This window comes from Ipomoea nil, unplaced genomic scaffold (assembly GCF_001879475.1).
Source record: "Ipomoea nil cultivar Tokyo-kokei standard unplaced genomic scaffold, Asagao_1.1 scaffold1834, whole genome shotgun sequence".
Taxonomy (NCBI): domain Eukaryota; kingdom Viridiplantae; phylum Streptophyta; class Magnoliopsida; order Solanales; family Convolvulaceae; genus Ipomoea; species Ipomoea nil.
In genome coordinates, this window is record NW_017618262.1 from 2,212,587 (window position 1) to 2,284,675 (window position 72,089).

The 72,089-nt window shown below is 35.6% G+C and overlaps 2 protein-coding genes and 2 pseudogenes across 2 annotated transcripts; all 4 read left to right on the plus strand.

The window, feature by feature from the left end:
- Positions 1–4,971: 4,971 nt before the first annotated feature.
- LOC109192752 (alcohol-forming fatty acyl-CoA reductase-like) lies at positions 4,972–34,582 on the plus strand. Its single transcript, XM_019343454.1, has 11 exons — positions 4,972–5,100; positions 5,203–5,306; positions 6,636–6,838; positions 6,937–7,037; positions 7,489–7,681; positions 8,911–9,072; positions 9,161–9,242; positions 9,705–9,974; positions 10,393–10,520; positions 10,607–10,843; positions 34,551–34,582. Exons 1-10 carry the CDS (start codon positions 5,022–5,024, stop codon positions 10,755–10,757), a joined length of 1,473 nt encoding a protein of 490 aa, XP_019198999.1. The 5' UTR covers positions 4,972–5,021; the 3' UTR covers positions 10,758–10,843; positions 34,551–34,582.
- On the plus strand, positions 25,977–34,546 carry LOC109192750 (fatty acyl-CoA reductase 3-like). The gene is made up of 10 exons (XM_019343453.1): positions 25,977–26,126; positions 26,229–26,332; positions 28,823–29,025; positions 29,336–29,436; positions 31,791–31,983; positions 32,956–33,117; positions 33,227–33,308; positions 33,728–33,997; positions 34,104–34,231; positions 34,318–34,546. Exons 1-10 carry the CDS (start codon positions 26,048–26,050, stop codon positions 34,466–34,468), a joined length of 1,473 nt encoding a protein of 490 aa, XP_019198998.1. The 5' UTR covers positions 25,977–26,047; the 3' UTR covers positions 34,469–34,546.
- Positions 34,583–37,650: 3,068 nt separating the features above from the next.
- LOC109192753 lies at positions 37,651–57,777 on the plus strand (annotated as a pseudogene).
- Positions 57,778–62,901: 5,124 nt separating this feature from the next.
- On the plus strand, positions 62,902–67,833 carry LOC109192749 (annotated as a pseudogene).
- Positions 67,834–72,089: the final 4,256 nt, after the last annotated feature.

Here is a 72,089-nt window from a genome sequence, read left to right on the forward strand (position 1 = left end):
ATAGAAAAGGTCATACGGAAGGTCAGCTGCTCCGGGACAGGTACGTCAACAACGGTCCCGCTCGGGGAGGTTACTCGAGCAGTCCCCGGAGGAGGGGAAGGTCGAGAAGTCGGAGCGACTTCACGACGAGCAGGAGTCGGCGGATGAAGAGCCATGGAGGCAGTGCCCACAGGTGATCTCTGTGGAGTCGGACGGAGAGTCTTTCTTTTTGGCTCCCACTCAGGCCGAGTCCGTTTCGAAGGCAGGGGGCGCCGGGGCGACCCAAAGTCAATCCGCTTCCCTTTCAATGGAGAGCGACCCATGAGGAATTAGTAGGTTGAGAGAAGTACGACCAAGGTCATTTATAGGTGCCAGGCCAGGCCAGGGAAATCAGAACGGTCCCGCGAGATCCGGGAGATAGCGAATAATCTGGGCCGATCCTGAATCATTCAAGGCACGGATTCGGTGAGCAGGTGGTGGTTACTACTTTTCCAAACCCAGGTTGGTGGACCGGGTATGGAAAAGTGAGGGACTAGTTGATGGGGTGAGAACCCCGGCCCAAGAGAAGAGGCCCAGAAAGGGATGCGTGGGCCGAGTCCAGGACTCGGCCCAGGATCGAAGAAGGGGGCCCAGACCGGGGCCCGGAAGGACGGCCCAATGACAAATGAGAACGAGGAGTCGGCCCAGGCCCGGCCCAGAAGAGGGCTCGATCCCAGGAGCCTTCAAAGCTTACAAAGACAAAGAGCCGTTGAGGCAGTAAAGGCCGGACTCGGTCCGCCAGTTACCAGTCAGAAAGAGCCGTTGGCAGGGTCCGTAACGTCGCCCAACGGCTCGGCACATTGAATGTACCCTTTAAGTCGGCCATCATGAGCCTTTAAGTCGGTAGAGGAGGAGCCACTATAAAAAAGGCTCCTCCACCATTGTATGAGGCAGATTTTAAGAACCCGGAGAGGGAATAGACAAGTACTATTAAGCATCCTATTTTGCTGAGACTCAAACCCTTTTGTGAAAGGTGTATCCACCAGCTTAAGGTTGTGTTGGACCTCCTTGGGCCCGAAAACCCAAAAACCATCAATTATTTAAAAAATTTACTTATTTAAGATTGGAATAAGGTTTAAATTAGCCATTGAACGTAACCTGAAAATGCAATTAGACCACTGAATAAAAAAAGTGCAATTAGGCCACTGAACACTCCAAAAATGTGCAATAATTAGGTCACTGAACACCCCAAATGTATGTAATTTCACCGGATAGCATGTTACCATCAATTTTAGCAGGTTACCTGCTTACGTGGCAGCTGAGTTGTCATTTTTTTAAATAATTTTTAAATAATTTTTAATAACTTTTAATAATAAATTTTTTAATTTTTTTTTAAAAAATAGAATAAATAAATAAAACGACAGGGTGGAATAGCGAAATCAAGTGCGGTGTACCGGCTCACGGGGAACGGAACCGTAAGATGCATCTCAACATATAAGGAGGATGCATTGCTAAAGACACTATAAAATGATTGTCAATATATGAAGGGGGAGAGGGGAATCGGTCTAAGTCAAGGGACTCGTCATCACTTGACGGGAGGTCCGAATAATCAATAGAGTTCAATATCACATGATAGTCAAAGGACTTGGCCAAAGCTAATGCTCGCTCATTGCAAATAAAGGATGCCAAATGCATAACCAAGCTCGGAAAATACGCAAACAAGCTCGGGAACAAACGCAATTCGTAAGAAACTATAAAAAGAGGGGTGGAGACTACTCACCAAACTCTACGAAGGGAGAGGAGTTAGCGAGATTGGGGAGTTGACTTGGCGAGTGGTGGCTCAGCTCACCGGAGGTCGAAGAGGGGGACGACGGTAGTTGGGCTCGGCGGTAGCTGTCGACGGTGGTGGCAGTCGCGCGGAGACGTCGGCAGTTGGGCAGAGGGGTCGTAGGGAATGACGACGTCCGTCGGCTGCTCAGCGACTCAGCGACAGGCAGCTACTTTCGTGGTCGGCCGGAAGTTCTCTACCGGGAGGTGGGAGTGATTTTTCAGATTTGGGGAGTTTGTGTTTGTGGAGAATGAGGGGGAGAAGCTACCTTATATAGAAGAGGGGTTGAAGCGAAAATGGGGGAAAGGGGAAAGGCATTTTGAAATTCAAAATTTGGTGTTGGGAAGAGGTGGAATTTTGGAGAAGAGGGGTGATGTGACCTTTGAGTGTGGGAATGTGTTTGAAGAATATTTATAGGGAAGGAGGAAGAGTTGTAGTGGGAGAGGAATCCTAAAAGGATATGGATGGACTGATCTTGAATTCTATACAACATTGGACTCCTATCGCGATAGCAATTCTACCCGGGCATGAATTATAGATTTTGTACGCGATTTTTCGGTCCGTAATTATTAATTGGTTGTAGTACTCTCTTGTGCTGACGACTTCTCGCAGCATCGAGAGTGGGAGACTGATGATGGAATAATCACGGATGGATTCAGAGCGAACTAGACCAGAGACACCAGATCCGATCTAAACCCGGCCAAGCAAACCACGAGGGGTTTGCCCCTCGGGGTCGGCCACCCGAGCTCGGCCACCACGGGGTCGGCCTCCGTGGGATCGGTCACACCAGGGTCGCCCTCCTTGGGGTCGGTTACCCCTCGACTGGCTACTTGGCCGAGGCCTGTGCTCGGCCAAGAGACGGGGTCCTCGTGTGGAGCGAGTCTTGCGGCGGTTGCGGTCCAGGCTACTCCCACCGAGTTCTCCGGGGTTGTTGCGACGATATATCCTATAAAAACACTCCTTTGTGTCCTAAAGAGACATCTTCTACTTTCTATCTAAACTTTTCTTGTTATTACATAAGTCCTACCTCTGTAATAGCATTCTACATACAATTAATACAATACTAGTCTCCATGACTATATTCGTATCATTATTTCTACCCCTATTATCGTTTAATCATTTTCTTGTCACATTCATTTATATATTCGGACCCTTGGGTGAATATAATCCATCAGTATCTTATGTCAATGATCTACCTTATAAGGTGGCCACATATGGTGGATTGGTGGATCATATGGTCATACATTTAGAGGATCATCATTGTCTACCAAGATATCAACAACTGGTCTTTTGTCTACTTCAACATTTCTGCCTACTCTCTAATGACTTCCGTCATTAGTTTCATGACTTATGATTCTGATCCAAATATAAAAAACCTTAGTATACTCAAACTCAACACGAAAAGGAAGTCAATATGGATCTAGTTCAAGAATTTAAACATGAAATACATACAAGAACAAAATGCGCAACAATAGAGGAGAAGTTTTCTGAGCGGTACATATGTTCTTAATGTTTGCTACACAAGATGTACATGACATTACTCTGTTATGTTTTTTTTGTTGTTGTTGTACACGAAAAGGAAGAGGATGAAAGAATTGTGTTTTTTGATGATCGGATTCAGGTTGGGATCGGAGTTGTTGGGCTGGTCATGATCGAACTTATCAGAAAATGCTACGTACGTTAAAATTTTTAAAGCTAAAAGAATATGGGAAATAGAGAAGGAAGTAGAGGAAGGTGAATCCATGAATACCATCTCGATTAATGAGAGTAGAATGCATCATGCAATTACCATAAGAACTTTTTTAGTACTAGAGAATCCAGCTTTCTAGTACTATAATATTTTCATTTGATATTATATTGTTGTTTAGCGGAAATACTTACATCATATTTCATATTCAATTTCGTACTTATCTGTGTGTTTTGGGGGAAGCAAATGAATTTTCGGAGTTTCCCTCATATCAACATTATATTTTAAAATATACTTGAGGTGAGTGACTAAAATCGCCAGGTAAACAATTTAGGGACTAAATAGAGTTTTCATTATAATTAAAGGACTGAGTTTACCATTATGGCATAATTGAAGGACTAAAAAAGTCATTTTCCCTAATATAAATGTCAGTTATTGTAGACCCTTTGACAAAAACTCATATTCCCCTGTTGTATTTCGCCTTGTGACTTTAGTCGGCAAAAAATTACGAGGTAAACTAGTTTATATTGTCTATAACTAACCGACTCATAACAAGAAGCCTAATATATAACTAATCGACTCATACCAAGAATGTTAATATATACGGAGTAATTAGCTATCATAAAAAGTCAAACTACTTTCTCAAACATTTTCAGCCCAAAGAATCTAAGCCCCCACCACCGAGGTTCAAACTTTCGACCATCCACTTGGATGAATAACCGAGATGCCATCACACTACATGGTAATTCGCTTATTTGGTGCTTAGTATTACAATATTTTGATTCATAATATGTTTGAATTGATATTTAAAATGGAGTAAATACTCAAAATGGTCCCTCGACTATAGCTAAATTCACAAATTGGTCCTCAACTTTCAATTTCACCCAATTAAGTCCTTAATTTTGTAGTTTTAACACAATTTGGTCATCTGTCTATTTGACCGTTTGTTGACTGTGATTTTTGAGGATATATATGTAATTTCATGGTTCATCATCGGTTTTTTAAGGTTCCAGTTATATTTCCAGACCGCACTGTTACATTTGAATCCACTGTCGAAAGCAATCTACCAAACCCGGTCACCTTCTTCATCCTCCCTTTGGATTCAATGTAGTTGAATTCGTACCAGAGCGAAAAAGACGACGTGTTTCCGAACCGGTGCAACGTCATCCTGAAGGCCTCCACGTGCTCCGACGAGAGCTGAAGGTTCTTCTGGAGATCGTCGATCACGGTCAACAAACGGTCAATTAGATGGAGGACCAAATCGTGTCAAAATTGCAAAGTTAAGGACTTAATTGGGTGAAATTGAAAGTTGAGGATCAATTTGTGAATTTAGTTATAGTCGAGGGACCATTTTGGGTATTTACTCTTTAAAATGTTGTATTCCAATTATTTTAATTATAAGAATGTTCTTTATTTTAGACCAACTGTACTTTGATCAGCTATTTATTATCCTCACTTTCTCATCACCACGTACTTATTCATTCCGAATCACGTCCTCATCATTCATCATCATATCATATATCGTCATCACCATATCCTCTCTTTGGAATGGAGTTGGGCAGTGCTGTGGAGTTTTTGGAGAACAGAGCCATTCTTGTCACTGGTGCCACTGGCTTTCTCGCTAAAAGTAGTATTCAAAACTATATATCCATCACTTTTCAGGCTTATTTAATTTGTACAAAACATCTCATATTTTTTATATTTTAATAATTATAAATTATGGATGCAGTTTTTGTGGAGAAAATACTGAGAGTTCAGCCAAATGTGAAGAAGCTGTATCTTCTCCTGAGAGCTGCAGATACAATGGCCGCCGTGCAGCGTTTTAACTCCGAGGTATGTACACTTTTCTTACGTTCACACATCTTCACATTTTTAATAAAATTTTGAATATTATTTAAAGCTATATGTGTTAATGCATTGTATATTGTTGTTGAAAAAATTACACACACTACAACACAAGTATAAAGAAATAAATTTACGTCTTTGTTACTAAACATAACTTTTAGTATAGTGATAAATGCTTGATCTTGACAATATAGATATCTTGTTCCTATTCATATTTAAAAGGAAAAAAGGTTTTCCCTTTGGTTTGACTAGCAATATGGTGCTCTAGGCTCTGTTTGACAAACCTAGCTGAAAAGCTATAAGCTAGGAGCTGAAAGCTGAAAAGCTATAAGCTCGGAGTTGAAAACTGAATTGTTGTTAAGCTAGCTGTTATGATTGAAAGTGGTTGGTAAAATTAGTTTTTTGATAAGCTGATAAATGTAAAGAGACTAAAACGGACATCTTCATCAAATTTAAATTAGTTTGTTTACATATTAAAATTTAACATTTTGAAATAAAACTATTAGAATAATCATGATCTAGCATCTCATAATGAAGTAGCAATATTGTTGCAAATCTAATAATAATAATAATAATAATAATAATAATAATAATAATAATAATAATAATCTCTTCAAAAATAATAATAATAATAATAATAATAATAATAATAATAATAATAATATTTGCAGCGAAAGTTGCGGATAAAGGAGAAGAGAAAAGAGTTTTAATTGGCAAAGGTAAATTATGTTATTTCTTTAAAATAATAAGGATAAAGATGGAAAAAAAGTTAGGAAGCTAGGAGCTTATTTTGTAACACTACCTAAGATAGCGTTCCAAAATAAGCTCTTATTTTAAGTTAGGAGCTTATTTAGAGAACATTATCAAACAGAGCTTATAGCTTATTAGTAGCTTAAAATAAGCAATAAGCTCCTAAATAAGCTCTGCCAAACAAAGCCCTAGTAGATCATTTAATTTGTTGGTCTTGAGCTAGTGAAAGTCTAAATAGGGGGTGTAAGTAATTTATGATTGAGCTGAACTTTGGTGCCATTATAATTTTAAATTAATTAGTTTTTTAAGAAATTATTATATTAATTATTTAGTTATTTAATTTAGGATTTAAACGGATTCTTTGATGTTTATTGTTAGTTACTATTAAATTAGATTTAAGATAACTCCTAAATCTAATTTAATACTAATTAACAATAAACATCAAAGAATCAGTTTAACAACATATATTCTTTAATTTAGTGTAATCGAAATTTACTTTGACCTGATTGAAACAGTTAAATTATTAAATTTGGACCAGATTCAAATAACTAAATTGTTGTGGATCAGGTTATGGAGAAAGACTTGTTCAGAGCTGTGAAAGAGAAGTATGGGAAAAAGTTGAATAATATAATATCGGAAAAGGTGAGTATTGTAGCCGGTGATGTTACTTTTGAGAAGATGGGCGTAAAGGACTCTCATCTGCTGGACCAAATGCAGAAGGAAGTAGACGTTGTGGTTAACCTAGCTGCAATTACTGATTTTTATGAAAGGTGCATGTGCTTTGGATGCTAAACTTCATTTATTAATGTATAATAATGACTATTAGATCTATGTGTCACTCTCTAATATATCAATGTGTGTTTTACAGATATGATGTGGCCATTGGGATTAATACAATGGGACCAACACACTTACTACACTTCGCCAAAAAATGCAAGAAATTAAAGGTTTTTCTTCACGTATCCACTGGTTAGTGGTATTTACAAATTAATGTTTCCTGGACCCTTTACAATCCTTTCTGGCATATTAATTATATTGGTTAACATGCCTTTGTAAATTTAAAATATGGACCACATTGTATATCGAACATCAATAACAGGGTCTTTGGTTGAAATGAGGGAATTAGGAGGAAAAATAATTATAATTACATGAAAAAAATAAAATGAGAATTTAAATTATTTGGTAGACAGGAATATAATGATTAGGAATTGAAAAAGCAAAGTGAATAAAGACTAAAATTAATATTCTTGTATAATAATACTATAATAAGAAGAAAAATGATAAAATAGTAATTCACCATAAAATTACAATTTTATGAATGTCTTTCTATTAAGTGTGAATGATAATATACCGTGTGTCTCTTCGACAGACCGAAATTTATTGGCTAACATAATAATATATTTTATTTTATAATATTCAGCTTACGTGTTTGGTGAAAGGGATGGGCTGTTACAAGAGAGTACATTACAAATGGGTGAAACACTGAATGGAAGATGTGGGCTGGACATTGATAGGGAGAATGAGATAATAGAAGAGACTTTGAAAAACCTCATAGTTGAGAATGCTTCTGATGAATCCATAACCTTAGCCATGAAAGAACTGGGAATCCAAAGGTAGTTTACTATGGGACATTTGGTTTATGGATTTTGATTTTTGAACGTAATTAATTAACCAACTATTGGATTAAAGTTAAATTACTGTTTTACTATTGGATTTATGACCTTATACTTGCATAGTAACTAGTCAGCGTCATGTTAGACCTGATCCTCCAAGTCTCCACCCGACATTATTTATTATGGAAAAATGTTTAAATTAACTAGCCATTGAACTATGGCAAATTATTGTGTAGACCATGGTCCACACAGTGTTATGTGGACCATAACAAAAAGTATATTTTTAATATACTAAATGTACATTATTTTTGTACTGTATGTACACTCAATACAAAAATAATGTACATCCCTTGAATACAATGTATATTATTTTTGTACTGAACGTACACTATTTTAAAATATACAAAATATGGTCCACACAATAATGATTGTTGAACTATACATAAAAGTGTAATTGAACCATGCATCCAACTCAAAAAGTGTAATTAAGTTCTTGAACTGTCCAAAATTATGCAATTCGACCAAAGTTGACATGTTCTTCAGGTCATGATTGATGTGGCGGTCATCCTATAAAAAATTATTATTTTTTAAAATTTATTTTAAATAAAATAATATTTTTTATATAAAAAAAAAGAAAAAAGAGAAAAACCCCACCCCCACCGTCTTCGTCTTCGAAGAAAATTATTCGTCTCTAGCCTGGAGACAAAGAAAACGTTTCATCTCCCGCTTGGAGATGATGAAAGTCTTCGTCTCTGGCATGGAGATAAAGAATATTTTTCATCTCCAATTGGAGATCGACAAAGGCAGGGAGGAAAGTGTGTTATTTATTTATTTATTTATTAAAATGAACTAAACAAATATAATTTTAATAGGATAACCGTCATGTCAACGATGACATGAGAAACAAGTCAAACTTGGTCGAATTATATAACTTTGGACAGTTCATAGACTTAATTATACTTTTTTTTTTTTTTTTTGAGTTAGATGTTCCAATTGCACTTTTACATGTGTTTGGTGACTTATTTGAATTTTTTTTCCTTTATTTATATATTTTAATTTTAATTTCAATTTCAATCCACTACCAAACAAAATGTCTTTTCATGAATATTATTATGATTTTTTAAAATTTTTTATTTTCAAATAGATCAGATATATAGTTTTGTATGTACTATACTGGTTTTAATAACAATAATTATTTCACTAACTATATTTCTCTAATGAATACAAAGAGCAAGGACATATGGGTGGCCAAACACTTATGTATTCACAAAGGCAATGGGAGAGATGCTTTTGGGTAAGTTGCGAGATGACATACCTCTTCTTATTCTGCGTCCTACCATCATAACTAGCACTTACAAAGAACCTTTCCTTGGTTGGGTCGAAGGTGTCAGGTATAGTACTCAATCATCCACTCCATTATATTCAAATATTTCTAATTAATTTCTTCTGTTGTTGAATAATATAACATATCCTATGCAGAACCATTGATAGCTTAGTACTTGGTTATGCTAAAGGAAGACTATCATGCTTCTTAGGTGATCCAAAGACCATTATAGATGTGGTGAGTGATCTAGTAACTTATTCATTATTAGGAAAAAATGTTATATATATGTATTACATTTTTTTATGGCAAAAAAAATCAACAGGCAATCACTATTCGAGAGTGTGCACTTGATAAATCTGTCACTATTGAAAATTATGAAATTTCCGACTACCTAAAAGTGATCTTAAATCAAGTCGAAAGCAAAAAGTGGTCGAAAATAGCAACAAAGGTTTTTTCAGATACCAAAAGTGGTCAGAACAAAACTTTCGACTTGATTTAAGATCACTTTCAGATGGTCGGAAATTCCATAATTTCCAGCAGTGCGTTCTTCTTTAATTGTTTGAATGCATCGCTATTAACTAACAATTTGTCAAAAATGATCAATAACACCAAACACTAATCAAACATATATCAAACACTAACACCATTAAGTTATCATAATTTACATCATCCCAAATACTTTGTCGGATAAAATTACAGATCCCAGCTGATATGGTGGTGAATGCCATGATAGTAGCCATGGTGGGGCATGCAGATGAACGAGGCAGTGAGAGCATATACCACATAGGATCATCGGTATCCAACCCATTGGAGTACGGTTTGATACGAGATTATGGGCACCATTACTTCACCAAGCATCCATGGATAGGCAAGGATGGAAAACCTATTCTCGTTGGGAAGATGACTGTGTTAAGCACCATGGCTAGCTTCCAAACATATATGACCATTCGTTATCTGCTCCCTTTGAAGGTTTTGGTTGTTTTTATTTTTTAAACCAAAATTAAACCTATTGTTTAAAAACGGAAAGTAATAAACAAAGAATGTCGGTCGAGAACGAAGTTCCTCTGCTTATCGTCATCTGTTATAAGTTTTGTTGCTTATTAAAAAACTCTATTGTTAGATCCCTGAAAAGTATTGTTGATTGAACTTATGATGCTTATACTTTTACTGCATGCATAAACCCTGGTTGTTCTCAAGCCTTGTTGCATGTTGAGAACCTTTGTTCCTACAAAGGTCTTAAGTTTTTGGAGTCTTATATCTATATCCCTAAAATACAATTTACCACATCAAAATCTAATTACGTACATTTTCTTAAAAGAGGTTAAAACTTGAAATTTTACTTAAAAAAATAAGGAATTTGATTTGCATGCATGGATGTACTGTGCAGGGGTTGGAGATATTGAACACTATATGTTGTAAGTATTTCCAGAGAAAGTGTGATGAGAAGAATAGAAAATTCAAATTTGTGATGAAGCTGGTGGACTTATATCGACCTTACTTATTCTTCAAAGGAATGTGAGTAATTAAGTATTTAATTAATCATATTTTTAATTAATTTGCACATGCAAGAAAATCAAAAGTGGTGTGAATTTTGTGGACAGATATGATGATATGAATACAGAAAAATTGAGGAGAGCTGCAAAAGAAGGAGGCATTGAAACTGAATTATTCTATTTTGATCCTAAAGCAATTAGCTGGGAAGATTATTTCATGAAAGCTCACTTTCCTGGATTAGTGAAACACGTCTTCTAGTGATTATCAAAATTAATATCACTTTTGTTCTGTCGACAATAGTGGCATTTTTATTTTGAATAATGTTATTTTTCTCAATCATTTTTATTATCAAATGGAACTGTAATTGAATTGAAATGATACTTTAATTGTGTTGAAATAAAACTGGAGTATATATAAAATGAAACTGAATAACGTGTCTCACATATTGAGCGTATATTGTCAAATAGAAGTGTAGTTAATTTGAAATGATACTTTATTTTGCTGAAATAAAACTACAGTATATATAAAAAGAAATTGAATAACATGTCTCACATATTGAATGTATATTGTCAAATGAAACCGGACTACATCAAAATGATATTTTAGTTGTGTTGTAAAAAAACTACAGTGTATATAAAATGAAACTGCATAACAGTTTCACATATTTGAGTGTATATTATCCAATGAAACTGTAATTGAATTAGAATTATAATTTAGTGGTGTTGTAATAAGACTCCAGTGTGTATAAAACAAAATTCAATAACATATCTCATTATAATAAGATTATTGTATGTATAATGTCAAATGAAACTGTAGTTGAAATAAGGGTAGACCCATAGCGTAGGTAACCTTCCTCAAGATAGTAGAGATCGTTTCAAGCCTCTAAACCATTCTCAAAACAATCGGATGGGTTCGAGCAGTTGCATTCCCAAGCTCCTCGCATGGCCCTTGGTTAACAATCCTTGCATCTCACTACTAGCGTTTGAATTGGTTAACAATCCTTGCATTCCCAAGCTCCTCACATGGCTAATAGCATCTCACTTTTAATGTTAAGAAATGATGGATGTTGCGCATTATGCTTCTCCAATTGTACTATTTGTTACTAATTTAATCTTAATATTTAATTTAATTACAAAATTGACTTTTTGATTTCCTTACAAAACAACCATCTTTTCTATAAAATATGTTTTTTTTTTTAAATTTATTTTTAAAAATACTAAATTATCAAAATATTTCAGTTCAAGTAGGGTTGTACAGCGGACGGGTTCGGACAGATCGAATGATCGGAGGTCACAATCGAGCGGATTTCGGATTTGATTTTGTAACCCCAATCCATTTGAAATTAAGGGTGCGTTTGAAAAATCAGAAAATGATTTCTGAAAAATGTTTTTATGGACTAGGGTTCATGCAACCATAGCCCGCACCAGGCATGGGCAAATTATTGCATGGACCATGAATATCAGGTACACTTTTAATATATTAAAAGTACGTTATTTTTGTACTGAAGGTACATTAATTTTGTGTTGAAGATGCATTATATAAAATAATGTACCCTTAGTATATTAAAAATGTATTTTTTAAAAATGTACCTTAAGTATATAAATAATATACCCTTAGTATATTCAAAATATACGGAGTATCTTTTATTTATGATCCACACAATTTGTATGGACCATGGTCCATGCAATAATGATTGCCATGCAGGTTGGCAGGCCCCGTGACTCGGTCCGCGAACTTTTTTTTTTTTTTTTTTTTTAATTCAATTGTGTGGATAGATGTATTTATACATATTTTTTTGAAGTTATTATATGTATTTATATTTTATAAATTATATTTTATTATTATAGCTCTATCTCTATCTCTCTCTCTCTCTCTCTCTCTCTCTCTCTCTCTATATATATATATATATATATATATATATATATATATATATATATATATATATATATATATATATATTAAAGCATAATGAAGTATGGAAAAAAATTTATTGTGTTCAAATTTATTGGTAAAGTTTTATATTTAATATAATTTGTGTATATATTCATTTAAACCTCAATTATAATTAATTTGACTCCACATATATAAAGAGGAGGAATTAGATATAAAATAAATATAGTTCTTACATAAATAATTTTTTTCAAATAAATAATTTTTTGGTGGAGATTTTCGACAAATATCGTCTGTTATTTTATTTACAAGTTTTATTTAAATACGTTAGTTATATAATTAATGTAGTTATTTTCAAATTCAGATTCCTTTCAAAAAAAAATTCAAATTCAAATAATAATATAAGTAACAATAAACTTTAAAATCAACATAATAATATCATAATTAAACTTTTAAACATATTAAATATTACATTGTATAGTTATACTTACATTTTTAATCAAACTAATTCTGAGCTCGAGAACTCAAGTACGTTTTTATGTTTCCACAGTCATTACTTTCTTTGCTAATTCAGAGGATGTTAAAAATTTAATTGATAAATTTGTTCGTGCAGCACGGGACAATTACTAGTATACTATACAGACTATATATATACTACACAGTAAAATATATACATATATATACTACACAGGGAAGGGATACAGTGCAGGGAGGGGTTCTCGTGCGGTTGTGCAAAGGAATGCACTTTAAGCATTAAATTGGTGCACTTTAAGTACACAACCCACGCACATTAAGTTTCACACAATTGACGCACATTAAGCATACAAATCACGCACCTTAAGGAGGAAAACAACGCACATTAAGAAGGAAACTCACGCACATTAATTTTCAACAACTACTCACATTAAGCACAAACTCACACACCTTAAGCACAAAACTCACGCATCTTAAGTAAAAAACTCACGCACATTAACCACAAAACTCACGCACCTTAAGCACAAAACTCACGTACATTAAGTTTCAATAACTACTCACATTAAATACACAACCCACGCACCTTAAGAACAAAAGTCATGCACCATAAACACAAGGCTCACGCACCTTAAGTACAAAACTCACGCACATTAATCATCACACAACCACACGTGAGACAATTAATATATTACGTACATGTAGTTAGTAAATTATGTATCTATTATAATTAACGTATTATGTACCTTTAGTTAATAAATTATATACCTATTATAATTAACATATTATATACCGACTTTCAATTTATTTATTGGTTGAAATCAACATAATTTGTTAATCGAAAGTACATAATATATTAATTATAATTATATAATCTAAATGTCGTTTTGGACCATAGATTATGATGCAAGGTGAACCTTAGTGAATTGTATGATTTGTCACAAAATACTTTTTCGTGAGTTTTAAGATCTTTAATAAAGTTGGAAGAAACACGTGCGTGTTATTGTATAAATCAAGGTACTGATTTAATAATCACAATATTATAAGTTTGACTCCTATCGAGAGCGGTCTATTAGTCTTCTTGATCCACATTCAGATAATGATCGAGGGTTTCAAAAAATTATAAGATTTTGAGATGTAGCTTAATTGGACCATCATTATCTTGGTGTGATGGAAACCCAATAATGCCGGCTAATTATGGCAGCTGCCAACTACTAAACAGTGACGTTTGCCGCTCAAATAACGCCATTGGGACTGGGTTAGGCAAATATTATATTTTAACTAAAAGATATTATACGTCTTAAGAAAATAATTTTACACAAGACTTGTTCTCTTTCAAAAATGTTTAAACAATTTGTTAATTTTCAAGTTTGAAAAAACATGTCTTAGAAACCACATTTAGGAATGACTACATCTATCACCTAACACACTCTTATACTTTTTCTGCCCACCCTGACCTCGACTCGTAGCGTGTAGACTTTTTAAAAATCCATCTCACCCATTGAATGTGGGTACTCAATACAAGTAGCCGCCATTTATTATATTATTAAAAATAATTTTAAATCTAATAAAAACTAATAAGCGTGAATGAAAGTTATATCTTTCATTTATGTCTGTTTTACTGTGACTTGCTATAAGAGTTGTACTATACACTATTTTGTTCAAAAATATCTTACTGTTATAACTCTCGTTACTTTATTCAACTATTGTTGTCATGCACATATATCCAACATATATTTTCTTATCTTCTCAAATGGTAATAATATATAGACATTATATATCGGAGTACTATATAAGTTATTTCCTAAAATATAAATATCAAATTTATAAAAAATGGTTTACATTATTATTAGAGAAAATTACACTCTTCGTTCCTTAGTTATATGATAATTATAGAATTTGTCCCTAATTGTTGGTCATGCTTATTTTTCGTCCCTAAGTTATCATTGGCGATGCACTTTGCATCCATTTACTAACAAAACTTTAGGGACGAAATTTACAACTTTAGTATAGCTTATGGACGAAAAGTTAGCACAAAAAGTTAATAAAAAGAAGAAAAGTGCAACGTTAATGATAGCTTAGGGCTAAAATGTGAACATGACTAACACTTAGGACGAATTCTACAATTACCCTATAACTTAGGGATGAAAAGTGCAATTTTCCCTTCTTATTATTATTATTATGGGAAAATGGCACTTCTTCCCCCTAAGTTATATACTTATAGCACTTTTTTCCCCTGAATTATTCAAGTGGCTGTTTTTCCCCCTGAAACGTTAAATAGACATATTTACCCTTAAAATAAATATTTCATTTATTTTCCTTCTCCAACAAATTATGACCATAATTTGGTTCAAACCAAACAAACACTATAGCAACCAAACTGAAATATTCCAATTACAATTTAGAATCGAAACTCGATATTTAGAGTTTATTAAAATCGCGAACCGGAATGGACGGTTCATGTTCCGAACTGAAAAATAAAATTCATTTATTTTTGAATTTAGAATATTTAAAATAAAAAATAAAATTTTAAAATAAAGACGGTTCAAAATCGCGAACCGGATCCAGAACCGCCGATTCACGGTTCAAGATCCAATTTTTTTGATTCATAATTTTAATAAATTGAAATCCAAATATTAGGTTCTAGATCTGAATCATAACCGGAAACATTTAATTCAATTGCTATAGTGTTCGGTTCAGTTTGATCCGAACCGTGGTCATCCCTACGTATATGCGATAATTTGTTGGAGAAGTAAAATAAATAAAATGTTTACTTTAAGGGTAGAAATGTCAATTTAATACATCAGGGGAAAAAACCACCACTTTTAGAATAATTGAGGGGGCTAATGTGCTTACCTAAATAATTGAGGGGGAAAAAGGGCTATAAGTATATAACTCAGGGGGAAAAAGTGTCATTTTCCCTATTATTATTATTATTATTATTATTATTATTATTATTATTATTATTATTATTATTATTATTATTATAAAATAATATAAATATATAAAATCTAAATAAATCTAAGATTTTAATATAGAGTACTAATATTGAGAATCGATTTTTGTGCATGACGCATAAAAATACTAGTAATAATAATAATACTTAAATTATTTACACATAATAAAATAATAAAATTCACTTGTTTTATGAAAACATAAAATAATAAAAATATTTAAATATAATAACTTACTTGTTATTTTCTTTTCAAATAAACTTATTAATTTAGATAAAATAGTAAAAACATTAACAAGAATTATAAAAACTTTTAGAATTACCTACATACTATTACTTATTTTAATAATAATAATAATAATAATAATAATAATAATAATATGGTGGGTAGGGTTGGATTTTATACAAGTTAGTGTGTGTGTGTGCTCGACCCATTGCAAGTTTAATTTTTTATGATACAATATCTGTTATCACAAAAAAAAATTCTGATCTAGAATAAATTTATGGGCAAATTATTATGTAGACCATAACGAAAAATATATTTTTAATATGCTAAAAGTACATTATTTGTATACTGAATGTACATTATATAAAATAATATATTTTCAGTACTTAAATACTGTATTTTTTCTGAATACAATGTACATTTTTAATATATTAAAAGTTCATTATTTGTATACTGAATATACATTATATGATAGTGTGATTCACATAATCCACACGATTTACACAATAATGATTGCAATTTAGGTGGATATCCACGGGGACCGGGGCAAATCGAAATTGTCCCCGCTATTACACAAAAAGTATTCACAACATGAATATATTTTTAATATGCTAAAAGTACATTATTTGTGTACTGAATGTACATTATATAAATTAATATATTTTCAGTACTCAAACACTGTATTTTTTCTGAATACAATGTACATTTTCAATATATTAAAAGTACATTATTTGTATACTGAATATACATTATATGATAGTGTGAGTCACATAATCCACACGATCTACACAATAATGATTGGAATTTAGGTGGATATCCAGGGGGACCGGGGCAAATCGAAATTGTCCCCGCTATTACACAAAAAGTATTCACAACATGAATATATTTTTAATATGCTAAAAGTACATTATTTGTGTACTGAATGTACATTATATAAATTAATATATTTTCAGTACTCAAACACTGTATTTTTTCTGAATACAATGTACATTTTCAATATATTAAAAGTACATTATTTGTATACTGAATATACATTATATGATAGTGTGAGTCACATAATCCACACGATCTACACAATAATGATTGGAATTTAGGTGGATATCCTGGGGGACCGGGGCAAATCGAAATTGTCCCCGCTATTACACAAAAACTATTCACAACATGAATAGAAGGCAATTTGATGTAGACATGTAAACTACCTAAGTCTGCAAAAATATGATTGAACTATACTTGGAGTATTGTTCATCCACATTTTCTACTTTTAGGAAACAATTTTTCTAAAATTTGTAAATTTCTTTACAATATTATTTTTAATTTTTTCATTTTTATATATCATTTTTATTGTACAAATGGGCACTAGAGATTTGAATTGGAAGAATTGATTATAAATTTTGCATCATTAATTATCTGTTTTTAGATCAGAAACATTCAATCAATCTAGCTTTAATTTAGCTTGGTGGAGCATCCTTGCATTATATTGCACATGATTTTTGCCTTTTTGGAGATTTCCCTTTTACAAGGTTTTAAAGCACAACTATATATGTTGATATGTTCTGTCTCATTTAAAACAATTTAAAGTTTAATTTGACATTACAACAAAAATGACATTGTCCACTTCATTAACATGTCAACAATAGTGGCTATAGTGCTACTATTTCAACTAATAAAGTTAACTACATTATACTTGAATTAGATGTATATATAAAACTTTGCCATTCTTGAATAGCTTCGTAACTGCAATGCCGTTAGGTTGGCCTTTTTTACTGTTCCAATAACCCCAAATAAATCACTGATAGGGATACTCTAAGCGTTGAATTGACCTTTTACCTACTAGACTCCCTATGCATTAATTAGGTACGTACTTGATGAAAGCATATCCTTTTTACGTGATCATCTCAAATTTGTCACCTTCAAGCTCATTATCATTTTTCTTTTCTTTTATGGGGAGGGGGAGGGGGAGGGGGAGGGGGAGGGGGTGGGGTGGGGTGTGGGGATCTATCTATGCCAACAAACTTAGTATCTATAACAATTTGAAATATCAAAACCAATCAATAGGTTTTGACGACCTATAAAATTAATCAATAAATACATAAAAATTTAGGCTTATTTGTGGAGAAAAGCCAATCTTTTGCAACTTGTGAAGATTATATCCAAACTTTTTAACTCGGTGGAAAGATACTCAAACCCTTTTATATATATATATATATATATATATATATATATATATATATATATATATGTATATTTTAGACCAAGTTAAGTTTTGAGTACTTAGACTCAACTTGACACAATTAATTTAATAAATTAGTTTGAATAAAAAACACTATAAATAAATAATAAAAAAAAACTTTGTTTACGACGATGAGACAATAGAATTCAAATTCCAATCAGTTAATTTAAGATTACAACAATGAGAGTCCTATATGGAAGCTAACATAAATCTCTCCTATTCTATAGGCTAGAATTAGTCTATTAAACTACCACCACAAATACATAAAACGTATATTATACAAGTATATATTACTATTACTAACACACCCCCTCAAGCACAAGGGTGTAGAGAGACTACATTGAGCTTGTCACAGAGAGTTGAGAAGCGCGTTCCGGGTAACGGTTTGGTGAAGATGTCGGCAAGCTGGTCCTTCGTAGAAACAAAATTAACAATAAAATCCCCTGAAGCAACCTTGTCCCGGACAAAGTGGTAGTCGATTTCCACATGTTTGGTGTGAGCATGGAAGACCGGGTTAGCAGCTATATAAGTAGCCCCGAGGTTGTCACACCAAAGGGTAGCTGGAGATCCAAAGTGTAGACCAAGTTCCCGAAGTAACGAGACAACCCAAGTAACCTCTACAAAGACATCAGCTAGACCCTTGTACTCTGCCTCAGTCGAGGAACGAGCAACTGTGCGTTGCTTGCGGGATAGCCATGATATAAGATTGGTTCCAAGAAACACTGCGTAGCCACTAGTCGACTTCCTGTCAATTGGGCATCCAGCCCAGTCAGAATCGGAAAAAACATGGATATCGGAGGAAGATGAGGCTGTCAAGCGTAACCCATAGTCCTGTGTGCCCTTTATATATCGTAGAACTCGCTTAAGAAGGGACCAATAGTCATCGGTTGGAGAATGCATGAACTGGCACAACCCGTTTATAGCATACGACAAATCAGGCCGTGTGATAGTCAGGTACTGAAGAGCCCCTACAATGCAGCGATATTGTGTAGGATTGTCAAACGGATCTGCGGACGACGTCGCCGGCTGTGTCACTGCAGCTGGGGTTGCCAAAGGCTTGCATTCAGACATACCTGCTCGGGTTAAGATATCTTTCATATACCGTTGCTGAGAAAGAACAAGACCGTCACCGATGTGCAGTGTTTCAATACCTAGAAAAAAAAACTTGGTGTGCCAAGATCCCGAATCTTGAAGGTGGTAGAAAGCTGGTGTAGCAACATGGTAATCAAATACGGGTCATTGCCCATCATAATGATGTCGTCGACGTATACTAGCAAAAACACTCGGGAGTCCCCAATAGCGTAGTGGAAAAGTGAGACATCCGTCTTGGATACTTTGAACCCAGTGGATATTAAGTACTCATGCAACTGTTTGAACCAAGCTTTGGGTGCTTGTTTTAGGCCGTAGAGAAACCGTTGAAGGTGACAGACATGATCTGGACGGGTGGGGTTTTCGTATCAGGGTCTTCGTATTCGGGCGGTTGTTTCATATAAACTATTTCAGACAAGTGCCCATTGAGAAACGCATTGTGAACATCTAGCTGGCGTAGAGTCCACTTGTTAGACACTGCAAGAGAGAATAGTATTCGAACCATAGTTGGCTTGACAACGGGGCTAAAAGTGTCGAAGAAGTCCTCCCCGGCTACCTGGTTGAACCCCTTTGCAACCAGGCACGCCTTGTGGCGCTGAATTGAGCCATCAGCTTTACACTTTGTGCGGTAGACCCATTTGCAGCCAATGACATTCATATGTGTTGTAGCCGGTGTTAGTTGCCAGGTGTTGTTGTGTAGGAGTGCATTGAACTCCTGATCCATGGCGTCACGCCAATGTGGGTGGCCGACAGCTTGTGAATAGCAAGTGGGATCGGTTGTGGTATTAAGGGCGTAGACTTGCTCACCCGTACCCCGTGTTAGGCGGCGGGTGCGCATGGTGTGTGCTCGTTCATGAACCTATCCCGGAGTAGGGCGGGCCACATCAATCGTGGTAGGAGCCTCGATAGCCATGGGTTCTGCCTCCTGAACCAGAGGAGGTGCCATATCTAGTGGCGGTGGTTGATCATGCACGACTAATGGCCCAGCGCCCCAAGGAGTAGTAGAAGCGCGATTGGAGTCAACCTGTAAAGATGACGCAAAGAAAAAGGGAAATTAGATTCATCAAATCGGCCATGACGACAGATGAAGCTGCACCCGAGGACACGGAAGAAGGTATAAGTGGGCTGTGTTTTATGCAGACGGTAGTGTGGACTCTCAAATTGTATAGTGGAAGACGGTAGGCAATTGATTAAGTGGGTGGTTGTTTCAAAAGCATAATCCCAATATTTTAGGGGGGTTGAGCTTTCAGTAAGAAGAGCTAAGCCAGTTTCGACAATGTGTCTATTCCGGCGCTCAACTCGTCCATTTTGTTCGTGTGTATATGTGCACGATTGCTTGTGCGTGATGCCAAGGGATTCCAAAACCTTGTGAAGACGGCGATATTCACCCCCTAAATCAAACTGGATGGCTTTGATAGAACGCGAAAACCGTCGTTTTACCATTGCTCGAAACGAATCAAACAGAAAACAGACCTATTGCTAACTGATACCAGATGAGGCAATAGAATTCAAATTCCAATCAGTTAATTCAAGATTACAACAATGAGAGTCCTATATGGAAGCTAACATAAATCTCTCCTATTCTATACGCTAGAACTACTCTATTAAACTACCACCACAAATACATAAAACATATATTATACAAGTATATATTACTATTACTAACAATGACAGACTGGCACACATTATACATTTAAGAATTCATGGTCACAATTAAACAACTAATGAATTATGATTATATTAGTCGCAATTAAACTTAGTACAACATCTAATATTGATTAGAAGATGGTCCTTTGGTGGATAGAGACGTGGTATTTATATTTGAAATCCTAGCCAATACGATAATGGCTTGTGGTTTGTTCGGTTAGTATAAGATTAAAACATTTAGCACAACCAACTTGATTAGTGTGAATGATCGTGCACTCTCATTGCTTAAAAAAGGTCGGGACTTCAAATTCCTCTCGTATAAAAATTGGCCAGTATTTTATCCCTTATAGCTAGGACATACTCAAAACACCTCATGGTCTAAAAAACATTTAGCACAGTATGTAAAGGCATCCTCAATAGTTGAGATTTTTTCTCCATTTTTTTGTAGGCCCAACATCCATCTCATCATCCACTATCTCATTCAATCACAAAAATTCTTCTTCCCATTAGTTTTAAGATTTTTCACAGTTTTTATGGACCCACCATTTTAATTTATATATTTGAATTATTTCTTTATCTATTATTTTTTTTAAATTATAATTATAAATTAAATAACAATATTATTAATAATTATAAATTTAATATAACAATAATAACTTTAAAAATTAAATAAAATTAAATTACTAATTAAATTTTTTTTTAAAGTAAAAAATTTAAGTAAAAAGTAAAAAAAATTATAAAAAATAATACAAAAAAAAAAAAAAAAAAAAAAAAAAAAAAAAAACTGGCCATTGCATTTGCAACGACAAGCCTGTTTTTAAAATAAAAAAATAAAACAAAGAAATGGCTAAAAACTGACAAAATAAAACAAAATATGATTTGAGAGTGGCGGGCCCGTGCCCCACATGCGTCTCATTGTCTTTCATTTTCTTTTTAAAAAATTTGAAGGAAGAAATTGTCAAAAGTTTACATTTCTATTTGTCAAAAGTTGACCCAAGAGACTTTAATGAACCCTTTATTGGGGTTGCTCTAATAGCGAGTGAAAGATGGTGATTAGGTGGCACATCAGGACAAGCTTTCAACTGCTCCACTAGTTTGGTAACTATAGGCTTGCCCACTAGATCTGGCTTGGTTTAACTTTAATTTGTATCGATAAATCTTAACAAAATTGAACTCCTATGATCTTGTCTTATCAAACTCACAACTTGAGGGGAGTATATTTTATTGTGGACTCTGATCTAAAAAAGATATTTAATTATGTACTTGCATTTAACATATTATGTATTTTCAGTTAACAAATTATATATATATATATATATATATATATATATATATATAAACAAATTAAAAGTACATAATATGTTAATTGCAATAAGTACATATGGAATGTACATAATATGTTAAGTGTGGGTATATAATACGTTAATTGTAAATTTGTAATATATGCATAATTTTATTAATTGAAGGTATATAATATGTTCTGTATGCATATACTATAGGTTAATTGTAATAGGTACATAATTTAATAAATGGAGGTATGTACATAATATGTTAATTGAATGTACATAATCTAAATGCATTTTAGGCTAGGGTCTATAATGTAAGATGGATCCTCGTCCATGGTATAACAATTGCTACTTGAAGGCAAATTATACTGTGGACCATAGTCCACATTACAATTTGGATCTTGAATAAATGTTCATTTTTAATATACTTGAAGGTAGGTAATTAAATTATTTGGTAGCATTCAAAAATAATAAACCTTTAATACTCAAATAATGTAATTTCAAAAAATGAACATTTAGTGTTTTATATGTACATTTAATATATTAAAAATGTATCTTATGTGAATGATCCATCTTATAAGATGGCCACATAAGGTGGAGTGGTGGATCATGATCATACATTTAGAGGCTCGCCATTGTCTACGTACCAAGATATCAACAACTGGTCTTCTGTTTACTTTAACATTTCCGCCTCCCGCCATTAGTTTCATGGGTTATATATGATTCGGACTCCACTATAAAAAAATCTCAGGATACTCAAACTCAACACGAAAAGGAAGTCAATATGGATCTAGTTCAAGAATTTAAACATGGAATCCACAAAAGAAAAAATGCACAATAGTAGAGGAGAAGTTTTTTCGAGCGGTACATATATTCTTAATGTTTGCTACACAAGATGTCCATGAAATTACTCCGGTATTTTTTATTTTTATTTTTGGTGGGTAGAAGAAAAGGAGGAGGATGAAAGAATAGTAGTGTTTTTGAATGATCAGATTCAGGTTGGGATCGGAATTGTTAAGTTGGTCATGATCGAACTGATCAGAAAATTCTACGTACGTTGAAATTCTTAAAGTTAGCTAAAAGAACATGGGAAATAGAGAAGGGAGTAGAGGAAGGTGAATCATGAATACCATTTCGATTAATGAGAGTAGAATGCATTATGCAATTACCATAAGAACTTTTCTAGTACTAGAGAATCCAGCTTTCTAGTACTATAATATTTTTATTTGATATTATACTTATATTTTTATTTTATTTTTTTTTGGTGGAGGCGTTATTAGCTCTTTGTGTTTCAGTAGGTTGAGAAAGTATATGAACAGATACTACAATGTAATAGAGCTAGTAGCATTCAAAAAAAAAAAAAAATACTGTTGTGTATCGAAAATACTTAAATTTCGAAGCCAGCAGTGTGTTTGACGGTGGAAACACTGGCCTATCCCTCAAAAAAAAAAATTTTGATATTCAATTTCATACTTATCTGTGTGTTTTGGGGGAATCAAATGAATTTTTGAAGTTGCCCTTATATCAACATTAGATTTTAACAGATGCTTGAGATGAGTGACTAAAATGACCACGCAAACAATTCAGGGATTAAATAGAGTAGTTTTCATTATAATTAAAGGATTGAGTTTTCCATTATGAAATAATTGAAGGACTAAAAAGTTATTCCCCCTAATATAAATGTCATTTATTATAGGCCCTTTGACAAAAACTCATATTCTCCCATTGCATTCTGCCTTGTGATTTTAGTCACCAAAGAATCACAAGGAGGTAAACTAGTTTAAGTTGTCCATAATTAACTGACTCTAACAAGAAGGCTAATATATATATATATATATATATATATATATATATATATATATATAGTTAGCTAATCAGCTGTCTCAAAAAGTCAAACTTAAAACATTGTGGTTACAAATGCAAAATAGTTATAGCTGCTCCAAAGACATTGTGGTCAAGTGTGCATGAAGTGACTCTCCCAAATGGGAGGTCATGAATTCGAGCCTCAGTGGATGCGGTATTGACTCATTGGGCTTCAGTATGTTGAGAAAGTATATGAACGATGATACTTGAGCTTTAGTAGGTACTAAGAGTTGAACTCATTGGGTTGAGAAAGTGTTGGTCCACACAGTGTTATGTGGACCATAACAAAAAGTCCATTTTTAATATACTGAATGTACATTATACAATATAATGTACACTCAGTTCAAAAATAATGTACATCCCATGAATACAATGTACATGGTTCACACAATAATAATTGGTGTTGAACTCATTGGGCTTCAGTAGGTTGAGAAAGTATATGAATAGATATTACATGCTCCCACTGAGAGTTGAACTTTGAACTTTATGATTACCAATGTTGCAAAACATGTTAGGCGCCTAGGGGAGCCTAGCTACTAGGGCGCCTAGGCGCCGATTTTTTTTTTTAATTTTTTTAATTAAAAAAATTAAAAACTAAAAAATATCAAAATTTACTAATAAAACATAAGGTTCTCATAGTTATTTCTTAGAAACTATTTACGTAAGTGGTTGTAAAATTGTTCAAAAGATTGTTTAAACTATCTAAATACATAAAAAAAAAAAAAAACTAAAATTAAGAGCTAAAGAAGCATTTTTTTTTTTTAGAAATTAGAGGCCCGCGCGTATGGCAGTTTGCGGTGGATAGATCTCGAAAAAATACGCGATTTGAAAAAAAACAATTGTCCAAAACGGACAACCAAGTCAAAAGTTATGCCTTCCCGAACTTTTCCAACTTTAAAACGCCAAAAAAAAAAAAAAAAAACGGTCGGTTTGGCCGGCTAGGCAGTCTAGGCGGCCGCCTAGCCGGCCAGCCGCGGAGAAGGCTGATTCCGGCCTTCCTCGCAGCGGCCGGGGGCTGCCTAGGCGCGATTTTTGCAACACTAATGATTATCGAGCGAACCTAACTAACTTGGCTTATGATACCACAATATTACAACAATTTTTATTGGTGCAAATATTACAATATTTTGATTCATAATATGTTTGAATTGATATTTAAAATGTTGTATTCCAAGTACCTATCTACTATACTATATATATTATATTATACTAATAAGAGCCAATAAAGTTAGGTCTACAACGTGAACTAAAAAATGTCCGTCAAATTATTTGATAAAATGAATAGTTCAGATTATTTTGATTTTAATATTTTTATTTTTCCTATTTTATCCTCAACTATATTATTTTCTTCCCTTAAATACCCTACATTCAGTTAAATTTTAACTTACTCATTGATTTATATATGAAAGGTCTTAGATTCGAACCTCAAAAGTAGTTTTTATTTAGACTATCATTTTTAGACTACGTACTTAGACCAACGTTTTTACAAAATTGCAAACATTTATTTTGGTGATAATTATAATCAATTTCTCATATATTATCTTGCATTCATAAACTTTGAATTACTGATTTAAATAAACAAATTCAACATTCAATTACATATGCATGAACATCTCCTATATAATCTTGCATTGATATACGTTAAAGTATTTATTTAAAAATAAACACGAGGCATTATCACATTTGCAGTGCGTGTGAAAAGCTAATTAATTTTAATTAATAACAATGTACTTTATTGTAGACCCATAAACAAAGACTCCTTCCTATTCAGCAACTGTACTTTGTACGTATTTCCATTTAAGTTTTGATCAGCTATTTATCCTCACATTCTCACCACTTACTCATCATTCATCATCATCATCATTATCGTCATCACCATATCCTCTCTCTGGAATGGAGTTGGGCAGTGCTGTGGAGTTTTTGGAGAACAGAGCCATTCTTGTCACTGGTGCCACTGGCTTTCTCGCTAAAAGTAGTATTCAAAACTATATATCCATCACTTTTCAGGCTTATTTAATTTGTACAAAACATCTCATATTTTTTATATTTTAATAATTATAAATTATGGATGCAGTTTTTGTGGAGAAAATACTGAGAGTTCAGCCAAATGTGAAGAAGCTGTATCTTCTCCTGAGAGCTGCAGATACAATGGCCGCCGTGCAGCGTTTTAACTCCGAGGTATGTACACTTTTCTTACGTTCAAACTCAATAGATTTAAAGCTTTTTCCACCTTCCATATTATTTCATAAAATTTAAGCACATTGTATTCTTTAAATATAAAATAAAAACTGAATATTACACTTTATATACATACCAAAGTGCATTCAATGATATATAAAGTAATTAAATTCATAAGAATTGCACTTGTGGATAAAACAAAAAAAAAAAAAAAAAAAAAAAAAAAAAGCACTTGGTAATATTGAAGAACACACTCAAAGTTTGAGATAATTATTAAAATATAACTCTGCATTTTCGAGTTAAAGATCAACCGATATGATTGGTTCTCAATTTTCTTTTGGACACAACTTTATATTATTATATATTTATAATTTTACTAAGAAAAATAGCAGCTTTCATCCCTCAATTGTTTGTTAAACGTGGTGCAAACTGTAATGCAAGTATAAGGAAATAAATTTACGCCTTTGTTACTAAATATAACTTTTAGTGTAGTAATAAACGCTTGATCTTGTCAATATAGATGTCATGTTCCTATTTAAAAGGAAAAAGGTTTTCCCTTTGGTTTGACTAGCAACATGGTGCTCTAGTAGACCATTTGTTGATCTTGAGCTAGTAAAAGTATAAAGAGGGGGTGTTGCAAACACGTGAGTCATTCATGATTGAGTTGTTAATGAATTCTAGTGTCATTATAATTTTAAATTAATTAGTTTTTGAAAATTATTATATTAATTATTTAATTAGTTAATTTGGGATTTAAACACATTGTTTGTTGTTTTTTTTTTTTTAGTTAGTATTAAATTAGATTTAGGAGTTTTAAGAGCGTGTTTACTAAAAATTTCTTCATATTGTTGGAAAGTTAGAGAATTGGAGAATAGAAAACAGAAAACATGTGTTACTAGCACAGTTTTTCATTTTGAAAATAAAATAATTTTTCAATTTTATAGAAAACTGGAGAACTTTTAAAAACTATTTTCTAAATAGAAAACAAAATCATTTATCATTTATTTGGCTATATGTCACTATAACTACATTCTCACAATTATCTACTTACATATTTATTTATTACTCTGATTACATTCATTATCATCTTCTTTTACGTATTACCATCTTCTATCTTTTCTACTTGCATTACTTATTTAAACATAACTTATTTGCTTACACTTAAAGTTTAGACATTATTCACATTATCAAAATTTAAAATTGAATATACCAATTTTAGATTTATTGAACTGAATTGATTATTGGTTCAAATATTTTTAGTTATGTTATATCATAATACAAGTTAATTTGGTCTAGATATCGGATATTGAAATTTCACTTATATTAGAATTCAAAGTAAAAATTATATATTTACTTACATGTCATTCAAATGAATATATCCAAAAAAAATAAATAAATTAAATATGAGCTAAAAAAATATTAATATTATCTAAACTAAATTTTAGGTGAACTTAATAGGTTATTGGTTCAGATATATTTTTAGTTATGTTACATACATATATAAATTTAGTTTGGATATCAAATGTAAAAAATCTTACATATATTAGACTTAAAAGTAAAAATTATACTTATTCAATTTAAACCAAATATATATGAAAATATTTTAAATATAATGTCTATAAATTACTCGAAATTAAACTTGTGCTAATTTTATAACGCTAATAAAAAAAATAAATTAAAAAAATAAATGTTAGTAAATAAGTTTTCTAAATAGATAATAGAGAATGTGAAATAGAGAATGAAAACTGAAAAATTAGAAAACAGAAAACAAAATATAGTTTCTCGTTAGTAAATGAGCCCTTAGTTATCTTAGGTCTCTTTATCATGTAGTATTTGTTATTTATATTTATTTTGTTTGTAATTTGTTACGATCTCTAGTTATATTGGGAAGTAGTGTCGAACAAAACTAGGATTCAACAATTATAAATATTATTGTCATGGATAAAATAGAGTGTTGAATTTTGAGAGAGAAACCGTGTTTTTTAGGCAAGCCTCATTGACTGAAACAAGCCTCATTGACTGAATATTATCCAACCTTTTAACCATAGAGAGAGGATTTTTGTCTCATCAATAGGTAGCTAGACAAAATCTAGATATATAGTTCTTTGAATCATAGGACACACTTAGATTGCATTGAAGGCTTGTGTACTCATAAAAGCTGCTATCTCTTTCTTTTATTAACTAAGGTATTATTTTATCCTTAAAGTAGCTCTACAATTTTTTGAACATATCTTGAAGAAGGAAATTTAGGGATATTAATTAAATTCCTTATCTTTACAAATAATAACATCATAACGATCCAAACAACAATATTATTCCTAACACTATTATTCATTTTATTGGTACACATCGAGAATCAATTTTAATTTTATTTATCCGTTGCAATTTTTAAACATACAAATACATAAAATTCATCTCTTTCACCATTTAGTAGAATCGAAATCTACTTTAACCTGATTCAAAAAGCTAAATAATATTGTTGTGGATCAGGTTATGGCAAAAGACTTGTTCAAAGTTGTGAAGGAGAAGTATGGGGAAAAGTTGAATAATATAATATCGGAAAAGGTGAGTGTTGTAGCCGGTGATGTTAGTTGTGAGAAGATGGGCGTAAAGGACTCTCATCTGCTGGACCAAATGCAGAGGGAAGTAGACATTATGGTTAACCTAGCTGCAACTACTGATTTTTATGAAAGGTATTGTGCTGCGCTAATTAAACTTCATTTATTAAAGTTTTATTATTCTTTTCAACTTTCACCTCTAGGACCAGTTGAACATGTTAGACCACGAGGGTGTCTTGAGCAGACCCTAATTGTAAGAGACATTTTTAAGCCCATAATTGGTTTTTTCATACAAGAGGGGGTTCAAACTCCCGACCTCTATTTAGGGACAAGAGTGCACGGTCACTCACGCCAACCAAACTGATTATTTATTAAAGTTTTATTAATGTATAATAATGATTATATCTATGTGTCACTCTCTAATATATCAATGTGTGTTTTACAGATATGATGTGGCCATTGGGATTAATACAATGGGACCAACACACTTACTAGACTTCGCCAAAAAATGCCGGAAATTAAAGGTTTTTCTTCACGTATCCACTGGTTAGTGGTGTTTACAGATGAGTCATGCATGCAAATTAATGTTTCCTGCTGGACTCTTTACAATCTTCTGTCATTTTCACTTTCTGGCATATTAATTATATTGGCTAACATGCCTATGGGAAATTAGAATATGGACCACATTGTTGTCATTGTATATCGACAAGGCGTTTACTTGGAATGAGAGAATTAGGCAAAAAAAGAATTATAATTTCGTAAAAAAAAAAATTTAAGTGAGAATTTAAATAATAAGTTGTTTGGTAGGTAGGAATAGAATGATTGGGAATTGAAAAAGAAAAAGTGAATAAAAATTAAAATGTTTATGTATAATAATATAATAATAGTAATAAGAAGAATGATAAAATAGTAATTCACCATAAAGTTACAATTTCATGGTGGGAGGGAATTACAATTCCCCCCAACCAAATCATGAAATTGCAATTCTATGGGATTTGGTAGGAATGGAATTACAATTCTATCCTACCAAACACTCCATAATACATGACATTTGGTTAGGAGGATTGAATTAGGAGGGAAAAGAATTGTAATTCGGTGGGAAAAGAATAAGGTGAGAATAAGGTAGTAATTTGAGTTACATTGTTTGGTATGGAGGAATTGAATTATTAGGAATGTGAAGGCCGGGAAGAAGTGACATAAAGGCCCTGTTTGGTAAATGACTGTTAATTAGCTTGATAGCGGTTAGCTGATTGAGTTAATTAGAGGGTATAACTAGTTGATAACATTAGCTGATTGTAGAAAAGGTGTTTGGTAAATTAGCTGTTAGCTGATAGTTGTTTAGTATAGTTTCTTTTCTCAAAAAGCTAATTGAAAATGTTGCTTTGAGTAGCTTTTTGAATTTTAGCATTTTGGAGTACAAAAAGTTAATTAACCAAACACGTATATTGATTTTCCAACTAAATCAAAAGGTTAATAGTTGTCAAATAAGCCAAAACTGGCCTATATGCTCAATCATTATTATGTGGACCATGGTCCACACAAGTTGTGTGGACCATATTTTGTTTACTGTAAAATAATGTACATTCAGTACAAAAATAATGTACATTGTATTCAGGGGATGTACATTATTTTTGTTTTGAGTGTACATTATATTGTATAATATACATTCAGTACAAAAATAATGTACATTTAGTATATTAAAAATGTACTTTTTGTTATGGTCCACATAACATTGTGTGGACCATGGTCCACACAATAATTTGCCCTATATGCTAACTATTTTACCAAACAAGGCCAGAGACTAAAATTCCCTTGCATAATAATAATAATAATAATAATAATAATAATAATAATAATAACTAAGGGCAAAAATGTTATTTCCATATCTTTTTCCTTTCCATGCTATGTTGAATTGGAATTCATAGGGGAAGCATGAATTCCAATTCAACAAATGGAGGGAATTGCAATTTTGTGCAATTGCAATTCCTCCAACCAAAAACTGTAATTTGAGGCTTAAAGAATTGTGTTGTAATTGCATTTCAATTACACCTAACCAAACACCTAAAAATGTTCGTTTTTAATATATATACTGTAGATTAATTTATTATTAATGCACGTACTGAATGTTTATTCTTAGATAGTATATCAAGTAATGAACTTTCAAAAAATGAATATTCAATATATTAAAAATGAACTTTATGTTAGCAGTCCACTTTGTAATTGAATCATGATCCATTACATAATGATGGTCTATCTATTAAGTGTGAATGATAATATACCGTGCAGTCGTTATATTATAGACCGCGGTGCATGTGCACCGCGGTCAAAAACGGCCCGCCGTTAGAGTTAACGGAGTTCGCTTGTTTGGTGTATAAACACCAACTGACACTATAGTATATCTAAACCGACACTGCAGTTATATCAAAATGATACTGTAGTTATAGTGAAATGAAACTGCAGTGTATATAAAATGAAACTGAATAACATTTCACATATTTGAGTGTATATTGTACAATGAAGCTGTAATTATATCAAAATGATCATGTAGTTGTGTTTTAATGAAACTATAGTGTATATAAAATAAAATTAAATAACATTTTCACATATTTGAGTCTATAAATATCGAATGAAACTATAGTTATATCGAAATGAAACTGTAGTTGTGTTGAACTGAAACTGCAGTGTATACAAAATGACACTGAATAACAGAGTTACTTTTTGCAAAAGGGTGCGAAACGTCGGAAACAAACACTGTTTATTTTCATTTAAAAAAAATACGCGCGGTGCATAATCGATTATGCACTGCGGTGCATAATATAATTTGCCTATACCGTGTGTCTCTTCCACAGACCGAAATTTGTTGGCTAACATAATAAAATATTTTATTTTATAATATTCAGCTTACGTGTCTGGTGAAAGGGATGGGCTGTTACAGGAGACACCATTCCAAATGGGTGAAACACTGAATGGAAGATGTGGGCTGGACATTGATAGGGAGAATGAGATAATAGAAGAGACTTTGAAAAACCTCATAGTTGAGAATGCTTCTGATGAATCCATAAGCTTAGCCATGAAAGAACTGGGAATCCAAAGGTAGTTTACTATGGGACCTTTGGTTAGTTTATGGATTTTGAACGTAATTAATTAACCAACTATTGGATTAAAGTTAAATTACTGTTTTACTATTGGGTTTATGAGTTTTACTATTGGGTTTATGATCTTATACTTGCGTAGTAACTAGTCAGCGTCATGTTAGACTTCATCCTTCAAGCCTTCACCCAACATTATTTATTATAGAAAAATGTTTAAATTAGTCACTGAACCATACAATTTATGCATAAAAGTGTAATTAGACCATCAAACTCAAAAAAGTGCAATTAGGTCCTTGAATTGTCCAAAATTATACAATTCGACCAAATCTAACATGTTACACATGTCATTGTTGATGTGGTGGTCATCATATTAAAAATTATTTTTAAAAAATATTTTAATAATTTTAAATAATATAAATTTTATATATAAAAAAAAAAAAATCCCACCTCTCACCGGCTTTGTCTCCGAAGAAACTTATTCGTTTCTGGCCTAAAGACAAAGAAGATCTTGTTTCTGACATGGAGACAAATAATATTTTTCATCTCCGGTGGGAGACAAAGGCAGGGAGGGAGGGAGGTGTGTTTTTTTTTTATTATTAAAATGATCTTTAATAGGATGACCGTCACGTCATGACATGAGAAACAAGTCAAACTTGATCGAATTCCATAATTTTGGGTAGTTCATGAATTTAATTGCACCTTTAAAAAAATTGAGTTTGATGTCCCAATTACATTTTTATATGTAGTTGACGACTAATTTGAACCTTTCTCCTTTATTTATTTATTTTAATTTCAATTTCAATCCACTATCAAACAAAATGTCTTTTCATGAATATTATGATCGTTTTTAAAAAAAAATTATTTTCAAATAGATAAGATATATTATATATAGTTATATGTACTATAATGGTTTTAATAATAATTATTATTATTATTTCACTAATTATATTAATTTCTCTAATGAATACCAAAGAGCAAGGACATATGGGTGGCCAAACACTTATGTATTCACAAAGGCAATGGGAGAGATGCTTTTGGGTAAGTTGAGAGATGACATACCTCTTCTTATTCTACGCCCTACCATCGTAACTAGCACTTACAAAGAACCCTTTCTTGGTTGGGTCGAAGGTGTCAGGTACTCACTCAATCATCCACTCCATTATATTCAAATTAATATTTTTTTTCTTATTATGATGATATCATATTTCTAATTAATGATGAATAATATAACATATGCTATGCAGAACCATTGATAGCTTAGCACTTGGTTATGCTAAAGGAAGACTAACATGCTTCTTAGGTGATCCAAAGACCATTACAGATTTGGTGAGTGATCTAAAAATGTTATTTATATCTATTACATTTTTTTATGGCGAGAAAAACCCACAATCACTATCTGATCTCTGATAAAAAAACGAGATGTTCCAATCTTTTGGAGATCAGATATTCATCGCTATTAACTAACAATTTGTCCACTACTGGAAATTATGCAATTCCCGACCACCTGAAAATGATCTTAAATCAAGTCGAAAGCCTTGTTCCGACCACTTTTGGTGTCCGGAAAAACCTTTGTTGCTATTTCCGACCACTTTTTGGTATCAATTTGATTTAAGATCACTTTCAGGTGGTCGGAAATTCCATAATTTCCAGTAGTGGTCAACAAATGGTCGATAACACCGAGCACTAATCAAACTTATTGAAAAACATACATGATGGGTTTGAGTATTGAATATTATAAATTACAGATCCCAGCTGATATGGTGGTGAATGCCATGATAGTTTCCATGGTGGCACATGCAGATCAACGTGGCACTCAGACCATATACCACGTTGGATCCTCGGTATCCAACCCAGTGGAGTTTAGTTGGCTACAAGATTATGCTCTCCATTACTTCACCAAGCATCCATGGATAGGAAAGAATGGAAAAGCTGTTGTTGTTGGAAAGGTGACTGTGTTAAGCACCATGGATAGCTTCCACAGATACATGGCTATTCGTTATCTGCTCCCTTTGAAGGTTTGGTTAGTTGTTAGTTTTTATTTTTTAAAGTTATTTTATATAGGATATTGAGGTTAATGCATGGCCAATTTGATTTGCATGCATGGATGTACTATATATGCAGGGGTTGGAGATATTGAACACTATATGTTGTAAGTATTTCCAGAGAACGTGTGATGAGATGAATAGGAAAATCAAATTTGTGATGAAGCTGGTGGATTTATATCGACCCTACTTATTCTTCAAAGGAATGTGAGTAATTAAGTATTTAATTAATCAAGTTTTTAATTATTTTGCACATGCAAGAAAATCAAAAGTGGTGTGAATTTTGTGGACAGATATGATGATATGAATACAGAAAAATTGAGGAGAGCTGCAAAAGAAGGAGGCATTGAAACTGAATTATTCTATTTTGATCCTAAAGCAATTAGCTGGGAAGATTATTTCATGAAAGCTCACTTTCCTGGATTAGTGAAACACGTCTTCTAGTGATTATCAAAATTAATATCACTTTTGTTCTGTCGATAAGAGTGGCATTTTTATATTGAATAATGTTATTTTTCTCAATCATTTTTTACCTTTTAACAATACCTCATGACAGTAAAATAAAATACTTTAATTTGGCCATGTTTGATAACTTAGTTAGCTTACTTATCATTCAATTTTGACTTATTTGATCTGTTAGCTATTTAACTTGATTAAACAATCAATATAAGTGTTTGATTAATTAGCTTTTTGTAACAACTTATTGATCCAAAGTGCTAAAATTCAAAAAGTTACTCATAGTAGCTTTTTCAATCAATTTTTTGAGAAAGTCATTTTACATGTAATCAGCTCTCAACTAATACCTCATTTACCGAATATTTTTTTACAATCAGCTAATGCATGCTATCAACTAGTAAAACCCATTAACCCAATAAGCTAAAAGTTACGGAGTATTAGTTAATAAATATCAGTTAATAACTATTTACCAAATCAAATCATGTGTTAAATAGGATTATGCACTATTTTGCGCTACAATATACTTTGGCTGCTCTCTTGTTCTCTCTCTAGCTAGCAAATTTCACAGTAACATGTTGCTCCCTTCTTTCCATTCTGCCTTCATTTTATTTCTCAAGAAATTAAAGGCCACCATTAATGGCCTCTAAGAGTACGTCCAACCTTGTACATGTATCCTCGTCACTTACTCAGAAATGTGAATATTATGTGAGATCATTGTCACTCCATGGTGTAACGACCTTTGGGGCAAAGAATTTTTCTTGAGTGGCGCAAGTTGACTAGGCTGGTTTGGTTGGATTGAATAACTACAAGTTGTTAGTCAACTAAACTTTGTGCCTAATATATAAACATGGATTGATGGGTTACATGATGATTGATTAGATATAGTACATTCAATTAGGGTACTTATACTGCTTATAAAATACAACTACATCATCTAGGGTTCTGAATCATGAGGCAAATAATTTTTTTTTTTTTAAAGGATGATCTTTAATTTGTTGATATCCTTGTCGCCTCCAAATGTAGATAAATTATATTTTCAAAATATCATTATTATAATCATGACTTTTTCATATATGATATATGATTTATTGAGCTAGCTAGTCCAATTGTTCTAAATTTTCTTCCCGTTAATTACTATCAACTCATTTTCAACTTTTGACTAGCTTTTTACCCAACCTGCCCCGAAAAGATTTTCGTTTACAAATGGGAACTGTTTTCTAAATTCTTTTTTTTTTTAAATTTATTTAGAAAACTTGTTTATTAATCCTTATTTTTAAAATAATTGAAGGAGCAAATGTGAATACATGAATAATTCAGGAGAAAAAGTGCCATAAGCCTATAATTCAGAGGGAAAAAAGTGTCATTTTCCTTTGATTTTTTCATATCAAAAGATAGAGTTTTGAACTATAAATATTTTGTAAGGGATGAGAGTGTAGGACCACTCACGCCAACTAAAATGGTTATGTACTTCACAATTTCTTATGAAAATAATATGGAGTGGTATCAAATTCAATTATCACATTATATATTGAAAAAATTTAAAGCAATTAAATAGTATTAACGTGATCCTTGTGTATATAAACTGAGATTAATGCGAATCGTCAAAACACATGGATACAACGTAACTGTGTATGTTCAATTTAAGATTGCTGATGGAGGAGAATCACACCTTAATTTTTCAATTATATTTAATTTGGGGTTCCAATACATCACGTAATCTGTGTTTAACTCGGAATATATAACTAGATTAATATACAGTGTGATACACACCTAATAAAATATCAAACCAAATCTTATAAATGGTTGGTTGACTGCCTTACAATGTCATCAGTTTTGTGGCATATTATTATATAATGGGTCACACTTCGGGGAGATCGTCCCACGCAGTGATGCATTAAATAGGTTTCAGAATAATTTTGAGTATTATATAGGTAATATCAAACACGTTTGGAACAAGTACAAGTAATATTTAGGGAAAATTGTAAAAAATGCCCCTCTATAATATGTCAATTATCAATGTCACCCCTGAATTATGAGTGGTGTAAATGTTGCCCCTCAATTATCAAAACGGTGCACATATAGCCCCTCTCGTAACGAAAATGTGGTTCCCTGTTAGTGTAGAACACCATTTAATCGGAGTAAATATGTAATTTAGTTGTTTTTTCTCTCCCTCGATTCGAAGTACCAGCGATGGACAGCGACGGGGAACCACAAGTCCGTTACGGGAGGGGCTATATGTACACCATTTTAATAATTGAGGGGCAACATTTACACCACTCATAATTCAGGGGTGACATTGATAATTGATATATTATAGAGGGGCATTTTTTACAATTTTCCCTAATATTTATTAGTGTTCAGATAGCTCTAAATTTATTACTCCGATTCAAATTTAAAAATGGCTAAACAAACGTGCATATCTATTGTGCAGCTCCTAATAGCATGGGTAGAGTAAAAAAGAAAGGGATAATATTTTGTTGCTCCTAGGATAGCCGGCCTGCCTTTCGGGCCACGTAACCTTTCCGCTATTATATTTATTCAGTCGTTATACCGTGCACCACGGTGCACATAGTAATGTGCTCTCCGCGCCTCTCAAAATAACGTTGTTTTGTTAAGTTGTGTGGAAAGTTACGCGACAAAGTGTGTGTATTCTGTTTTTTTTTTTTTTTTTTTCTTTGTATTCTGTTAATTATATAATTATGTACATTATGTTATATCATTATGTACATTATGTTATATAATTATGTACATTTTTTAATATAATTATATACATTTTTTTATACAATTATGTACATTCGAAACATAAAATTTATGTGTATTATGTATTATGTTAGATTATGTGTATTATCTTTTCAAAAAAGATTATGTGTATTTTGTTATAAAATTATGTACATTCTTTTATATAATTATGTACATTCTATTATACAATTATGTACATTTTCAAAACATGAGATTTTTTTCAGAAGTTAACACCAACACACATGGAAAGCGAAATTTCAAAAAAAAAAAAAAAAAAAAAAAAAAAAAAACAAAACGACATCCTTTTGCACCAGAACACACTATAAATTGCTATATTTATTCTTTCGATCCTTTCCCACTTTCTCTCCGCTTCAATTCATTTCACATCACTTAGTTATTCAATTCTCTCTTCAATTAGGAATTCAACAATAATGGAGTTGGGCAGTGCTCTTGGGTTTTTGGATAACAGAGCAATTCTTGTCACCGGTGCCACTGGCTTCCTCGCTAAAAGTATTCAAAACTATCCCCCTCCACACACACACACACATATATATAAGGTCTTGTTCCCTCGAAGATATAGATTGTGCAGTCATTCACCATTTGGTATTAAAGAATAGTTCAGTAATACACCGGGATATGATGCATTTTTATAGTGCATTTGTACATTTGACCCTGGTGCATTCCTGAACACATTATACTGCATTTATGTATACCTAAAGGTATATGATTACACGTCGCAGAGTTGTGGTGCATTTGTACATTTCACCCTGGTGACACTTTGTGATGCATTTTTGTATATCTAATGGTGCAATTTGCACAGTCGCACTGGATAGGGTGCCACATTATTTAAACCTATATATATATATATATATATATATATATATATATATATATATATATTCATTGTTTTTAACAATTATGGATGCAGTTTTTGTGGAGAAAATACTTAGGCGTTTGGTTCAGGTTATATAACATAACCAAGGGAATGTGACATTTCAAAGCTCACATTCCGGTGTTTGGTTCATATTATCTTAGGGAATCTGACATTCCCAAGAAATGTCATATTCCCTCCACATAGGATTTTGAAGGGAATGTGATTCCCTTCAAAATCTTAGGTAATGTAAGATAACCTTGGTTATCTTAAGGATATTATAGTGTGTGTAAAAGATAACCCTAAACCAAACATGATTATATTACATAGCCCAATTTTAACCAAACACAGGTATCTAACATTCCCAGTAATCTAATATTCCCAGCAATCTAACATTTCCTAAGGTAATCTGACATTCCGTGAACCAAACGGCTAGAGTTCAGCCAAATGTGAAGAAGATGTATCTTCTCCTAAGGGCTGCGGATACAATGGCGGCCATGCAGCGTTTCAACTCCGAGGTACACTCTTCCTTCGTTCAACCATAATACATATAGATATATAGCTTCCTTTACCTCTGGGGTGTTTGGTAAATGACTTTTAGGAGATTGGATTAGTAGGTTTGACTAATTCATAGCATTAGCTGATTGTAAAAAATGTGTGGTAAATTAGTTGTTAGGTATTAATTAGCTGATTACAAAAAGTTTATCGAAAAAGTTACTTTGAGTAGCTTTTTGAATTTTAGCATTTTGAAGCAATAATTTGTTACAAAAAGCTAATTAATCAAATACTCATATTGATTATTTAACCAAGTCAAACAACTAATAGTGATCAAATAAGTCAAAATTGTCTGATAGGTTAACTATTTTATCAAATAGGGCCATATTATATATATTTATATATATATATATATATATATATATATATATATATATATATATAGTCGAGTTCAGCTGCGGCCGCACCAATAGTCATATAAATATACACCATCAATGTTAGAAAATGCACAACAAAAAACATGCACAAATTAGGTACGCATGGCATCACCAAAAAACGCACCATTAGGTATGAATAAAAGCACCACACAGTGTTCGGAAATACAAAATTAGAGTGTGGGGAGTTATGGTGCATTTTATTTTTGTGTGTTGTGTATTTTTTGGTGTATTTGTACATTTCATTGTTGTGCTTTTTCCTTAACACTATTAGTGCCTTTTGTTAACACTGTTGGTGTATTTTGTCAAGCGGCCGCACAACCGCATGGGAGGGCGCGGCCGCATTTGAATAAAAGTGTATATATATATATATATATATATATATATATATATATATATATATATATATATATATATATAGGGACGCACTCAGGTGCGAATAAGTGTTCAGGAAGGAAATGCGAACGAATCAGCGCGTGACACGTGTCCAGATCTAATAACTTAAAAAAAAACGCGGTGGCATTTTCGTAAATAATTGAACATCAAAGTGCAAGTAAAATCTCTTATAAGTGCACCTATTTTCACCTATAAGTGCATGTAATTTTGCCTTGTTAGCATTCACTTTCCGCAACCATTCATGCACCTGGGTGTGCTTATAACTATATGTGCAACTATTTATAACTATAGGTGCAACTACTTAAAACTATATGTGCACCTACTTTCACCTATAAGTGAATGTAATTTTGTCTTGTTAACATTCATTGATCTGAGTTCAGCGGGTAGTAATACTCCTGAAAACCACTCGCAAACATTCATACACCTAGATGCAACTATTTATACCTATGTGTGCAACTACTTAGAACTATTGGTGCAACTACTTAGAACTATAAGTGCAACTAAGTATTGATGCTCAGTGTAAATTTTTACTTGCACCTATAATACATTTTACATGCACTTGAAATACATTTTACTTGCATTTCGATGTTCAATTATTTACGAAAATGCCACCGCGTTTTTTAAAAAAATCAGTGTTTCTTATCCATTAGATCTGGACACGTGGACGAACAGAATCCATTCCTATTTCGCGCCTGGGCGAGCCGTTCGCACCCGAGTGCAACTCTCTCTCTCTCTCTCTCTATATATATATATATATATATATATTTAGGTTCTCGTGCTGGTGAGGGCTTCAGGTGCGGGTGAGCGATTTAATCTGAGCCATTCATCTCGCTTTAATCAACGTCCAAGATTATCAAAGTTTTTTTAAAAAAAAAACGCGGTGGAAATTTTGTAATTTTGCATCTAGGTCAAAATTAAGGTGAGCGGATCTGTGATTAATGTGCGTGAGTTTTGTGCTTAATGTGCGTGTGTTTTGTGCTTAATGTGCGTGAGGTTTGTGCTTAATGTACATGGGGATGTGCTTAACGTGAATAGTTGTTAAAACTTAAAGTCTGTGAGTGAATACTTAAAGTGCGTGAGTTTTGTGCTTAATGTGCGTGATGTTTGTGCTTAATGTGCGTGGGTTTTGTATTTAATGTGCGTTAGTTTTGTACTTAATGTCAGTAGTTGTTGAAACTTAAAGTCTGTGAGTTAATATTTAAAGTGCGTGGGTTTTGTGCTTAATGTGCGTGAGGTTGTGCTTAATGTGTGTGGGTTTTGTACTTAAAGTGCGTGAGTTTGTGATTCAGATCTAACACTTAAGGTGCACCTTAGCTTATATTTCTTTGTTCCAGGCACGCGTTTTTTTTTTTTTTTTTTTAATTTTCATTGATTTGAGCCGTTGATCTAAATTTGATCAACTGCTCAGATTTAACCGCACAACCGCACGGGAAGCTATACCCGCACCTGAACCCTTCCCTCTATATATATATATATATATATATATATATATATATATATATATATATATATATATATATATATATATATAGAGTTGTACTCGGGTGCGAACGGCTCGCCCAGGCGCGAAATAGGAATGGATTCTGTTCGTCCACGTGTCCAGATCTAATGGATGAGAAACACTGATTTTTTAAAAAAACGCGATGGCATTTTCGTAAATAATTGAACATCGAAGTGCAAGTAAAATGTATTTCAAGTGCATGTAAAATGTATTATAGGTGCAAGTAAAAATTTACACTGAGCATCAATACTTAGTTGCACTTATAGTTCTAAGTAGTAGCACCTATTGTTCTAAGTAGTTGCACACATAGGTATAAGTAGTTGCATCTAGGTGTATGAATGTTTGCGAGTGGTTTTCAGGAGTATTACTACCCGCTGAACTCAGATCAATGAATGTTAACAAGACAAAATTACATGCACTTATAGGTGAAAGTAGGTGCACATATAGTTTTAAGTAGTTGCACCTATAGTTATAAATAGTTGCACATATAGTTATAAGCACACCCAGGTGCATGAATGGTTGCGGAAAGTGAATGCTAACAAGGCAAAATTACATGCACTTATAGGTGAAAATAGGTGCACTTATAAGAGATTTTACTTGCACTTCGATGTTCAATTATTTACGAAAATGCCACCGCGTTTTTTTTAAGTTATTAGATCTGGACACGTGTCACGCGCTGATTCGTTCGCATTTCCTTCCTGGGCACTTATTCGCACCTGAGTGCGTCCCTATATATATATATATATATATATATATATATATATATATATATATAAATAAATATATATATATATATATATATATATATATATATATATATAAATAAATAAATAAATATATATATATATATATATATATATATATTTATATATATATATTTATATATATATATATATATATATATATATATATATATATATTCGTTTTTTCTCTTTTTCTATATAAAAAAATAATTTCCCACTTCTCTTTAAAGAAAATACTATATGTATTCCCAAAATTGATAATAGGGAGTAAAAATTGGAGTAAATTTAGGAGTATAGTTAGTATTTTCCAATAATCCAATAAAAAATAAGAATGAAGTCATGTCCAAAATGCATATAATTAAGCAGAATATCTTACGCTCATAATAAGAACTATGAATTATGTCAAAACAGTCAACTATATTTTATAATATTCGATCAATTACATTTTTAAACTAAAAATTTTTGTATTAGCATCTGAACTCCAATTTTTTTTAAAGCATAATTAACACTTTTATCCTGTTATAGTTATGTGACTTTTTTTTTTTTTTTTTTCCTTATTTGATTTTGTTGATTTATGTAAAAGTTTCAACAAATAAATAATAATAATAATAATAATAATAAACAAACTAAAATCAGGCCTTAGTCATTGTCCATTATATTTGTCCATGACAATTATGGACCGAAAGGTAATTGGACCTTGGTCCTAGAATTATATGAGGTTATTTTGGTCCAAGTTTGCAGATGCATGCATGGAAGAGGTATTAAAGTGGATTCATGAACTCTAAAATATAATTTATAAATTATGATTAACTATATATTGTTGTGGATCAGGTAATGTCAAAAGACTTGTTCAAAGTTGTGAAAGACAAGTATGGGGAAAAGCTGAATTCCATAATATCCAGGAAGATAATTGTTGTAGCTGGTGATATTATGTATGAAAATTTGGGCATAAAGGACACTATTTTGTTGGACCAAATTTGGAGGGAAGTAGATGTTGTGGTTAACCTAGCTGCAACTACTGATTTTTATGAAAGGTATATATATGCTTCAAAGAGTTAATTCCATTTTTTCTCCTAAATTTATAAGCATCAATCCATTTTTGTGACATGATCATTTTTTGTCATTTGTCAACAAAATCTTTTAAATGACATTAAATACAAGGGTATTTCTATATATTCAGCTCTAAGTGTTAATTTCTTTTCTTTTTTTGGTTCTAAATTTATATGTGTCATTCCACTTTTAGTCATTTTTTTAAGAACATCCCTGTTGGTCCAAACATTATTATAGCGTTACTATTTTTTTTTTGCTACGTCAACAAGTATGTTTAAATGATAATAAAAATGATGTTGTTAATCACTCAAAATCCTCTTCTTCTTTTTTTTTTTTTTTTTTTTTTTTTTTTTTTTTTAATTCTTAGTAATAGAACAATACAAATGTTCTATATCTTCAAAAAACCATATACATTGATCATGCATTCATTGATAGCATAAATAAGTGTATGCTCAGTGTATATGTTTTTTGAAGATGGAGAACCTTTGTATTGTTCTATTACCAAGAAGAAGAAAAAATTTGAGTAGTTAATCACGTCATTGTTAATGCCATTTAAACATATATATTGATGTAGAACAAAAAATACTCATGCTACAATAATGCTAGGATCAACAGGGATGTAAAAAAAGAAAATAAAAAAAAAAAGACTACTAAAAGTGGAAACACATATAAATCTAAGACCCAAAAAAAAAAAGGAAAAAAAATTAACACTTATAACTAAATAAATAGACCAAAACGTCCTTATATTTAAGGCCATTTAAACGAGGGAAAGAAAATAAAAATCTTTTTGGTCATATATTTATAGTTGTCAGTCCACTTTTAGTCTTTATTTTTTTAAAACATTATTCTTTGGTTATTGTGGCATGACCATTTTTTATCCTCCGTAACATAAAAAATACTGTATCACCAACCATTAATATTATTTTTTATTTACAAAAATATTATTATCTGATTTTTATTTATAGTGTATATCCTAAATGATTTGCAGATATGATGTGGCCATGGGGATTAATACAATGGGACCTAAACACGTACTTGACTTCGCCAAAAACTGTGAAAATTTAAAGATTCTTCTTCACGTATCCACTGGTTAGTTTTCAAATTTTAACGTATTAGCTAGCTGCATGGTTAATGCTAATCGAGATGCATGCAATTCGAGGGCAACTACAGTCAAGTTATTCAAACAATATAATAAATTTTAATAACAGATGATTACAAATTTAATAATATAATAAATTTTAACAACTAAAGATATTCTAGCCACATATTGGCTTAACATAACTCTCAATGCTAGTTTAATTTACCTTAGAGTTATAAAATGAATTTTACACATTGCACACAGTTGGATAGTAATCACTGGTTTCTCGTCAGAAGTTCTTTTTTTTTTTTTTTTTTTTTTTTGTCAAGAGAGATTTTGTTATATATAATTCACGGAATAATTATTAAGGTTGAAATGAATTTGCTTACATAAAATATTATTATTTATTTAATAATGTTCAGCATACGTGTCTGGTGAAAAGGAAGGGGTGATACAGGAGACTCCATACCAAATGGGTGAAACACTGAATGGAAGATGTGGGCTGGACATTGAAAGAGAGAAGAAGATGATTAAAGAAACCTTAAAAAACCTCAGAGCTGAGAATAATGTTTCTGAAGAGTCCATCACTTCAGCCATGAAAGAACTAGGCATCCAAAGGCATGTGCAATGTCTTTTTTAGAGTATTATCGATTTTTTAAAAATTTTTAAATAGATAGTTAATGGTTTTAATGATATTAATACCAAAGAGCAAGGACATATGGATGGCCAAACACTTATGTATTCACCAAAGCCATGGGAGAGATGTTATTGGGAAAGTTGAGAGATTATGTGCCTCTTGTCATCATACGTCCTACCATCGTAACCAGTACCTACAAAGAACCCTTTGCTGGTTGGGTTGAAGGTCTCAAGTATGCAATCAACCACTCATATCAACTCGTGTTTTTTTTTTTTTTTTTTTTTTTTTTTAAATTATGATATCATAATATTTTCTAATTATGTTTCTTTTTTGTTGAATAATATACATATGCAGAACCATGGATAGCTTAGCACTTGGTTATGCTAAAGGAAAACTAAAATGTTTCCTTGGTGATCCTAACACCATAACAGATTTGGTGAGTTATCTAGTAACTTATTATTAGGAAAATGTGATATCTATTTTTGTATTTTTGGTCAGAGGGATGCACTCAGGTGCGAATAAGTGCCCAGGAAGGAATATGCGAACGAATCAGCGTGCGACACGTGTCCAGATCTAATAGCTTAAAAAAACGCGGTGGCATTTTCGTAAATAATTGAACATCGAAGTGCAAGTAAAATTACTTACAAGTGCACCTACTTTCACCTATAAGTGCATGTAATTTTGCCTTGTTATCTTTCACTTCCCGCAAACATTCGTGCACCTGGGTGTGCTTATAACTATAGGTGCAACTACATATAACTATAGGTGCACCTACTTTCACTTATAAGTGCATGTAATTTTGTCTTGTTAACATTCATTGGTCTGAGTTCAACGAGTAGTAATACCACTGAAAACCACCCGCAAACATTCATGCACCTAGGTGCAACTACTTATAACTATGTGTGCAACTACTTAGAACTATAGGTGCAACTACTTATAACTATAGGTGCACTTAGTATTGATGCTCAGTGTAAATTTTTAGTTGCACCTATAATACATTTTACATGCACTTGTAATACATTTTACTTGCACTTCGATGTTCAATTATTTACGAAAATGCCACCGCACTTTTTTAAAAAATCAGTGTTTCTCATCCATTAGATCTGGACACGTGGACAGACAGAATTCATTCCTATTTCGCTCATGGACGAAGCATTCGCACCTGAGTGCGATTCTTTGGTCAGAAATGACTTTTTTTGATCACTTTGTTGTGATCAAAGACAAGAAATGTTTTATCACTATGCATGATTGATCACTTGTCAAAAGTAGTCAATAACACTGACCAGTAACCCAGTTCATCAAAAAACTTGATCGGTTAGATAATCAAATGTGTTCATAGAGTGCTCAATACTAACTAGTCGAAAATTGAGTCGTCGTAATTTACATCATCTCAAATACTTTCTCGGGATAAAATTACAGATCCCAGCAGATATGGTGGTGAATGCCATGATAGTAGCCATGGTGGGGCATGCAGATGAACGAGGCACCGAGAGCATATACCACATAGGATCATCGGTATCCAACCCATTGGAGTACGGTTTGGTACGCGATTATGCGCACCATTACTTCACCAAGCATCCATGGATAGGCAAGGATGGAAAACCTATTATCCTTGATGGGAAGATGAATGTGTTAAGCACCATTCCTAGCTTCCAAACATACATCACCATTCGATATCTGCTCCTTTGAAGGTTAGTTTGGGTATTCAAAGAAAATAAAGTTAAAAGAAAATAGGAATAAGGTTCAAATTGGCCACGGAACGTAACTTTAAAATGCAATTAGACCACTAAACGAAACAAAAGTGCAATTAGGCCAATGAACACTCAAAAAAACGTGCAATTAGGCCACTGAACACTCTAAATGAATACAATTTAACCGGATAGCAGGTTACCATCAATTTTAGCAGGTTACATGCTTACGTGGCAGCTGAGTTGGCATTTTAATAATTTTTAAATAAATGTTAATAATAAATTGAAAAAAATAAAAAAAATAATAAAATAAGTTGGCCAGCCCGTCGTTTTTAATTTTTTTTTAAAAATTATTATTAAAATTTATTAAAAATTATTTAAAATTTATTAAAAATGCCAACTCAGCTGCCACGTAAGCAAGTAACCTGCTAAAATTGATGGTAACCTGCGATCAAGTGAAATTGCATACATTTTGAGTGTTCAGTGGCCTAATTGCATGTTTAGATTATGTTTGGTCAACAACAAAAAAAATTTACAATTTCTTTATTTCCACGTACATCTCTCTTCAGTCTTCACGCTAGTTTCTATATTATTATTACCGCCACCATCACCACTCCACTCCACCCCGACCCCACCACCATTATACCGTCACTACACCACTCTCACTCCCACCACTTATTATTATTGTTATTGTTGTTGTTGTTGTTGGTGGTGTTATTGTTTTATAACAAATAATATGTTTATTTTCAGGAAAATGAACCAAATAGAAAAAATGCTGATACTGCTAATTCTACGTAAGCAATATAAAATATCACGAGACCAATTAAAGCAAGTAAAATCTTTATTGATCCCGGGAAAGGCCCTAAGTACAATCTACTTGGTTGTTCTGAGTACCGACTGACTGCGGTCGGGATTCTCTAGCAACAACCTATCGATCGTCCAAAAGTCCTTTACACTGTAGCCACTGTGGGTACTTATAGCCGCTATGCCGGGGACAGGATTCCAGCCGTTCGGCATGTTCTCCACGTAGCCACCACGTGTCATTCTCCCGGGTGCCCTGTCTGTCGACATAAAGAGCCGCCACGTGTCCTTCGTCAGCTCTTTCGCCAAAGGGCTACTGCTCGGGGTCGACACCGTCGATCGGGAAAATCCCGATCGCTCTACGACCGGGTTCTTCTTGTGGCGCCCGACCTGTTACCTGCAAAGACAAGGAGAAAGAGACAGAGGCTCCTCGGTCGTGGTAAGGCTATGTCGGTCGGGATATTCCCTACCAAGAGCCCCCCAGCCCGGGCCTTTTTTATCAGTCGGGAAAAAACGGGACGGGATGAAGAAGCCCAACCGTCAGGCATTAGACCGACCGGCCAGCTGTCATTCCCTCCTACGCCACGTGTCGACCTCTGCCGGCCTCGGCGATCCCATCCGTCGCCTCGGATTCAGCGCGGGTCGTGTCAGGCAAGTTGGCCCATTTCCCGCCTAAATGCCCTCCTATAAATAGGCCCTTGAGGCCCTCATTTGAACTTTCCTCACTCTTTTGCTTCAGTCGGTATCCTCTAGGAATCCCGAGCAGAGCACCTTAGCAAGGCGGTCGAGCAAGCAAACTTCAAACTTCAAGCTTCAATCTCCCTTTACTCGGTAAGCTCTTAATTCTTTACTCTTTGTTTACTCTTTACTTAACGTAGAAGTAGGATAGCACTAACTTCGAGCTAACTCCCCGAACCCTGTACTAACTCCCGACCGACCTTTAGGTAGAAATATGTCGGACTCGGATAGTCAAAACGCCTCGATCGCGGATTACGATGAGGAGGTCGAGCGTATCAGCGATGAGGAAGTGGACATTATGTCCTACACCCCCGAAGCCAGCCCCCGAGCAACGCCAGCCCCCGATCGAGCTGTCGAGCACCACAGCGCATCAAGCTCCTCTGGGACGTCGAGCTCTACCTCCAGCGGGTCGGGGAGCTCCAGCGAAGAAGAGGAAGAGAGGACCACGTCAAGCGGGCGGGGTTCTCCGACCGAGGGCGTTAGGGAAACGCCTACCCGGGTGGTTGGGGACCACCCGGAAGCTGCTCCTCGAGGGGGTGATCGAGAAAATACCCCCGAGCAGACCGAAGAAGACCCGGCCGGGCCGGCCACACCAGCCGTCGAGCTCGAATTCTTGAACAGCGAGAGTGTCGAGCAAGAAATGAGCCTGCTGTCCAAAGGCGAGGCGGCTCGGATTGCTGAAATACTCCGGGGTCGGGCAGAATTCGACACGAGCCGGCAGCTGGGAAACGTGATTGAGAGGCATCGGGGCAAGTGGATCGGGATGCACTACGACTCCCTGATGGCCCCGATCGCCATTCCCTTCACCCCTCTCCTGAACGCCTTCTTGGCTTATTACCGGGTTGCCCCGGCCCAGATCTGCCCGAACGCACATCGGATCCTCGCTTGCTTCCCGCAGATATGCGCTCGGCACGAGGCCGAGTGCACGATGGAGTTGTTCAACTTCATCTACCAGATCAAGGTTCTCCCGGGCCGCTACGGGGGTGGGTTCCTGATGCTGCAATCCCGAACGGATATGTGCTCCATAAAAGGCCTGCCCGGGAACAACAAGGGGTGGAAGAACAGAATTTTCTCCATCAAATACGACCCCTGGATCCTCCCGGTCGATCGCACTTGGAGCAGCCACTTCAGAAAGCAAGTGGTGCCGTTCGAGACACAAATGCTGAGGGACACGGTCAGCCGGATTTCGAGCGAGGTGCACGAATACACCATCTTCCGGACGGCTGAAAGTCTCGAGGCGGCTCAACTCCCGCCCCCCACATACGAGCTGCCGGAGAAGTATCTGCCCGTTCCGATGGGCGTGACGGTCGCCAAGCCGTCAAAACGAAAGAAGAAAGGTTTGGCACGAGCTACTTCTCTCGACCTGGCTTATTATCTCGATCTAACTAACTTTCTTGTTTTGCAGCCATGGCCGAGTTTGGTGATGAAGACACCGCCCTTCCCCCGCCGGTCAAGATCTCCCTCGGCGGGAAGAAGAAGGCCAAGACCAAAGCGGCCGGGGAAAAGGAGATTCCCACTGCCCGACCCCTGAGTGCCTCGACCGTGTCGACGGGCGAGGGCTTCATCGTCGAGCAGCCCGATGTCTTGGTTACCCGGGTGGAGGTCGCCCGGGGCAAGGAGAAGGTCGCCGACCAGGGCGCGACCGAGGTGGGCAGCCTGAAGCGCCGCCGCGAGCAACACAGCCCGAGCCCTTCGGTCGGGCGAGAGAGGGAGTCTACATCCGTGCTGGCCCGGATCGGCAACGCCGCGCCAGCCCGGGTGGATCTGGGGAAGATGACCCCGACCCAGGTGGCTGAACGGATCGGCCAGGACCTGGCTGAAGTAAGTCCCAACTTTTAATCTTTCTTTGCCCAAGTATCGTTGATCGGGCTAATCTTGAATATCCTCTTTGTATTGCAGATCTCCCGGGCGACCCAACTTCTTCAGGGTCAAGCTATGCTGGCCGAGGAGGCTGATCACCACAAGAAGACGGCTGCTCGTCGTCTGAAGGAGATCAAGGAGCTCCAGGCCGAGCTGGAGAAGGCGCAAAAGGCCCTGAAAAAGGGCGACGAGGAGCGGGCGCTTGCCGAGAAGGTCGCCAACCGGGCGATTGGGGAGGCCAAGGAGCTGAAGGCTCAGCTCGAGAACCCGTGCGAGCTGGCGCGGGCGGCCTTCAAGGACAAGGACCTGGGCTCGGCTTTCCTCACTGAAGCCCGGGGAACAGCGATCGGTGAAGAGCTGATCGTCTCGTTCGGCCGCTGGGGTTTTACGGCCGGGAAGCGGAAGATGCTCGAACGAGTCCGCACCCGGTTGGAGCAAGCTTTGGATGGGGAGGACCTTCAGCTGGTCCTCTCGGTCTTGCCCCCAGACCTAGCCGATCCCGGTCCCTCTCCCTTCGCCCCGAAAGCCAAGGCGTCCGAGCCCGGGGCATCGTCGGCGGCCCCTTCGAGCGGGAAGGAAGCAGCTGCTGGAGCTCGGGAGGCGAAGAAGTAGGCTAGGCTTATCTCCCCTTTTTTGTAATGACGATTGATCGGGAGCCCGGTCCCGAATTGTACCGGGCGCCTTTTGTCGATTAATAATATTTATTTTTGCTCTAACTTGCGTCGTTCGTCTTTTATCTTCTTGCTTTTCATTTTTCACACACTGATCATAATCACTCGACCACTTGGCCTTTAGACCCGGTCTCGCGACACTCGATCCGCTCAACACCCGATCTTACGACCTTATGGCCTGGTCGTGCGTTCGATGTTTCGACTTCAAAACTGGCCAACCGATCAGGTTTACCCGATCCCCGGGCCTTTGTCGAAAAAATTTTCAAGCCTCTACGGTCGGAATGTTACCGAGCGACGGGTCGAGAACAAGCAAGCCTCTACGGTCGGAATGTAACCGAGCGACGGGCCTTGTACCATACTTCCTTATCCCAGCCCCCACACTATTGTGCGCTCGAGGCACGAGTGGGTGCGATAGTGGACAGAAGTTGGACGGATTGGGGAATAATGCTGAGAGCTCCTGGCTTCCCCGATCGGTGGCGTGACTTGAGTGTCCGCCTATGTGGAGCGCGTTTTGACCGGTCGACAGACTTCGCCCGATCGATTGAATGTTGAACTGATCTGCTCATGACGAGGGTGAAAGATAATAACCGATCGTGCCGCCGCATACAAACGGTCGAGCAATCATCGATCGTATATACATTAAACTTTCCCGCTCGCAGGCGGTTGAACTAATTTTACAACCATAAAATTTACATAGAAATGACGACCGGGACTAACTCGCAGGTCCAGCCCCCACTTCGTCTAAAAATACGAAAAATAGGCTAATGCCTAAAAAGAACGAGGTGCTCGGAATTCCAAGTCCCCTCTATTAGCCGACCCGTCGTTGTCTCTAGTCGGTATGTTCCCGGCCGGATGACAGCGTTGATGATGTACGGCCCTTCCCAGTTCTGAGCTAGCTTTCCCCCTTCTAAAGGTTGACTGGCCCCCCTTCGTCGTAAGACATAATCTCCGACTTGAAAATAACGAGGGTTGACCCGAACGTCCTTCGAGCTCTTGACGCGCTTCTGGTACTCGGCCATACGCCGAGCGGCTAGCTCTCTTTTTTCTTCGACCGCATCGAGATCCACAGCCATGGCATGTTCATTGTCCTCCGCGTTGTAGGTTCTCTCTCGATCGGTCGGGATCCAAGCCTCGATCGGGAGTCGGGCTTCAGCTCCGTAAACCAAGGCGAAAGGGGTCTCCAAAGTAGCTTCCCTCGGGGTCGTCCGATAAGTCCATAAGAGATATGGCAACTCATCGGCCCAACTACGACCGGCCGAGTGTAACTTCTTTTTCAGACCTTCCAAAATCGTCCGGTTAGCATTTTCCACTTGTCCATTTCCCTGCGGGTAAGCGACAGACGACCGGACATGAGTCGTCCCGATCGTGGCCAAGAAATTCTGAAAATATTGGCTCACAAATTGGCGACCGTTATCGCTGATGAGATGTACGGGCACGCCAAAACGGGAAACGACATTGCGCCAAAGGAACCGAGCACACTGCTGAGATGTGATCGTGGCTAAGGGCTCGGCTTCTATCCACTTGGAGAAGTAATCAACGGCGACGATCACGAACCTTCTCCGACCGGACAGCTGAGAAAAGGGGCCCAAGATGTCTACCCCCCACCTAGCGAAAGGAATTGCGGTCGTGACTGGCTGGTAGAAGGTTGCCGGTCGTCCAGGCATCCGGGCGTACAGTTGGCACGTCTCACATTCCCGAGCTAACTTTTCACAGTCTAGCTGGAGGGACGGCCAATAGTACCCGATCAGCATGATACGACGGGCCAGGGATCGACCTCCCTGATGTGAGGAGCAGATTCCCGAGTGCAGCTCTTTCATGACTAACTCGGCCTCGAATGCGTTCAAGCAACGCACAAGGGGGCCTCCATACGATCGCCGATAGAGACGACCATTCACGACTTGGAACCTCGGGGCTCTCAGCTTGGCTTTTCGAGCACGTTGCGGGTCGTCTGGGAGTCGACCGTGCTCGAGGTATCCCTTCAGATCGGTGATCCAGCTATCTTCCACCGGTTGGATCGGATTGACCGGCAGGCGATGGATACTGTGTTTGGGGATCACCAAGATCCGAGCTATCTTCGACATGTGTTCCGGGGCGTCTTGGGCCAATTTGGACAAGATATCCGCATCGGCGTTATCCAATCGGGGTATATGTCGGACGGTATACCCCCGGAACTGAGCGAGCTTTTCCATGGCAAGGTCTCGGTACAACTGCAAACGCTCACCATTGACTTCATAATCTCCGAGAACTTGCCCGACCACGAGCGCAGAATCTGTTTGGGCTCGGATGTATTCAGCCCCCAAGTCCCGAGCGCATTGCAAGCCATTTACAAATGCTTCATACTCGGCTTCGTTGTTGGTTGGGTGGAACTGATACATGAGAGCAAAATAAACTTTGAATCCTTCTGGGCTCATGACCACTACTCCTCCCCCTGCTCCTTTTTTGCTACTTGACCCATCAGTAGCCAGCGACCACCACTCGGCCTCGGGATCTGCAACCTCGGGGGGTCGAGTATCCCGGGCGGTGCATTCGACCAAGAAGTCAGCAAGGGCTTGACCTTTGATAGCAGGTCTTGGTCGGTATTCGATCGCGTATTGGGTCAGCATTAACGCCCACTTGACTAGGCGACCGGATGAAGAAGCGGTGCGGAGAACTGGGCCGATCGGCTGATCGGTCAACACGCGAATTGCTCGACCCTGGAAGTAGGGAGCCAACTTCTTCGCGGCGATATAGAGGGCGTAGACGACCTTCTCTAACCGGGAGTACCGGAGCTCGGGACCATGTAGCGCGTGGCTTACATAGTACACCGGTCGCTGGACCCCTTCCGGATCGGTTCGGCACAATACTGCGCTTACTGCACGATCGGAGACGGCGAGGTACACGTCTAGCTCTTCTCCGAGCTCGGGCTTTGAGAGCACAATAGGTGACATGAGGTACTCCTTCAACTCATCAAAAGCTGCTCGGCACTCTTCGTCCCAGACGAACCCATTAACTTTTCGCAATACCTTGAAGAAAGGTAAAGCGCGCTCGGCTAACTTGGAGAGGAACCGGCTGAGGGCTGCCAACCGACCGGTCAATTGCTGGACCTCCCGAACGGTGGAAGGTGGTTGCATGTCCAGAATCGCTTTTACCTTGGCCGGGTTGGGCTCAATTCCTCTCTTGGTCATCATGTAGCCAAGGAACTTGCCGGTCTGAACCGCGAATGTGCACTTGGTCGGGTTCAGCCGTAACTGGTACTTCCTCATGATCTGGAAGCACTCCCGGAGGTCCCGAGTGTGGTCGGATCGGTCACGACTCTTGACCAGCATGTCATCAATGTAGGCCTCCATCGTTCGGCCCAATAAATCGGCAAAGAGCATACTGACCATTCTCTGATAGGTCGCTCCTGCATTCCGGAGGCCGAACGGCATCACTCGGTAGCAATACAGCCCGTCTGGGGTTACGAAGGCTGTCTTGCTCTCGTCTTCATGGTGCATCATTATTTGGTGATATCCCTTGAAGGCATCCATGAAGCTCATCAATTCGGCCCCGGCCGTCTCGTCGACCATCTGGTGAATGCTTGGTAGAGGATAAGGGTCGAGCGGACAGGCCTTGTTGAGGTCGGTGAAATCAATGCACATCCTCCAAGCTGGGGGCTTCGGAACAAGGACAATGTTAGCCACCCACTCAGGATAGATCACCGGTCGGATGTGCTCGATCGCCGCCATCTTTTTTACTTCCTCCCTGACAAACTCGCGGCGATCGGAGGAGAGATGTCGTGTTTTCTGCACGACCGGCTTGGCTGCGGGATCGACGGCTAACTTGTGACAGATGACCGACCGATCGATCCCGGGCATGTCTTCGGGCCCCCACGCAAAGATATCAGCGTATTCCCGGAGTACAGCCAGGACTTCTGCCCGGAGCTCGGGGGTGAGGGCTCGGCCAATCTTAATCTTCCTGTCCGGGCGGTCCTCGGACAGGGGAACTTCTTCAATCTCTTCGGAAGGCTCAGGCTGTTCCTTTCGTTCCTTAGCCTCCTCCTTGGCTATGGTATTCACCCGGGATGACGGACCGGAGTCGCGTCTATTAACCGCTCGGGTGTAGCATTTCCGGGCGGATTGGACATCGCCGCGGACCACGCCGACCCCATTGGGGGTAGGGAATTTCATGCACAGGTGGGGCATAGAAATTATCCCACCGATCTTCATAATGGCGGGTCGGCCCAAGATTATGTTGTGGACACAATGGAGGTTGACCACAACAAACTCCAGCTCCGTCTTGATCGACTTTGGAGGCGTGCCGATCTCTACGGGGAGCGTTATCTTTCCCTCGGGGTAGATCAAGGCCCCGGTAAATCCCGACAGTGGTACACCGACCGGAGTCAGCTCCTTCCTGTCGAGGCCCAGCTTCTCGAAGACGTCCAAGTAAAGGACGTTCACACTGCTGCCCGTGTCCACCATAACCCTTTGGACATCCGTCCCTTGACATCGATCGTGACCACCAGCGCCTCCATGCCGTGGTCGCTGCTGCTAGGTTGGTCCTCAAGGGTGAAGGTTATGGGTTCCATCCTCTGTCTTTTCCCGGTCTCCCGAGAATCTACGATCGCGACCGGGCAGTTCGTCCTCGATCGAGATGCATCTTCTAGCCCGCCAAATATGACATGGATGGTGGGCTTGCCGGATGGTCGGCTGCCAGATGGGGGGTCAAGGTCCCGTCGGTCATCGTGACGATCGTCCCTTCGATCGTCTCTTCGGTCCTGACCCGCCCGATCAGAGCGGTGATGAGATCGCCTGTGATCCCTCCGATCGGTATTTCTCTTGTTATCCTCTCTCTTCCCTACGCACTTGTCCAATTTTCCCAAATTGAGCAAATCTTCCAACAATTGGCGCAAGTGGGTACACTCCTCGGTGTCATGCCCGGCGCATCGATGGTAAGCACAATGCTTACTCTTATCAGGGCCGTCTCGATCGGGATGGGGGAGTTTGATGAGATTGCAGGACTGGGCATACTGCATGGCCTCCGCGGCGGATCGGTTCAAGGCCGTAAACTCGCCATGTCTGGTGCGGGGTCGGGGATTGTCATCTCCCGATCGGTGTTCCGCCCGGCCGGCCGGTTTACGGGACGACGAGCCGACCTCCTGCGAGCGCTTGACAGCATTTGCCTCGCCCGCATTGGCATAATCAGTGACCCGTCGGAGGGCCTCCTCATATGTGGTCGGGGGGTGGAGGATAAAATCCTGGTAAAGATACCCCGCCCGGAGGGAGATGTGAAGCATGTGAGTGGCGGTCGCATCATCCATGGGCTCGACCTCCCCAACTGCTGCCTTCCACTTGATGAGGAAGTCGGTCAAGCTTTCCCCTTCGAGCTGCTTGGCCTTTTCAAGGTACATGTAGGACTTCCTTACCACTTTGGAAGTAATGAACTTCCGTACAAACTTGATCGCCAGGGTCTCAAATTTGTCGATTGACCCCGGCTGCAGGGTTCGGAACCATTCTGCCGCCCGACCGGTAAGCGTTGAGTAGAAGGCCCTGCACATCACGGCGTCTGAAACGCCCTTCAGCATCATATTGCTGAAGAAATCATTCACGTGAGCCTCCGGGTCTGTCCGACCGTCGTAACTCTTCTCTCCCGAAACCTTTAAGTCGAGCGGGTAAGGCTGAGCCATTACCGCTGCTGTGAAAGGCGTCTGGTGTAGGGTCGATCGGTCGGCCGGGGGTGCTGTGGGATACGCACTCCTGAGCTGCGCAACTTCAGCCTGGAGGTTGTAGAGCAATCCTCGGGTTTCGTTGAGCTCGGCGGCTTGGGCGGCTTGGGCTGTATCCCGAGCGCGTCGCCGTCGGTGAGATCTCGACCCGCTATACCCGGACGAAGCCTCGTGGCTAGCTTCCTGCATTTGTACGTCCTCTTGCCCGCGATTCGGGTCTTGGGGTCCCAGACGCTGACGCATCTCTGGTCGGAGACGATCAAAAGCCACCGCTCGGGCAACCTCTTCGGGGTCCTCCGCTTGAACGGCCTGAGCTGGTACCTCCATCGCATCAGCACCCCCCGACCCCAACCGCGAATGAGCCGAGCGTCGAGCCCGGGAAGTGGACTGACGCTGCGGCTCTACTTGTGCGGTCGGCTGTACTGGAGGGGCGGCGGCTGGAGCTGTATAAGCTGGCGTATATGGTGGATAACCAACCGGGGAAGTGTAGCACATCGGTTGGCCTGGCCAGTACCCATACGGTGGAGGTGGGACCGGGTATGGATACTGGGCGGGATACATCATCGGCGGCTGCTGGTATGGCAGACCGGGTGGTGGGTATCCCGGTTGTATGTAATTCACCGGCTGCTGGGCGGCCGGGTACGTATTTGACGGATGCGGTGGTGAGAGGTTGAGGTTGAGGTCCATCGTCTGACCCTACTGTTGAGTAGCGTAGTGGTCGGAGGAGCTCGCCGCGTCCGCCTGGTCATCGGCGAAGTTGTTGTGTGCCCACGGATACATGATTGGTGAAGAGACCGGGTGCTCGTCGAAACGTTGGTTTCTTGCACGGATCCCCACGGACGGCGCCAAAATGATATTGCTAATTCTACGTAAGCAATATAAAATATCACGAGACCAATTAAAGCAAGTAAAATCTTTATTGATCCCGGGAAAGGCCCTAAGTACAATCTACTTGGTTGTTCTGAGTACCGACTGACTGCGGTCGGGATTCTCTGGCAACAACCTATCGATCGTCCAAAAGTCCTTTACACTGTAGCCACTGTGGGTACTTATAGCCGCTATGCCGGGGACAGGATTCCAGCCGTTCGGCATGTTCTCCACGTAGCCACCACGTGTCATTCTCCCGGGTGCCCTGTCTGTCGACATAAAGAGCCGCCACGTGTCCTTCGTCAGCTCTTTCGCCAAAGGGCTACTGCTCGGGGTCGACACCGTCGATCGGGAAAATCCCGATCGCTCTACGACCGGGTTCTTCTTGTGGCGCCCGACCTGTTACCTGCAAAGACAAGGAGAAAGAGACAGAGGCTCCTCGGTCGTGGTAAGGCTATGTCGGTCGGGATATTCCCTACCAAATGCAATTTCTTAACTTTTAGCCAAACTGAAAAAAATAGTTTTTTGACATCCAACTAAACACCAGAAAATTAAAATATTTTTCAGAAAATGAGTTATTTTCTTTAAATTATTTTTTGACAACATTTTTCAAATTTCCAATCGGACATTTATTTTGATTGTTTTAATCTGAATTCATGGCTGTAATGAACAGGGGCTAGAGATATTGAACAATATATGTTGTAAGTATTTCCAGAAAACGTATGATGAGATGGATAGAAAAAGCAAGTTTGTGATGAAGCTGGTAAACCTATATCGACCCTATGTATACTTCAAAGGAGTGTGAGTAATATATTTAATTAAATATGTAATTAATCATATACTTTTTAATTAATTTGCACCAAAAAGTTAAAATGGTATGAATTTTGTGCACAGATATGACGATTTGAACACAGAAAAATTGAGAAGAGCTGCAAAAGAAGGGGGCATTGAGAGTGATTTGTTCTATTTTGATCCAAAAGCAATCAGCTGGGAAGATTATTTCATGAAGGCTCACTTCCCTGGATTAGTAAAACACGTTTTCAAGTAATTATTATTAGAATTAATAACACTTTCGTTCCGTCAATAATAATGATGTGTTTATTTAATTAGTTCTTTTATATATATATGTATATATATATATATATATATATATATATATATATATACATATATATATATATATAGAGAGAGAGAGAGGCGGGTTCAGGTGCGGCAGTGTCTTACGGTGCGGTTATTTCTTACGGTGCGGCAACACCAATAGTTCACCAAATATGCACCATCAACGTTAGGAAATACACCACACAAAACAGAGTAAACAGAGTAAACAGAGCCCTGCATCACCAAACACACACCATTAGGTGTGAGTAAAAACACCATACACTGTTCGGAAATACACCAATGGGGGTGGTGAGTTATATGGTGTGTTTTTTTGAGTCTGTGGTGTATTTTGTGATGTTTTATTACATTTCATTGGGGTGTGTTTTTATTACACTGTTGGGGCATATTGTTAACGCTGTTGGTGTATTCTGAAATTTGACCGCACCGCCGCACCGTAAGACCCCGCCGCATATGAGTGCTCTTCTATATATATATATATATATATATATATATATATATATATATATATATTTCGTTCGCAAAGTGTATAAATATATTGAGAAAAAATATTTGATGTGAATATTTTCTCAATTAATAATTGTGTTAGAACTTCCCGTTTTATGGTATAAGTCAGCAACCGTTATGCTGTGCATCCGTATGTACCGTGTATGGTGCATACGGATGCAAAAACGACATCGTTTTGGCGTTTAACTTTAAAAAAAAAATAAATAAATAAATAACAATTGCATAACTACACATCCATAATTTCGTAACTATACATCTAGAATTACATAACTACACATCCATAATTTTATAACTATAAATCCAGAATTGCATAACTACACATCCATAACTTCATAACTATACATCCAAAATTGCATAACTATACATCCAGAATTGCATAACTACACCATGCATAATTACACATCCATAATTTCATAACTATAAATTCATAATGGCATATCTACACATTCATAATTTCATAACTAAAAATTCAAAATGAATGAACTAAAAAATGAACAATATAATGTTGTTGCTGAGAATCGAAACTGATTTTTATTTTAAATAGGACGCATATTTTGATGCAAAATAACATTATTTTTACATCCGTATGCACCATGCATGGTGCATATGGATGCACAACATAATTTGTCATAAGTCAGCAGTTTCTCTCTCTATATATAAGCTACCAAATTATTTCGGAGTTTTTTTTTTTCCAGATACAAATGAGATTAGTTTGGATATTTGGTCATAGAGTCCAAGTTGTTAGTCAAGAAAATATACAGACTTTTGGGAGAAGAAAATATACAGACCCTGTTTGGTAAAAGTTTAATTTTGACGTATTTGACCATTATTAGTTGTTTGACTTGGTTTAAAAATCAATATAAGTGTTTGGTTAATCAACTTTGTACTTCAAAATGCTAAAATTAAAAAAGCTACTCAAAGCAACTTTTTCAATTAACTTTTTCAGAAAAGAAATTATACCAAACAGCTATCAGCTAACAGCTAATTTACCAAACACATTTCTACAATCAGCTAATGTTATCAAGTAGTTATACCCTCTAATTAACTCAATCAGCTAAGAGTCATTTACCAAACAAGGTCTATGGCCCTGTTTGGTAAAAAATTGGCCTATAGGCCAATTTTAGCTTATTTGACCACTATTAATTATTTGATTTAGTTAAAATATCAATATAAATGTTTGGTTAATTAGCTTTTTGCAACTCCAAAAGGCTAAAATTAAAAAAGCTACTCCTAGCAACTTTTTCAATTAGCTTTTTGAGAAAAGAAATTATACCAAACAGCTATCAGCTAACAGTTAATTTACCAAACACTTTTATACAATCAGCTAATGTTATCAACTATTTATACCTTCTAATTAACACAATCAGCTAATAGCAAACAGCTATCAGCTAACAGCCATTTTACCAAACAGGGCCTATATCTTACGAGTATGAATTATGTACCTCGTCATTTTGATCCAGGATCCATATTACTATGCGAATCTTGGCCCATGATATAAATTGTCACATATTTACATGTTATATTATACTCAACATGCTGAGTTTGATCCTAATGTCAAATTAAATAATGGCCCTGTTTGGTAAATGGTTATTAGCTGAATGAGTTAATTAGATTGTATATTAGCTAATTTTAGAAATGTGTTTGGTAAATTAGTTGTTAGCTGATAGTTGTTTGGTATAATTTCTTTTCTCAAAAAGTTAATTGAAAAAGTTACGCTTTTTGAATTTTAGCATTCTGAAGTACAAAAAACTAATTAACCAAACACTTATATTGATTTTTAAACTAAGTCAAACAACTAATAATGGTCAAACAAGCCAAAATTGACCTATAAACTAACTATTTTACTAAACAAGACCAATATATTTCATCTTAATTATAAATTTAAACTAAAGTTTGATTACACATTTATATGTTAACAGAAAAATACTTTGATAATCAACTTTACTTGAATATTAAATAAAAGTGACAAGCATTAAATATGTCTAGTCGTTTTAATAAGTGTAATTCCACATCACACAAAACTGGAAAAGCGACAATAATGTTCATCTCATTAACTACATGTCAACAACGCTACTACTGTTTCAACTAATATACGGAGTACTTGAATTACACACTGTATGTATACATAGAAGTATGATTCTGGTGAGAATATACTTCCATATAAATAATAATGATTGATATGATTTTCATATTATTTTTCATACGAGAAAATACAGAATTATTTGAAACTCGATTTTTTTTCTTCATTTTAACTTACAAATAATGCTAATGATAGGTTTCAATAATATTGAGTGGTGTGGTCATGTGTGCACGTTGTATTTGAAACAAGACGGGTTTAGATAGTTTATAGTTAGGTTTGAAACAGGTTCGGGTAGTAGTAAAATTCCTATACCTGATATTCAATTCTGTGTGTGTGCGTGCATGCATTAAATAAGTTTTGGGATAATTTTTAGTACTATATGGGTAATATCAAACAAGTTTGGAACAAATACGAGTAATATTCATTAGTGTTCCTCAAGTAGTTCTCAAATTTGAAAATAGCTAAAAAACGTGTACATATCTATTGTCATTCCTAACAGGAGTAACAGTACAATAAGAAAAAAGGGATAATATTTTATGTAGTCATAGCGGTGGATTGTGGATATGTTGATAGTATGAATAATAGTGGTGATAGAAAGATATAAGTAGATATAGGTGGTGGTAGAGGTCGGTATATAGATATATAGGTGTAGTGTGGTTATGTAGATGATATTAGTAGATAGATAAGTGAAGTGAAAGTTCGCTGTAATAGTAATACGTACTAATAGTAATTATAGATGAAGTTATGTGTTTTTGTATTTTGAAAATTTTGGAAACTAAACTCTAATCTTTTTATCTAGTTACATTACATATAAGCTACACCATAAAATGTAATTTATCAACTTTGGCACCACCTTGACACTACTGTGTAGCCAACTCTAAAAACACCATCATATCCACTACTACAATGCCGACCAATTGTTATATCATGCATAGTAGACACTGGTCCAATATACAGAATTTATGTTTATAATGCACAGAATTCATGTTCATAATACATATATACATAAATACGATATAATGAACATGAATTATGTGTATTATGAACGTACATTATGAATATAAATTCTGTGTATTATAACTGAGTACACGTAAATACTTAACATAATACACAGAATTCATATTTATAATGCACAGAATTTATGTTCATTATATCATATTTATGTGTATGTGTATTATGAACATAAATTCTGTACATTATGAATATAAATTTTGTACCTTATGAAATCAAATTTTGTGTATTGAATCATGATACATAGTACATTGTGAACCCTGGTCCATGATATTAGCTTGCGTTTCGGGCCACGCAACCTTTCCGCTATTATATTTATATATTCATTCGATCCTTTTCCACTTTAATTCATTTCACATCACTTATCTCTTCTTCGATCTTCATTTCACATCACTTTGATAAATAAAGTAAAAAGTAATTAAAGTGGGTGCGTGAAAGCATGGAGTTTATGACGAAAATGTTTTATGTGTTATAAATTAAATTAAAATGTGGGTGTTCCATCTTTTCAAATGTGTTGCTTTATGTGGTTTCAAGAATTGATTTGGTTTTTAAGACAACAATTTTACATTATTAAATAAGGTTGTATTTCATTCCTACCGCTATCTTGTTATCTTTGTGTAGCATTGCTGTTTAATTTAAGACAAATTAATTTGTTATTAGCATTATTCAGTTTGGTGACCCAAATTAAAATTTCCCCATCTAGGTTGTTTTCCACCAAAATGATCTAAGATGATCCAAACGATATTTTCTTTCATAGGCCATGTGATTGGACCACCAACGTAACTAGGTGATGGCCCCATTGGAATATGAAGTTTTACCTACTCGATCACCTTCAATGGGATGTTTATTTAAATCTATAATGGTTTATGAAATACTTTGTTTATGAAAAACTGGCACACATTATATATACATTTAACAATTCATGGTGACAATTAAACAATTAATGAATTATGAGAGATAGTAGCAATTTTAAAATTCCCACTTATTAACAGTAGTCTACTATTCAATACTCACCATTGGAAATTTTAATTAAGAATCACAATTAACAAGTTCAGCAATTACTTATGGTAGTGTAGATTATGGCCTATTTGGTAAAATAGTTAGACTATCAGTTAATTTTGACTTATTTAATCACAATTAACTGTTTGACTTGTTAAACAATCTATATAAGTGTTGAATTAAAATGCTAAAATTCAAAAAACTACTCAAAGTAGTTTTTCAATCAACTTTTTGAGTAAGTAATCAGCTATCAGCTAAGATAATTTACCAAACACTTTTCTACAATAGTTATTGCTATCAAATAGTCAAACTCACTAACTCAATCAGCTGACAATCATTTCCGAAATACCTCCTATTTGAATGATGCCGTGCATTATAATATGTTTTAAAGTGTGCATTAATATGAATGATGCCGACCTTGTTTGACCCAAAAAAAAAAAAAAAAAAAAAAAAAAAAACAACTATTCCCCCACTGTAGTACGTAAGTACTTCCTCTAAAGTTTTTAGCTATTTATTCATAGTTTCTCTCCACTTATTCATTCAAAATTCTTCATTCTTCATCATCATCATATTCATATCCTCTTCTATTTGGAATTCAAGAATGGAGTTGGGCAGTGCTATCGAGTTTTTGGAGAACAGAGCCATTCTTGTCACCGGTGCCACTGGCTTCCTCGCTAAAAGTATATATATATTCACAACTATATATCAATCACCTTAGCTTTCAAGCTTTTTTTTTTTTTTTTTTTTTTTTTATGTTTCATTTTATTATTTAATAATTATATATGGACGCAGTTTTTGTGGAGAAAATACTGAGAGTTCAGCCAAATGTGAAGAAGCTGTATCTTCTCCTAAGGGCTGCGGATACAATGGCGGCCATGCAGCGTTTCAACTCCGAGGTACGCTTTTTCTACGTACATACGTTCAACTCGATCAATAGATTTATAACTTTATGTCTTTATCAATATAATGTTTAAACAATTCAAAGGTGATGAATTTTATACGGAGTAATTATTACTAACTATTAACTTTGCAATATTTATAAAACTTAATACTTATTAATTTTATTCTTTATTTTTCAATAACCATCAAACATATTAATCTACCCAAATAGATGGATGAGATCACTCATCATTTTTTTTCGGGGCATATATATATATATATATATATATATATATATATATATATATATATATATATATATATATATATATATATATATATATATTGAATTCCATTTTTGGTCCTACTGTTATAGGGGCATTTCCAATTTTAGTCCACCTTAATTTTTTTTGCCACTTTATAACCACTATTATTAAATGTGTTCCACTTTTAGTCTCACTTTTAGTATTTCCATAAGAGGTCATGTAATCTAGGGTTATTTTGACTTTCTTCAATTCTCATCCAAGACTATGTTTGACTAAAGAAATGAGAACATTAAACCTAAAACCTAAGAAACCCCGTCGGCCCATTGTTGGAACGAACGAAACGATGTAACTTTGGCTTCCCATTCTCAATGTTCGAAGAGCCATCTTCGAATATCGGAGGAGGAGGACGAAACGCCTGGATTAAAAGAGAAGAGATAAACATAAAAAGACTAAAATACCCTTTGATTATATGACCTCTTGACGGAAATATTAACGGTGGACTAAAAGTGGAACACATTCAATAACAGTGGTTGTAAAGTGGCAAAAAAAAAAAATTAAAGTGGACTGAAATTGAAAACGCCCCTATAACAATAGGACCAAAAATGAAATTCTCTCTCTCTCTCTCTCTCTCTATATATATATATATATATATATATATATATATATATATATATATACTTGCGTTCAAATGAGGACAAGTATATTATAGAGGACTGTGAGGACATATGTAGTGTGTGCCATTAGCCTGTATGTCGTGTACATGGCCGAATGTAGTCGTGTGTCACAGTTTGTATGTCGTGTGCATACATTTGTTAATTAATAGAGTCTGGGTTTGAAACCTGATGTTTACATGTATTATTGTGTGCCATTATGTATTAAATTGTGTGCTTTATAGTAATTTGTTGTGTGCCTATTATTTGTCCTCACAATCCTCTATATATTGTTGTCCTCATTTGAACTCAACCCTCTATATATATATATATATATATATATATATATATATATATATATATATATATATTGGCAGTATCTGACAATCACCTATTTTGCGAGAACTGCGAACAATTATCATCTGTCTATCTAAGATTCGTAGGGGTTGAAAATTAAGGAAAAATGTAAAGTGACATTTCTGTAATTACAGTTGTACATCTTGTAATGGATAATTCTTTCCAACTTTCACCTTTATGACAAGTTGAGCTGCCCATGGGGGCATCTTGTAATGGATAATTGATTGTGCATCTGGAAACATTCTTCAAACAGGCTGTCAATTATTTTTTTAAAAAAATATTGTGGCATTGCTATAATTACGATTGTTCATCGCGTAATGTCTGATTGTATCGAGAATATCCTTAATTACTCACTGGAATTCAAATCCCCTTTGATTGGATTCAAATAGCAGACTATGCTCATCAAAATAAAGCAAATTAAATTAAAGTGTATGACTTGCACTAATAATATTTGTGATAATGTATGATTAATCAATTGTTGTGGATCAGGTTATGGCAAAAGACTTGTTCAAAGTTTTGAAGGAGAAGTATGGGGAAAAGTTGAATAGTATAATATCAGAAAAGGTGAGTGTTGTAGCCGGTGATGTTAGTTGTGAGAAGATGGGCATAAATGACTCTCAAATGCTGGACCAAATGCAGAGGGAAGTAGACGTTGTGGTTAACCTAGCTGCAATTACTGATTATTATGAAAGGTGCATGTGCTTTTGGATGCTAAACTTCATTTATTAATTAAGTTTTATTAATGTATAATAATGATGATTATATCTATGTGTCACTCTCTAATATATCAATGTGTGTTTTACAGATATGATGTGGCCAATGGGATTAATACAATGGGACCAACACACTTACTAGACTTCGCCAAAAAATGCCAGAAATTAAAGATTTTTCTTCACGTATCAACTGGTCAGTACATACATATAATATAATAAACATAAATATGAATATCAACTTAGACTTTTAAGTAAGATTTGAATAAATGCATACTTCAATTTGATATATAAAATAATATATTTTATTTAATAATATTCAGCTTACGTGTCTGGCGAAAGGGAAGGGCTGTTAAAAGAGACACCATTCCAAATGGGTGAAACATTGAATGGAAGATGTGGGCTAGACATTGATAGGGAGAATGAGATAATACAAGAGACTTTATCAAACCTCAGAGCTCAGAATGTTTCTGATGAATCCATAACCTTAGCCATGAAAGAACTGGGCATCCAAAGGTAGTTTAGTTTACTATGGGGCAAATGTGAAATGTCTGGTCTTTTTTACTTTAAAAAAATTATGTAATATAATGGTTTTAATGACTAGTTATTTCACTAATTATATATATTTCTCCAATGAATACCAAAGAGCAAGGACATATGGGTGGCCAAACACTTATGTATTCACAAAGGCCATGGGAGAGATGCTTTTGGGGAAGTCAAGAGATAATGTGCCTCTTGTTATTATACGACCTACTATCATAACCAGCACTTACAAAGAACCCTTTCCTGGCTGGGTTGAAGGTGTCAAGTACGTACTAAATCTTCCTCAATCTCCATTATATATACTCAAATATGGTTTTTCTCATTATGATATCTGCCCTATTTGGTAACATAGTTATCTTCCAATTTTGACTTATTTGACCACTATTAGTTATTTTGGCCCTCTTTGATAAATGATTGTTAGCTGATAGTTGTTAGCTGTTAACTGATAGGGTTAATTAGATTATATAACTAGGTGATAACATTGGCTTATTGTAGAAGGTGTTTGGCAAATTAACTGTTAGCTATTTAGTATAATTTCTTTTCTAAAAAAACTAATTGAAAAAGTTGCTTTGAGCAGCTTTTTGAATTTTAGCATTTTGGAGTTGATTTTTTAACCAAGTCAAACAATTAATAGTTGTCAAATAAGGGTAAATTGGCCGATAGGCTAATATTTTACCAAACAGGGCCTTTGACTTGGTGAAACAATCAATATGAGTGTTTGATTAATTACCTTTTTGTAATTGCTCCAAAATGCTAAAATTCAAAAAGATGTTCAAAGGACGTAGCTTTTTGGATCACCTTTTTGAGAAAGTCATTTTGTATGTAATCAGCTATCAGCTAAAACCTAATTTACCTAACATTTTTCTACAATCAGCTAATATTATCAACTAGTCAAACTCACTAACCCAATCACCTAACATCCCATCATATTTTCTAATTAATTTCTTTTGTTGAATATAATAATATAACTACATATGCAGAACCATTGACAGCTTAGCACTTGGTTATGGTTAAGGAAGACTAACATGCTTCCTTGGTGACCCTAAAACCATTACAGATGTGGTGAGTGAAACTAGTAATAACTTATTCATTATATTATTAGAAAAATTTAAATCATTGTATGTATTTGAGTACTGATTATTATAAATTACAGATCCCAGCTGATATGGTGGTGAATGCCATGATAGTTTCCATGGTGGCACATGCAGATCAACGTGGCACTCAGACCATATACCACGTCGGATCCTCGGTATCCAACCCAGTGGAGTTTAGTTGGCTACAAGATTATGCTCTCCATTACTTCACAAAGCATCCATGCATAGGCAAGAATGGAAAACCTATTGTTGTTGGGAAGGTGACTGTTTTAAGCACCATGGATAGCTTCCATAGATACATGGCCATTCGTTATCTGCTCCCTTTGAAGGTTTGTTTGATTCTGAAAAAATAAAATAAAATTTATACTATTATTTATAAGGTTGAAATTTGAAATTTTACTTAAAGATAACCAATTTGATTTGCATGCATGCGTGGTTGTATTGTATAGGGATTGGAGATATTGAACACTGTATGTTGTCAGTATTTCCAGAGAAGGTGTAATGAGATGGATAGAAAAATCAAATTTGTGATGAAACTGGTGGACCTATATCGACCCTACTTATTCTTCAAGGGAATGTAAGTAATTACGTATTTAATTAATCATGTTTTTTTAATTAATTTGCACAAGAAAATCAAAGTGGTGAGAAATGAATTTTGTGCACAGATATGATGATATGAACACGGAAAAATTGAGGAGAGCTGCGAAAGAAGGGTGCATTGAGAGTGATTTGTTCTATTTTGATCCAAAAGCAATCAGCTGGGAAGATTATTTCATGAAAGCTCACCTTCCTGGATTAGTAAAACACGTCTTCAAGTGATTAATTGTTAGAATTAATATCACTTTGTTCGGGTGGCAATAATAAATCAATAATGACGTTTTAATGTGTTATATCTCCTGACATAGCAATAAAATACTTTTATCTTTATTGGCTACCTATAGTTTGGGATGGTGAACCAGCATGCATTAAATGGAAAATTTACACCAATTTTTTTTTTTTTTAGTACTATTGACCTTGTTACATGTAGCATGATACTTTCTTAACTTACTGAAGTACCACTTCCACTAAAGCTAGCTCAAACCCATGACCTCCCATTTGAAAGAGGCACTTCAAGCCACTTGACCACAAGATATCTTTGGCATTATTGGGAGATAGACCAATGAAGTTGAAATAAGAAATGCTAAGGCATTTTGTTTTCTCTCATGTGATTTGAGAGATGTTCTTTAGGCTTATCAAGATAATATCAATTTTGTGGTGTCATCATATTCCTTATCACCTAAGACCAAGGTGTGGCGGAAATATGTTTAAAGAAAAAAAAAATCGTATAACCAGCCCCTACATTAGACAAATTTCATCTCCAACATTTCAAATCGTAATTGTTGTTTCTGCTGTTTTGGTTAGGAAAAGATTGGGCCACCGAAGGATACTTTGGCGAATCGATTTTGGAATTATCCCCAAAGATCCGTATCAGAAATGCAAAAAGTGTGAAATTTAAAATTATGACTAGGCATTTTTAACATTTTAAATTGGATTTGTTTAGATTAAGCTAAATTAAAAAAAAAATAGAGAAAAAATTTGATAAAATTGATATTTAAGACTAAATATGAAAATTTTGATAAAATTGATGTCTAAGGCTCCGTTTGGAAAGCTGAAAAAGGACTTTTGAAAAACGTTTTCTGAAAAATGAGTCATTTTTCAAAAAATATTTTCCTTTCCTGTGTTTGGCTACAACACAGAAAACTGTCTTTGTGTGTTTGGTTCATTTTCTAGAAAATGAGTAGGAAAATGAAAAGAATTGAATACTTTAAAATTTTAATTGTTGGATACTTTTGATAAAATCCTTTTGTGAATAGCTCTCTCTCTCTCTCTCTCTATATATATATATATGTATATATATATATATATATAAAATCTAAAAACATAATAAGTGTGAATGATAGTTATACCCCTAATTTAATTTATGTCCGTTTTTTTCATTAAGTTTTTTGTACATTATGCTATAAAGGTTGTACATTAAAATATTTTGGACAAACATACCCCTACCGTTATAACTCCGTTATCTTTTCCACTATTGTTACCATGCACATGCATCCACCATATATTTTTTTTATCTTCTTCATTATTAATAATATATAAACGTTATATATTTGAGTTATATGTTAATTATTACATAAAATATAAATATCAAATTTATAAAAATGATTTACATTATTATTATTATTATTTAGAATAATTTAAATATCTAAAATTTAAATAAATTTAAAATTTAAATATCTAAAATCTAAATAAATTTAAAATTTAAATATAATGTATTAATATTGGGCACTTATTTTTTGCGCGCATCAAAAAATACTAGTATATTATATATATATATATATATATATGTGTGTGTGTGTGTGTGAGATATACTATACGTACAGTAACATATATACACTACACAATAATATATATATATATATATATATATATATATATATATATATACTATACGTACATTAACATATATACAGTACACAATAAATAAATAAATATAATATATTAACACTTTAAAAAATGTAATTTTTTTAATTTGTAAATAAAAAAAAATTAATGTTATTTGTAGGCTTTGAACTTTAATTTACTTATTTTTTTGAATTTTGATTAAAAAAAAAAAAAAAAAAGAGCTCGCGGATCGGCCCGCAGAACCCGTCAACTCGTATGGGGCGATCTGTGGTTGCATAAACCCTAACCCGCGAGCTCGGTGGGCCAACTCGCAAAAGCCCGCAAAAAATTAGGCTCGAAAAATTTGACATGTGCATCTCTTGGAAATGACTTCCCCACAAAAAAGGGAAATTCATTTTCTCCCTAAATATAGCTATTTTCCTTTGACTAAGGCATCATTTTCCATTGACCTCATTTTCTACCTCTTGTCAAACACTGAAAATCCGAAAAATATTTTTCAAAAGTCATTTTTCGGGTTTCCAAACGCACTCTAAGATTAAAGTGATACTAACTTTGTTATTAATTCTAATCATGTTTCTAAGATAATTATTATTTTCGAATAACGTTTGATGGGTAAAAAACTTGTATCCATATTGTTGTAGCATATTGTTTTTAGCTGATTTAAAAAGATTTGGCCTGCCAAAATTCTTGTGGTCAAACGACATAAAACTTTTAGTCAGCAAAATTCATTATTTATTTTGAATCGCAGAACTGGAAAACTGAACTCTATATATCCATTTCAATTTCTTGTTTTTACACTTGTACCATATTATTGGGATAATATAGATGGGCTCACACTTGAAGTCCATTGGAGCCTGGTTAATTCAAGAATCTAAACAAGTTGCACAAGCCTAGGAGGATAGCCCAATTCTTTAAAACCCAATTGAAGAAAAATTTGACTAAGGCCATGTTTGGTAACAACTAACATAGCTAATAACGCAAATTATGCCATGGAATCGTGTTCACCGAGAATGGTGAACACAAGGCAAAACGACGTCGTTTTTAGGCAAAAAAAAAAAAAAAATCGCGGATGTGGAGTTAACGGCGCGCGTTTGATCAAATTATGAATTTTCTTTTATGAGATTATGAATTTTATGAAAATTCATAATCTCATAACAGAAAATTCATAATCGCATAATAGAAAATTCATAATCTCACAACAGAAAATTCATAATCTCATAACAGAAAATTCATAATCTTATAACAGAAAATTCATAATCTCATGGTTCCAAAGTGAATGTGTAGGCATGGTTCCAAAGTGAATGTGCAGGCATGGATTCATAATTTATGAATGTCCGTGATTTCGGACGGGAATATGTAGGCATGGTTCCAAAGTGAATGTGCATGCATGAATTCATAATTTATGAATGTCCGAAATTATGAATGTAATGAAAATTCATAATCTCATAACAGAAAATTCATAATCGCATAACAGAAAATTCATAATCTCATAACTGAAAATTCATAATCTCATAACAGAAAATTCATAATCTTATAACAGAAAATTCATAATCTCATGGTTCCAAAGTGAATGTGTAGGCATGGTTCCAAAGTGAATGTGCAGGCATGGATTCATAATTTATGAATGTCCGTGATTTCGGACGGGAATGTGTAGGCATGGTTCCAAAGTGAATGTGCAGGCATGAATTCATAATTTATGAATGTCCGAAATCTTTGTTCACCTCAAATTAAAGTGAAACCGCAAAATGTGAAAATAAAGAAGAAAAGTCACGCAATTAATTAAGAAAAAAAAAAAAAAGATAACGGTGTACTAACACCGTTGGAACCGTGTTCACCATGAATGGTGAACACGGTTCCATGGCATAACGTCTCGTCAATTTTTGCAAGTGTTTGGTAAAGGGACTTATTGCATTAGCTTATTGGGACAATAATTGAAAATCTGAAAACCTAAGAAAAGTAGAGTTTTTGGTTAGCTAATTGGCCTTAATTATTAAATAACCATTTTACCCTTGGATCGCTAACATTTATATCTCTCTTATTTTCATTCATATTCCATGCCCATTTTTCTTTTTGTTTCTGCAACGACAATAATAATATTTTTCTTTCTTTTTTATTTCACTCATCCTTGTAATAATAATAATAATAATAATAATAATAATAATAATAATAATAATAATAATAAATAAATTGTAAAAGTAATTTAAAAGTTAATAAATTATCACAATATATTTATCCCCTTTGGTAGGGAATATCCCGACCGACATAGCTTCACCCCGACCGAGGAGTCTGTCTCTTTCTCTTTGTCTTTGCAGGTAACAGGTCGGGCTCCTTGAGGAGAACCCGGTCGGGGACCGACCGGGAGTTGCCCGAGCGATGCTATGAACCCCGAGCGGTGGTCCTTAGGCGAGAGAGCTGGCTAAAGACACGTGGCGGCTTTCTACGACGACAGGCAGGGCACCTGGGAGGAGGACGCGTGGAGGCTACGTGGAGAGCATGCCGAACGGCCGGAAGCTTGTCTCCGGCGTCGCGGCTATAAGTACCCACAGTAGCTACAGTGTAGAGGACTTTTGGACGATCGATAGGTTGTTACTAGAGAATCCCGACCGCACTCAGTCGGTACTCAGAGCAACCAAGTAGATTGTACTTAGGAACTCTACCTTGATCAATAAAGAATTACTTGCTTTACTTGGTCTGGTGTTATTTATA

Bases quoted from the DNA above. Each gene is read 5' to 3' on its own strand.
- LOC109192752 (XM_019343454.1), top strand. From the start codon at position 5,022: ATGGAGTTGGGCAGTGCTGTGGAGTTTTTGGAGAACAGAGCCATTCTT. The intron at 5,307-6,635 runs GTATGTACACTT...GTTGTGGATCAG, and splicing joins TGCAGCGTTTTAACTCCGAG to GTTATGGAGAAAGACTTGTT. The intron at 7,682-8,910 runs GTAGTTTACTAT...ATGAATACAAAG, and splicing joins AAAGAACTGGGAATCCAAAG to AGCAAGGACATATGGGTGGC.
- LOC109192750 (XM_019343453.1), top strand. From the start codon at position 26,048: ATGGAGTTGGGCAGTGCTGTGGAGTTTTTGGAGAACAGAGCCATTCTT. The intron at 33,118-33,226 runs GTACTCACTCAA...TATGCTATGCAG, and splicing joins GGTTGGGTCGAAGGTGTCAG to AACCATTGATAGCTTAGCAC. The intron at 33,998-34,103 runs GTTTGGTTAGTT...CTATATATGCAG, and splicing joins GTTATCTGCTCCCTTTGAAG to GGGTTGGAGATATTGAACAC.